Source organism: Bos mutus, chromosome 1 (genome assembly GCF_027580195.1).
Source record: "Bos mutus isolate GX-2022 chromosome 1, NWIPB_WYAK_1.1, whole genome shotgun sequence".
Classification (NCBI taxonomy): domain Eukaryota; kingdom Metazoa; phylum Chordata; class Mammalia; order Artiodactyla; family Bovidae; genus Bos; species Bos mutus.
This window is the reverse complement of record NC_091617.1, coordinates 147,437,376-147,508,951: the sequence shown is the minus strand read 5'-3', so window position 1 is coordinate 147,508,951 and position 71,576 is coordinate 147,437,376. Positions and strand designations below refer to the sequence as shown.

Sequence of the window (71,576 nt, the reverse complement as noted above, 5' to 3'; positions counted from 1 at the left end):
CCCATCCCTGCCCTTGGCACGGTCACTGCTGCTAGCCCGCTGTTGACCTACTCAGATCCGCCTTTGGGCCAGAGAAGGTGAGTGTGCACACTCTAGACCCGAACTGGGACCCAGGCCCAATTCCCCTTTGTCCACCCTGCCTTCTTGCCACTTGCAGCTTCCACGCCTGGCCACAGAGAGGCTTCCCGGCCATGGACGTGGTGCTGGCTGTCCTTCAGAGCCCAGACATTCCCCCCGCCCTCTTGGAGGAAACCACAAAAACAAAGCAGGAGCCAGCTTTGTTCCGAGGGGAATGTTTTCACCCTGTTTCTGCTTCATGAAACTCTTTGGCCTATAACACAGGCAGTGAAGCATCCTGAGGCTCCCTGAGGTACCCGTGCTGCCAGCCCGATGACCTGCCAGCTCCAACCTCACTTGAAGTTGCTTTTATTTCTCTGGCTGCTTTTTGAAGTTGGCTCTTTTCTGCGTGTATGTATTTACAAACAGAGTTTTATGTTCCTCAAAAATCTCCTTTCTTTTGAGTCCCTGAGTCAGTCTTTGTTCAGTGACTAACAGAGTCCTACTTTGTTTGATAGGTTGGTACATTCTTAGCCAATTTTCAAGCACAGATCGCGAGCATAAGCTCCTAATGGGCAGGGACATACTTTACATTTTTAAATAGCTAACATAATGCCCTACACAGAATAAATATCTATTGGCAACCTGGAAACAATCCTAATGTTCATCATTAGGAGAGTGGATAAACAACTAATCTATTCATACAATGGAATACCATTTAGCAATAAAAAGGAACACTTCACTGATGCATACCACAGCGTGGATGAATCTCCAGAACATTACACTGAGAAAAAGCAGCCAGTTGCAAAGGAGCATGTATCATTTGATTCCATCTGTTTGAAGCTCTAGAACCAGCAATGCTAGTCAATGTGGATTGAATGCTTGTACCTCTCTCCCCATTGTTATGTTGAATCCATAGCCCTCAGAGTGGCTGTATTTGAGATGGGGCCTCTATGGAAGTGATTAGTTTAAACAAGATCGTGAGAGAGGGACCCTGATCCTAGAAGATTCCTGTCCTTTTAAGGAGAGACACAGGAGGGCTCACTGTCCATCTGCCGGTACAAAGAGGAGGTCGTGTTAGGACACGGTGAGAAGGTAGCTGTCTGAATCAGCTGGAACCTTCCTCCCGGACTTCCAACCTCCATGGGAAAGTAACCATGAGAAAGTCAATTTCTGTTGTTTAAGCTACTCAGTCTATGGCAGCCCAAGCTAAGACAAGGTCAGAGCAGGGGTTGCTGCTGGGGGAGCTGGTATGACTGGAAAAGGACACACGGAAGCCTCTAGGGTGAAGCATACGCACTACATCCCAACTGGGCGTTGGTCACATGGATATTTACCTGGGTATATGCAAAAAAGGGTTGAGCTATACCCTTCTGACATATGTATTTTACTGTATGCAAATTGCAACTCGATAAAGAACTGAAAATTAAATCTGTTGGTAAGAATGATTATCTCTCCACTGTGACTCACACCCTGCAACGGATCCATTTAGGATGAAGGTTTGACAAGCACCTGCCATGTACAGATTCTCATGGGGGTAGCAAAGGGCGGTGGGTGGAGCAGCCCTGGTCCCTGGTTCCCAGGGAAACATTTCCACCTCCTGAGTCAACACCAGAAAGTCCTCAAGTCACGGCTACTGCGCCAAATCAGACCGAATGCTGACGGTTCGGTAAGAGACGTTTAGACACCTGTGAAGCCATGTTAACCAGTCATGCTTCCACGGAGGCAGCTGTTGCCTGGTTCCTTTGAGAACCAGCCCCGCCCCAAGAGCTGCTCAGACGCTGGCAAATTCCACCAGGGAAAGCAAAAGGGAAATAGGAAAGCCGATGCAGAAAGTCTTAATGAGATACTAAATTGTGCAATTCTGACCTTGAAGACTACTTCTTCGCAAGCAAAAGAGGCTGGAAAACAGTTACGCCCACACTCCAGCGGTTGGCTTTTCTGTGATGTGCGGCAATAATGGGGCTTTTAGCACCCTGGGATAGAACTGAGAAATGCCTCGCCAGGGGGCTCCCACGCCCTTCTCTCCTGACTTTGGCAATGCTGACGAGATGCAGTCAGCCCCCAGCGCAGAGCACCATAAACAGGGGGAAAATCGAGGTGGTCCTCCCCAGGGATCCCAGGCACTTTGCCGTTAAAAAACAAACATTCTTTTTGAAAATCACTGACATTCTAGGACAGGTAAACTTGTGACATGCCTGCCACCCATCTTCCATCTTGAGCCTTAGCAGATGTTCTAAGTTGATCATAGCACGTTTCATCACTTGGCCCAGTTCTAGAATCAGCCATATACTAGAGCCAGCTGGCACCACCTCATGAGACCCGATGGTTAAACCTCAGGAATCTTGGGACTTCCCTGGCTGTCCAGTAGTTAAGACTCCAAGCCTCCAATGCAGGGGGCATGGTTTCAATCCCTGATTAGGGAACTAAAATCCCCATGCCACATGGCATGACCAGAACGTTAAAAATAATTCAGGAACTGGAAGCAACCTAGATGCCCATTGACAGATGAATGGATAAAGAAGTTGTGGTACATATACACAATGGAATATTACTCAGCCATAAAAAAGAATGCATTTGAATCAGTTCTGAGGTGGATGGACCTAGAACCTATTATACAGAGTGAAGTGAGTCAGAAAGAGAAAGATAAATATTGTATTCTAACACACATATACAGAATCTAGAAAAATGGTTTGGAAGAATTTACTTACAGGGCAGCAATGGAGAAACAGGCATACAGAATAGAATTATGGACATGGGGAGAGGGGAGGAAAGGGTGAGATGTATGGAAAGAGTAACATGGAAACTTATATTACCATATGTAAAATAGATAGCCAATGGGAATTTGCTGTCTGGCTCAGGAAACTCAAACAGGGGCTGTGTATCAACCTAGTGGGGTGGATGGGGAGGAAGATGGGAGGGAGGTTCAAAAGGGAGGGAATATATGTCTACCTGTGGCTGATTCAGGTTGAGGTTTGACAAAAAACAACAAAATTCGTAAAGCAATTATCCTTCAATAAAAAATAAATTAAAAAATAATAATTCAGGAATCTTGATTGCTGTTTGTTAAGCATATTCATTATTAAAACTAAATTATATAAGTTAATACTTGAATTACATTAAAAGAAAAAGTAATGGATCCTCAAAATTCATCCTTTTATTAATTGTCTTATCACCTTTTATGATTATCTACGTGCCTGAGGTTATTCACAAATACGGTATCTGGAAATGCTACATAATGGTGTGCTACTGGGTATCTCTTCCCAACTCCGTGTTGACAGATACAGTATTAGCTTCAAATATGTCACCATGACAGTATTTACATCCCAGAAACCAGTAAATCCAAGAAGTCAAGGCATCCTCCCCACTCCCCTGGTGAGAGACGGTTTTTAAACATCGACCAGCACACCATCACCGGATGTCAACATCAGAAAATGAGAGACCCCAGAGGAGGCAGACTGTGCCAGGCAAATTCCTTTCTGCCTATAATAGGGGGAGAAGTGCTGGTCAGCATGCCTTTCCTCTGGCATGCAAAGACGCAACTCTAAGCACTCACAGAGGAAACAGGAAGAAAGAGACGGAGAGACCGCCTGGATCCAGCCATGCCCGAAGCCAGGAAGACCTGCTGCATGGATTTTACTCTTGTGAGACTTGCCTAGGGGCATCATTTTCTCCATCTGACGAAGACATCAGGAGGACTCACAGTCAGCCCAGGAGGGGACAGGTGACTCTTTGCCCTGGAGTCTTCCATTCGAGTTCCAGAAGGAGTCCTCTGAGGACCATGGGCTGAGGTCAGGCAAACGCAGGAGCAAACAAGGGGTGGAGCAGCTGGAGAGGCTGGTCAGGAGCGGGGCATCTGGGAAGCCCTGAGACCCAAGAGGGGTGCAGGCAGGGGTGTGAGGCTCCAGAAAGAACGGATCTGGGGTTTCTTGCTGGGAAGTCTGGCCTGGCTGCAAAGGGTAGTAGAGGCTGAAACGTGGGCAGAGAGTAGGCCCAGGCCTCAGAGAACTTGCTCACAGGGATGGCGACATAGAGACTTTTTTCATAATTTCAGGCAGTGATCACACAAGAGGGATAAGTTGCCATAGCCAGGGCCAAGTGAGGGCACTGTGGATCAGGGTGGGGGCCTCAAAGTTGGCCTGAGTCAGTGGCTCCAGCAGGTGCTCACCTCCCACAGCGGCTGCCCTTTCTTATCCCCCTTTATTTATTTTAACTTAAAATTCCACTCTAAAATACTGGAGCCTAGTCTTCACCATGCAGCAGAATCACCCAGGTACCCCTCCTAAAAGGCAGACTTGGGGGCTGTGCCCCTAGGAAATTCCATTGAGAGGTTCCGAAACTAGGCCAGGAATCTCAGGTTGTGAGTCCCTTGGGGAAGATTTCCCATTTTATTGTCAGTTTTCGCCTCTGGCAAAAGCAGCAAGAGCCAATCGGGGCGGGCAGGACTGGTCACAGAATTTGCAGAGTCCACCATAAAGGGAAATTGCAGGGCCCCTTGTTCAAAAGTTATTAAGGATTTCAAGACTGCAGAACATTTAACCAGGCACAGACCCATCCAAGCAGGTGACTGCCCCCAGGAAGCCCTGCTAGCCGGGCCCCATCTGCCTGTGGGGCTCCCGTGTCATCTCAGTATTTGTGTTAGCGACCAGGATTCTTGGTCTCCTAACTCAGTAGAAATTAATATGAGGCTGGACTGGAATTCAGGCAAGGCTTTGCTGGGGCCGCAGTGGGGGGAGCGAGAACAGTAAACAATATCCTTGTTCGATCGCTCCCCACGCAGGGATGAACTGGTTCCCTATACAGGGTGAAGGCCGAGGTGTGTGCAGGGGGTGGGCAGGACGGGTGGCTAAGTGGTCAGCTCACCCCTTGGTGGTGCCAAGTGCAGGGGCACGCACATGCCCTGCTCTTGCCCCTGACTTCCTGTTTCTGCTCCCAGCCCTTCAGAAGTGGCAGTTGTGTGTTGGTGTCTTCTTCACGCTGCTGCTGCTGCTCAGTCTGCATTTTAGCCATGGCCGCCTCTTCGACCTTACAGACTGTAGCCCACCAGGCTCCGCTGTCCGTGGGATTTCCCAGGCATCCCCCAATGGTGTATACACACTGTTATTATTAGTCCCTTATCCTTTCTGTTTTGCTGCTAGAGGAGACATTCATCTAAGTACAAGCACTACAGCAAAGGGCCCAGGGCCCAGGGCCCAGTCGGTCTCATCTGTACTCCAGGGGTTGCCCACCTGCCTTTCAAGGACAGTGGCTCCAGGCAAAAGGCAGTGAGTCTTAAAACCCAGTGTCTTGACTTTGGAGGAAAGCCGTGGTCCTCCAGGGTTGGACAGAGCAGCTCTTCAGACTTGGGGAAGTTCCACTTCCTCCCAGGCCCCCGAGGCTCCAGAGCTATGGCTGGGTCACTGCTGGAATCTGGAACAAACACAGAAATGTCTCAGGGAGATGGGAACAAGGCGGGGAGAGGACCCTGCATCTGAGAGCCCAACTAGAAAGGAAGCCGCAGATAAACATCCACAGGGGGTCAAAGCCCGCTGAGCCTCGGGCCCGACTCTTGTTGGCCGGGTCACTCTTTCCACTCTCTGATCCTGTACTGAGAAGACACCAAAGCATTGGGGTGACCAACGCATCCCAGTTTGCTTGGGACGTCCCTCGATTCAGCAACAAGAGCCCTGAGCACTGTTCACTGGGTTAGCCTGGGTGAACCAGGAAGGATGGCTAGTCAGCCTCCAGAATTGCGAGTTGCAGGGCCCTGTGTGCAAGGGTTCAGGGACTCCTGTGGGCAGGGGTCCTCCGAGACTCACTGGCTGAGTTCCCGCGATCTGATGCAGCAGCTCAACAGCCTCGCTGGCGGCAGCTGCACTTTTCCTCCGTGTTCACGGGACCTCCTGTCACTCACAGTCAGATTCAGCACAGCTTACTAGTGTGGTTGTGGCCAGTGATTTATTGCTCTTGGTTTTTCCTCCCCAAAACCTCATGCTCTGAGCAGTGGTCCCCGTCTCTGGGGATATATGAGAATTCCCCTATGGGGATTCCCCTAGGTCATTCTGACCCACCGCCAGGGTTAAAGCCCTGAAGCTCTAGGACCTAGAACACCAGGCACGTGATTTCCCCTTTGTCCAAAACAGTTTATATATATGTATATATATATATATTTTTTTTTTTTTCAGGAAAATCTTGGCTCTGCTCAGGGTCTCCTTCAGCTCACCTTTCTGCAGCTGTGAAAGGGCCTCCACTCAGGCATAGTTCTGGTTTAAGCAATTCTTTTTTTAACCAAAAAAGTCAGTCCTAGATTACATTTTCTTGATAGTCAAACATTTGGCACTGTCCCTATGATCGATGCAGACATCTTATCTCCAGGTATTTACTTGCCTCTTAAAGATGAAAATCCTGAACTCCAGGTTTAATGACAATGACCAGGAGGATCTATTGATTGTCCAGCTGGAACACTTTTATTCTAAGGATACAGTGAATTTGATGACCAACCCTGTTCCTTCTTTACATTGGCTACTGGGAAGCTCAGAGAGTTTCACTTTTGCAATTGCCTACATGCTTTGTAAATTAACTTTACTTTTGGTTTTATCTTGCTCCCTAAGCTTATTTTTTTCTCTGTCCTTATCTATTTATTCTGTCCTGTTGAATTGAATGCACACACAAGCCACCACAAATCCTTTCAAAAGCAGAGACTAATATATAAATAAAGTACAAATGGTAATTGCTATGATTAGGAAACTTAATGAAACTATGAGTCATGCCATGTGGGGCCACCCAAGACGGACAGGTCATGGTGGAGAGTTCTGACAAAACGTGGTCCACTGGAGAAGGGAATGGCAAACCACTTCAGTATTCTTGCCTTGAGAACCCCATGAACAGTATGAAAAGGCAAAAAGGTAGGACACTGAAAGATGAACTCCCCAGGTCAGTAGGTGCCCAATATGCTACTGGTGATCAGTGGAGAAATAACTCCAGAAAGAATGAAGACATGGAGCCAAAGCAAAAACAAGGCCCAGTTGTGGATGTGACTGGTGGTGGAAGTAAAGTCTGACGCTATAAAGAGCAATATTGCGTAGGAACCCAGAATGTTAGGTCCATGAATCAAGTTAAATTAGAAGTGGTCAAGCAGGAGATGGCAACAGTGAACATCGACATTTTAGGAATCAGTGAACTAAAATGGACTGGAATGGGTGAATTTAACTCAGATAACCATTATATCTACTACTGTGGGCAAGAACGTAGAAGGCAATGGCACCCCACTCCAGTACTCTTGCCTGGAAAATCCATGGACAAAGGAGCCTGGTAGGCTGCAGTCCATGGGGTCGCTAAGAGTAGGACACGACTGAGCGACTTCACTTTTACTTTTCACTTTCATGCATTGGAAAAGGAAATGGCAACCCACTCCAGTGTTCTTGCCTGGCGAACCCCAGGGATGGGGAAGCCTGGTGGGTTGCCATCTCTGGGGTCGCACAGAGTCGGACACGACTGAAGCGACTTAGCAGCAGCAGCAGCAGTGGGCAAGAATCTCTTAGAAGAAATGCAGTACCCTCATAGTCAACAAAAGAGTCTGAAATGCAGTACTTGGATTCAATCTCAAAAATGACAGAATGATCTCTGTTCGTTTCCAAGGCAAACCATTCAATACCACAGAAATCCAAGTCTATGCCTCAACCAGTAATGTTGAAGAAGCTAAAGTTGAAGGGTTCTATGAAAGCCTACAAGATCTTCTAGAACTAACACCAAAAACAGATGTCCTTTTCATTATAGGGGACTGGAATGCAAAAGTAGGAAGTCAAGAGATCCTGGAGTAACAGACAGATTTGGCCTTAGAGTACAAAACGAAGCAGGGCAAATGGTAACAGAGTTTTGCCAAGAGAGCGCACGGGTCATGGCAAACACCCTCTTCCAACAACACGAGAGATGACTCTACACATGGACATCACCTGATGGACAATACTGAAGTCAGATTGATTATACTCTTTGCAGCCAAAGATGGAGAAGCTCTATACAGTCAGTAAAAACAAGACTGGGGGCTGACTGTGGCTCAGATCATGGACTCTTTATTGCCAAATTCAGACTGAAATTGAAGAAAGTAGGGAAAACCACTAGACCATTCAGGTATGACCTAAATCAAATCCCTTATGATTATGCAGTGGAAGTGTGAAATAGATTTAAGGGACTAGATCTGATAGATAGAGTGCCTGATGAACTATGGATGGAGGTTTGTGACACTGTACAGGAGGCAGTGATTAAGACCTTCCCCAAGAAAAAGAAATGCAAAAAAGCAAAATGGCTGTCTGAGGTGGCCTTCTAAATAGCTGAGAAAAGAAAAGAAGCTAAAGGCAAAGGAGAAAAGGAAAGATGATATACCCATTTGAATGCAGAGTTCCAAAGAATAGCAAGGAGAGATAAGAAAGCCTTCCTCAGTGATCAATGCAAAGAAATAGAGGAAAACAATAGAATAGTAAAGACTAAAGTTCTCTTCAAGAAAATTGGAGATACCAAGGGAACATTTCATGCAAAGATGGGCACAATAAAGGACAGAAAAGGTATGGACCTAACAGAAGCTGAAGCTACTAAGAAGAGGTGGCAAGAACACACAGAATAACTATACAAAAAAAGATCTTCATGACCCAGATAACCATGATATCCAGATAACCAGATAACTCACTTAGAGCCAGACATCCTGGAATGTGAAGTCAAGTGGGTCTTAGGAAGCATCACTATGAACAAAGCTAGTGGAGGTGATGGAATTCCAGTTGAGCTATTTCCAGTCCTAAAAGATGATGCTGTGAAAGTGTTGCACTCAACATGCCAGCAAATTTGGAAAACTCAGCAATGGCCACAGGATTGGAAAAGGTCAGTTTTCATTCCAATTCTGAAGAAAGGCAATGCCAAAGAATGTTCAAACTACTGCACAATTGCACTCATCTCACATGCTAGCAAAATAATGCTAAAAATTCTTCAAGCCAGGCTTCAACAGTACGTGAACTGTCAACTTCCAGATGTTCCAGCTGGATTTAGAAAAGGCAGAGGACCCAGTAATCAAATTGCCAACATCCACTGGATCATAGAAAAAGCAAGAGAATTCCAGAAAAATATCTACTTCTGCTTCATTGATTACACCAAAGCCTTTGACTGTGTGAATCACAACCAACTGTGGAAAATTCTTCAAGAGATAGGAATACCAGACCACCTGATCTGCCTCCTCAGAAATCTGTATGCAGGTCAGGAAACAACAGTTAGAAATGGACATGAAACAACAGACTGGTTCCAAATTGGGGAAGGAGTACGTCAAGGCTGTATATTGTCACCCTGCTTATTTAACTTAAATGCAGAGTACATTATGCGAAATGCTGGGCTGGATGAAGCACAAGCTGGAATCAAGATTGCCGGGAGAAATATCAATAACCTCAGATATACAGATGACACAACCCTTAAAGAAGAAAGTGAAGAGGAATTAAAGACCTTCTTGATGCAAATGAAAAGAGAGAGTGAAAAAGTTGGCTTAAAACTCAACATTCAAACAACTAAGATCATGGCATCTGGTCCCATTACTTCATGGCAAATAGATGGGGAAACAATGGAAACAGTAAGAGACTTTATTTTCTTGGGCTCCAAAATCACTGCAGATGGTGATTGCAGCCATGAAATTAAAAGACGCTTGCTCCTTGGAAGAAAAGTTGTGACCACCATAGACAGTGTATTAAAAAGCAGAGACATTACTTTGCTGACAAAGGTCCATCTAGTCAAAGCTATGGTTTCTCCAGTAGTCATGTATGGATGCGAGAGTTGGACTATAAAGAAAGCTGAGGGCCAAAAATTGATGCTTTTGAACTGTGGTGTTGGAGAAGACTCTTGAGAGTCCCTTGGACTGCAAGGAGATCCAACCAGTCTAACCTAAAGGAGATCAGTCCTGAATATTCATTGGAAGGACTGATGCTAAAGCTGAATCTCCAATACTTTGGCCACCTGATGCGAAGAGCTGACTCATTAGAAGAGACCCTGATGCTGGGAAAGATTGAAGGCAGGAGGAGAAGGGGACAAAAGGAGATGAGATGGTTGGATGGCATCACCTACTTGATGGACATGAGTTTGAGTAAGCGCCAGGAGTTGGTGATGAATAGGGAAGCCTGGTGTGATGCCGTGTGTGAGGTCGCAAAGAGTTGGACATGACTGAGTGTCTGAACTGACTGATTATAAGGAAGGGAAAGAGCCCAAAAAATACAGGAGACTCTACATAGCAGATCCTGCAGACTCTCATGATGCAAGGTTTCCAGTTTTGGGTGAATACTTCTGCCCCACCCCATCTCATACAAAATAAAAAATTAATACTCAAATGCCCGACCCAGGGAACTCACTTCAGCTTTCTCTATGAAACTGTTTCCTAGCCTCTCCACACAGTCCGAGCTGAGTAACTAACAAATGTCTTCAATAGCACATTTATCCTTCCCGGTCAAGAGCACAATTATCTTGATTGGTTGACAAGCTCGAGTCTGTGCTCTCCAGGGGTGATGTCACTGCTGGGTGGGAGTGCTACCAGAGTCAGTTGTTATAATTAATTTACTTACTTAGTTGCTGAGGGGGCCTTTTGCAATAATATGCAAATGTCATTTAAAACTTACAGCAATATTTTGAGCCAAGATTACAGCCTTTTTTAACAGGAATGCAGGGAAGCCTTAAACACCTGAAGTTAAGCTCTTTGTGGCTGATGACTTGGTTCTCAGCATGGTTATATTTGTATCAGAAAGTTGGTTATTCCAGGAACGCTTTTGCTCAGAAAGCAGGGAGGCTGGGTCGGATATCAAAGATTTCTTCACTTTCTTCCAGCTGTGTGACTATTGGGAGATTCTGTTTAAATGGCTCAGGCACAATCTCCATTTTATAACGCATGTCCAATTTCCATCATAGACTCTTAGTGCTGAAAATCTCTGCTGCTGCTGCTAAGTCGTTTCAGTCGTGTCGGACTCTGTGTGACTCCATAGATGGCAGCCCACCAGGATTCCCCGTCCCTGGGATCCTCCAGGCAAGAACACTGGAGTGGGTTGCCATTTCCTTCTCCAATGCATGAAAGTGAAAAGTGAAAGTGAAGTCGCTCAGTCGTGTCTGACTCCTAGTGACCCCATGGACTGCAGCCTACCAGGCTCCTCCGTCCATGGGATTTTCCAGGCAAGAGTACTGGAGTGGGTTGCCATTGGCTTCTCTGGGGAATGTTTAATCCAGCCCTTCCTTCCATGAATACATAGAAATTTGTCCAGGTTCACACAGAGAATAAGCCGCAGACTTTGGATTACAATTCAATCTCCATCACACCTGTGGCCAACCCAGAACCAGGCACACTGAATTCAGTCTTAAGGGGCAAGGGAGAGATAAATTAGGGGTTTGGGATCAAAATATACACTCTGGTATATATAAAATAGATCATCAAAAAGGACCTAGAGTATGGCACAGGGAACTATACTCAATGTTTTATGATAACCTATAACGGAAGTGAATGTAAAAAAGGAATGTATTTACATATATATGTATAATTGAAGAGCTTTGATGTACATCTGAAACTAACACAATTTTAAATCAATCATACTTCAATAAGCATTAAACAAAAAAAAAATACTAAAAAGTGTAGTTCTAACTTAAGACAAACTTTCACAGACTTCCTCCAAGCCCTTTCCAACCTCCTCAATGCATTCATTCAAGGGGCATTCACAATGACGTCCATCCTCCAAGCATTGCAGAGTTGACCGAGGCATCTATGCCCCAAACCGTCTGAATGAACAGCCTTCCGAACACATAAAGGAACACAAGTCCTAACGGAAAGTCCCGCAGGCAGTGAGAATTCTCTGTTTGGGAATCCAGCCCCGCCGCCTCTCTATGGGCAGCCAAGACCTGCATTTCTGTCTGCCCCATTCTTGCGTATTAGCAGAACACTTCTGTCAAGAGCGGTCTGCAGCGTGGTACACACACTCTCTCTCGAGCATCATCTCATTTGCTAAAGCGTCCTTTAGAGACAGTCTCACCCCTGTAAATTGGGACACAGTGCAAGGCACATCCATGGGGTGAAATCCAGCTGCACCTGAGGAACGGCTGTCCCTGTGGTCTCCCCCACCCGCGTGTCCTACCCTGGGCCACCATCCCCCGCCAGGTCTTGGATAGTGTTTGGGGAGAGTTGGGTGCTGAACTGATGGCATCTGGATCATATCAGATTTTCAAATGTCAGACTAAACGTATTTTCTGGTCTTTTCCCGAGGGCTAAGATTGGACTGCTCATAAATTTGTCTCCTCTCTCTCTGCATGGATTTTACACTGTAGATTTCACAGATCAGCTGTTTCCAATGCCTTCCTATCTCAAATGGCAGATAAAAATGGAAAAGCTGAGGCTCAGCCAGGATGCCAAGAAGACACGAGCTGCGGGCGTGTGACCCATTGTTTGGGTGTTCAAGATGACAGTAATGCTGCCTGGAGTTTACTTCACATAGCCACCCTGCTGTCTCCGGCTCTGACCCAGCCTACAGAAGGGAGAGAGAAGCTTTAAAAAAATGATAATCAACAATGAGGTCACAGCCCAGAACATCCCAGCCTTCCTGGACCCAGCCAAACAAAAACAATCTTAGTGGCAACAGAAGCCGTGTGGGTCCTTTGAGTCAAGGGATCATGGCTGGTAGAGCCAAGCAGGATGAAACTCACAAATAGGGGAGTTCACTAAAGAATCATGGCTTAGAACTGAAGAATCTCAACACCAGTCCCAGACAGTCTTCTATCCTAGGTTCTAAACTCTAGCAACTCAAGCGGTGTCTAGCACACAGCAAGCAGTCAATAACCCACAACTACCTACTCTGCTGGGCTGTGATTCCAGAGCCCAGCACAGCACTTGGAACATCGTAAGTATTCAATAATTGTTGACAGACTGATTACATTCATAGAAAATAACTGAGTGTTCAGACTCACTGAAGGAAAGAAAGAAGGGAGGAAGGCAGGAAGGGAGAAAGGAAAGGAGGGAAGGATATTATTAAATCTCTGCCTAAAGCTAACAAGTCAAAAAATTGGACTCCGTTTCTCACAAGTCAATCCCTTCAGCTGTTGGACACTTTGCCTTCAATATTATAAAGTCCTCCCATCGATGGAGCCAAAATCTGCCATGTTGTAACTCCCTCTTGGCAGGTCTAGTTTTCTCATCTATGTCTTCCTGGCTCTTTCCAGAGGGTCCTTCCCAGAAGGAAGCAGACCTTCTGCATTCTCTATCTGTTAGTGTTGGAAGCTAGCAGGAAACCACAGGGTTTTTAGCCGCAGAATCACAGGAAGGGAGAGTCTGAAGAAATCAACAAGTCTGTTTCGTCTAAGAATTCATTTGCTCTGGTTTCCCCAGGCATCTGTGGAATGATGTCTTTAAAAAGACCTAGGTCTGCCATCCTTGTTACCAATGCCAAGAGCAAGCCTTCCTATACCAAGATGGCGGCCACAGAGCAATGAGGCCCATGGACGCTTTGGTGACCTCACCACGTGTCAATTAGGCTGACCCACATTTCCCAGACTGATCTTTCTTGCATGTTTTCAGCAAGGTTGGTTACACTGTTTGCCTCAGTTCAGATATCAGAAAGGATTCCCTAGACTCCACAGAATATACTCGTGTTCAATTCAGTTCAGTTCAGTTCAGTCGCTCAGTCGTGTCTGACTCTCTGCGACCCCATGGACTGCAGCACACCAGGCCTCCCTGTCCATCACCAACCTCCGGAGCTTGCTCACACTCATGCCCATTAGTCGGTGATGCCATCCAACCATCTCATCCTCTGTCCTCCCCTTCTCCTCCTGCCTCATGTTAAGGCTTTTATTTAAAGCCAGAAGATCCAGTGCAAGGAAAGAAAGAGAGCGCAGGGCAAAAGCATAGCTCTGAGACACAGGATCTGTACACCGGGGCCCAGCCTTTGTCCACATGGACTGCACTGAATCTCTGGATTGAACTGCCGAGACCTGTGTGAGGAAACTTGGCTTCAGGAGAACTCACTGAAAGGGGCCGGGGGCCATGCCAGCCAGGCTTCTCAAAACTGGTAAGGCCGTTGCAATCCACCAGCAAAGAAGAGATCCCTGAGGCTTGCCAGGAGAGTTTCAGACCTCAGACAGGGCATCACACACCTCATTGCCTTCACCTTGGTCATAAGTCAAAAACCAGACGTTCAGTGTCCCCAGAAGTGAAGGCAGGGCTGTTCCGATCTCTCCGCAGCAGGGCACAGGGGAGATTTTTGGACAGAAGGGAAGAAGCAGACATGTAGGACGTGCAAGTTGTTACTGATCTGCTGACTCATCTGCCCAAAGTGGTAGGATTTTCCCTGACTCCTCCCTCAGCACCTCTGCTCTGATTTCTGCGCCAGGAGTCGGCGTTTAGATTCATGACAAAGGGCCCGGCTTCTGCAGGATACCCATACCGCCCACATAGAGACAGCAGACGTCAGTGCCTCTGCATGGGGGTCCAGCTCATGCTTATGGGTTCCAGCTTGTTCTTGATTTCCCCCCGCTCAGTATCATCTTTCCTTCATAGCTGCCTGTCCTGACTTCAAGCTTCAGCATCAGATGTGAAGACAGCAGCCTTGCGGAGACCACTTGCAGCCCCTGCAACTATGTGAGGTCATATCTGAGACAAATCCTGCATCTCCTGTTTTTGCCTCTCAGTGGATCTGTTTGTCCGGCTGACTCCTGACCACTGGCTGATGGGTGCTCTGCTGTTCCCTGGGAGCACAGTCCTCGTCCTCCCCTCTCCCTCTGTGTTGCAGGAAAATGCCACGTGGAGGCCAATTCCCTGGACTCTGCTTCCACACACAGGACCACTCGACTTGCGAGCACCTCTGACGATCTCTGGTTGGCGTGCAGGTGGGAGGCTGGGGGGGCAGCCCTGTTCTCAGGGATGGAGGAGGCTGACTGTCTATGCAGACGAGCAGGTCCCAGGCGAAGAGCCCAGGAAGCTCAGCTAATTTCTCACAAGAGGAAAAATGCCAGTGACAAGAAATGGCTGGAGAACTCCACTAGCCACAGGGAGTGGAGATCCTTAGGTCTCTCAGAAGCCTCAAGGCAGGAGAGCAAGATGAGCCCACAGCACAGACAGGAGGGCGCCTCGCCACATGGGTGTCAGGACAGACGCCTAGCCCACTGCACCCCAGGAGGCTCGGCGTGCGAGGGAGATGATGACATGCTTTCTCCAGGCCCACACCCAGCGGTTGGGATCTCGGGCACCTTCCACCCGAGAGGCTGCAGACCTTGGGGCTGCAGCTGGCCTGCTGCCATGTTTCGTTCGGCCTTAACAGTACAGTTAGAAGTTTTTTAATTCGTTGCCAGTTTTTACTAATTTGTGATTTCACATTTAAAAAAAAATCTGCATTTCCCACTTTTCTTGAAAAAAATCAGGAGATTTGGCAAGTCTAGTTCCTATCTTTCAGCATGGCAAAAATTGGCCATAGCTGAGAAACAGCTGTTCTTGTTAGACAGGGAGAGATACTCCTGGCTTCTGTGGCCTCTCTCAACCTACTGCCCTGGCTTATGTGACCTGCCCGCTCCTGGGGGCCCCTGAGTTCACAGGCCCCCGCCCTTCCATCTGCAGCCCACCCCCACCGTAGGGGGCACCCCAGTTGCCAGCGTCCGCACCTCTATGCCTGAGGATGGTCTTTGGGGGTCAGTGCCTCTGTTTGCTCCCCAGCAGGCTGTGAGTGCCCCTCCGCAGCTGTCCTCCGCTGACAGGGTTGGTGCATACACACCCCAGCTCCCCCTTCCTTGGCTGCCATCACTCTGAGGCAGGCTGCCCTCTGACCCCCAGATATCCCCCAAGATGTTATGCCCTTCAAAGCCTGCCCACCTTCCCTCTCTTCCCCTCTCCCCTCCCTGAATAAACCATCTGTTCAGTTTTTTTTTTGTGCAGTAAGGAGACCTCATATGAGTGTTGTTCTACCAAGCTGCTGTGAATCCTGGCTTAGAGAATACAGAACCACTCACTGCTCTCTGGCCTTCTGGTCAACCAATAAATACATAACTTTGCCTTAACATACTTATGTTCAAAGACATCTTATTTAATATATATTGTGGATTCATGAACATTAAACCCACTGGAGCTCGCGCGGGAATGAAGCTGACCTGACTCCTGCGTCTCCCCCATAAGGCTCATCGCGGCCTTCTGAGCTTAGGACGCTGGCAGCGCTTCAGGACTAGGCTTGGGGCCATTTTAAACAGCAAAATCGCCAACACAAAACACGAAAAGGCGTAAACACAGCACTAAATAGAAAAAGTCAACATTTGCGCCATTCTGTGCGTGTCTGCAAATGATTCTGAGGTTACAGATCAACTGCAGCAAGTAGGCAAAATCACAAAAACAAAATCCATCAGAACACCCCCGCGCCCGCTTCTAGGGGACCCCGAATGAAGACATCTCAGAGGTATTTTCCTCCTCAAGTAGACCAGGGGCAACTGAAAACCCTGGAGGAAACGCAGCACAGTAGTTTCAGGACTTGCCATCAGGTAACAGGGAGGTGACCCATGAGAGAGGGAAACCAACGAGGTGAGTCCTGGGATTTCCCCAGCGTGTTGCCTGGAGACCGTTTCCAGGCTGCAGCGCAGGAGGGTGGAGCTTCTCCGGGTGGAACTGGGGAGTGATCTGAGGAGGTGGAGCTGGGAGACCCGGGGCAGGGGTGTTACAGGCCTGGGGGCAGAGCGCTGGGAGCAGAGAGCTGTGAGCAGAGGGCTCTGAGGACCAGCAAGGATCAGAACCTGCCTGTGGCGAAGCTCACCAAGGCCAGGGAAAGGAGCGCCTGGAGGAGCCGAGGGCGGAATCCCCAGCGCTCACACAGGGTGGGCAGCAGCCCCACTCCAAAGAAGAGATCCTAGACATGCACGGGACACCGGGAGGGGGACTCAGGTCTTGTCTCAGCAGTGGAGACGCTGACCCTCACTTAAACACTGCTCCAAGGCCAGACCTTCTGGGGAAAGCTCAACAATATAGAAATACAGAAGTATCTGGTATCCAACAAGATAAAATTCACAGCATCTGGCATCAAATTAAAAATGACAAGGCATGCAAAGAGTCAGTAAAATATGACCCATGAGGAGGAGGAAAATGAACAGAAACAGATCAAGAACAACAGATCAAGAAGCGTCCCCAGAGATATGGAGAAAGCAGGGGCGACAAAGCCACACGTGGGTGGGTCTCCCTGAACGGGCAACTCTGGGGTCGACACCCAAGTGGAGACATGAGCCCTATGGCTGGACCTCTGCGAAAAGAGCCCTCAAGCAGAACGGAGGGTAAAGGCAAAGGCCCTGCTGTAGGGTGAGGCTGGCCAGCCTGAGGCTGGTGTTACTGGGGCAGGGGGTGCATGTTGGGGGGGCGCTCTGCCCGAGGGTGGAGACCCCGCAACCCCACACCCTTAGGTCTCTGTGAGCCCCCGGGAAGGGGAATTTTCTCTCCCATCATCCCCAATTCCCAGAGGTCCCTACATTCTAAACCACATCTCCCAGGGGCTTCCCTGGTTGCCCAGTGGTTACGATTTTGCCTTCCACTCCAGAGGGTATGTAGGGGTTCAGTCCCTGGGCGGAGAGCTCAGATCCCACATGCCTTGGTGCCAAAAAAACAGAAAAACAGAAGCACTGCTGTAGCAAGTTCAATAAAGACTTTAAAATGGTCCACATCAAAATAAATAAATAAAACCCACATCTCCCAGAATGCCTGCCTCTTGAACCTGGAAGTCACGCAACTCCCACCCCCAGGACATCCTGGTGTGGGATTTGGAAAATATGGTCCAATCTGTCAATTCCTATGAGCTGCCCGCTGGGGGCTGGGCTGTTGAGAACAGTTGTTTAGGACCCACTCATTCACCTCTGACTCTGAATGGCTTTAGGGAAAACAAATATGAGCACAGACACACACACACACACACACACACACACACACACCCCAGAAGCAGCACCAGAGTCCAAAGGAAAAACATTTTTTCCATGAGATGTTTTATGCTCACAATCTAAGATCAAAATCAAATCAGGAAAAAAAAAATGAGCAATCCATTTCAGGAACCCACCCCACCTTAGTTCCTCCTACAGTTATCAAAAGGGTCACTTCTCATGATGATGGCTACTTACCCTCCATCAATCTGGTCCACCAGATGCCTGAACTCTGAGCTTACCAACTCCCCTGCTCTCTCTTGTCTCCATCAGTTCAGTTGAGTTGTTCGGTCGTGTCTGACTCTTTGCGACCCCATGGACTGCAGCACACCAGGCTTTCCTGTCCATCACCAACTCCCAGAGCTTGCTCAGACTCACGTCCACCAAGTCGTGGTACCCTCCAACCACCTCACCCTCTGTTGCCCCTTCTCCTCCTGCCTTCAATCTTTCCCAGCATCAGGGTCTTTTTCAGTGAGTCAGTTCTTCACATCAGGCAGCCAAAGTATCAGATTTCAGCTTCAGCATCAGTCCTTCAAATGAATATTCAGGACTGATTTCCTTTAGGATGGACTGGTTGCGTCTCCTTGCAGTCCAAGGGACTCTCAAGAGTCTTCTCCAACACCATAGCTCAAAAGCATCAATTCTTGGGCGCTCAGCTTTCTTTATAGTCCAACTCTCACATCCATACATGACTAGTGGAAAAACCATAGCTTTGACAGACGACCTTTGTTGGAAAAGTAATGTCTGTTTTTTAATATGCTGTCTAGATTGGTCCCTGGGTTGGGAAGATCCCTGGAGAAGGGAAAGGCTACCCACTCCAGTATTCAGGCCTGGAGAATTTCATGGTCTGTAAAATCTATGGGGTCACAAAAAGTTGGACACGACTGAGTGACTTTCACTTTCATCCAAGGAGCAAGCATCTTTTAATTACATGGCTGCAGTCACCTGCAGTGATCTGCAGTGATTTTGGAGCCCAAGAAAATAAAGTCTGTCACTGTTTCCATTGTTTCCCCATCTATAAAGTGATGGGAGTAGATACCATGATCTCAATTTTTCGAGCCTTGTCTAACTCAATGAAACTATGAGCCATGGTGTGTAGGGCCACCCAAGACAGATGGGTCATGGTGGAGAGTTCTGACAAAATGTGGTCCACTGGAGAAGGGAATGGCAAACCACCTCAGTATTCTCACCTCGAGAACCCCATGAACAGTATGAAAAGGCAAAAAGATAGGATACTGAAAGAGGAACCCCCCAGGTCGGTAGATGCCGAATATGCCCAGTTGTGGATGTGACTGGTGATAGAAGCAAAGTCTGATGCTGTAAAGAGCAATATTGTATAGGAACCTGGAAAGTTAGGTCCATGAATCAAGGTAAAATGGAAGTGGTAAGAGTGAACGTTGACATTTTAGGAATCAGTGAACTAAAATGGACTGGAATGGGCAAATTTAACTCAGATGACCATTATATCTACTACTGTGGGCAAGAATCCCTTAGAAGAAATGAAGTAGCCCTCATAGTCAACAAAACAGTCCGAAATGCAGTACTTGGGTACAATCTCAAAAATGACAGAATGATCTGTTTGTTTCCAAGGCAAACTATTCAATACCACAGAAATCCAAGTCTATGCCTCAACCAGTAATGTTGAAGAAACTAAAGTTGAAGGGTTCTATGAAGACCTACAAGACGTTCTAGAATTAACACCAAAAAAAGATGTCTTTTTCATCACAGAGGACTGGAATGCCAAAGTAGGAAGTCAAGAGCTACCTAGAGTAACAGGCAGGTTTGGCCTTGGAGTACAAAGCGAAGCAGGTCAAAGGCTAACAGAGTTTGCCAAGAGAACGCACTGGTCATAGCAAACACCCTTATCCAGCAACACAAGAGAAGACTCTACACATGGACATCCCCAGATGGTGAATACCAAACTCAGATTGATTATATTCTTGTCTTCATCACTGCCTCCAAAATCTTCAAAAGCCATATCTGCACTGCTGGCATCTGATTTTACATCTTCAAGCCAGACCTGTCCCCTGACCTCCAGGTGGTGGCTCAGAGGTTAAAGCGTCTGCCTGCAATGCGGGAGACCCTAGTTCAATTCCAAGGTTGGGAACATCCCCTGGAGAAGGAAATGGCAACCCACTCTAGTATTCTTGCCTGGAGAGTCCCATGGACGGAGGAGCCTGGTGGGCTACAGTCCACAGGGTCGCAAAGAGTCGGACACGACTGAGCGATTTCACTTTCACTATCCATACGTCTAGCTGCCCACACCTCCCTTCCCTTTAGCTGTCGAGATGCCATCTTCAAGGATGCATGTCCCCCGCTGAGCCTCTGCTGTTCCTCTGCTCCCAGCCTTCCCATCTCCTTCGAGGGCAACTTGATTCCTCCAACTGCCTGGACCCAAAACTTGTAACCATCCTTGACTCATATGTCTCTCACCCACAAATTCACCGACAAATCTTACGGGCTTTTCCTTAAAATACGTGCCCAAGCTGAGCACTCACCTCTGGCTCCAGGGATGCCCTTGTGTCTCGCTGCAGCAACACCTCAGTCGGTCTTCCTGCTTCTGCCTGTGCTCCCACTGTCTAACTTCAGCAGCCAGAGCGGCCCAGTTAGCATCCCAGTCCATGGTGCCTGTCTTCTGCTTACAGCCTTCCAAGGGCTCCCATCTTAGAGGAAAAGCCCAAGTGCCCTCAGTGCCCCCCAAGTCCTAAAAGATGCCGCCCTTACCTCTCTCACCCCACCCCCACCCGCCCACTCTGTTCCAGCCTCGCAGGCCCTCTGCGAGTCCTCAAAAGGCCAGGCACGCTCTCACCTTTGCACCTGCTGCTCCTCTCCCTGCACCAAGCTGCCCAGTCCTCCTCCTTCAGCAGAGCTTCTGGGACCCCTTCCTCACTCCGGGTCGATTGCCCACCCCCAGCCCCTGCTCTCCAGCCCCCTGCCTCTGTCTTCTCCTTAGCACTACAGCCATCTCTCCCACTGTAGGTCTTAATCGCGCTTGTCTGTCCCACCAGGCTGTAAGTTCCACAAGGCACACATTTTGCTGTTTTATTCGCTGCAGTCTCCGCGCCCAGCCCCCGGGATAATTTGCCAGAAGGTGGAGGCTCTTCATTACGTGTGGTTTGAATGAAGGGAGTTGACAACGGAGGGAATGTGCCCCTCCCGTTTCAACATCCCTCTCCGTGTCCCCACCTGTTGGGTAGCTGAGGCCGGGCGGGCATTCAGGGGCTCGGGAGGAGCTTGTTATGGGAGCATCTTCACCAGCTCACCTCCCTTTCAGAAGGAGGAGGAGGAGGGTCCTCAGGAAGGGAGGGAGGGCCCAGCCTGGCTCTCCGGGATCACCTATAGAAGACTGAGGGTGCAAACAGCCCCCCAGCTCCCCGCATTTCCGTCCCTGGAACAGCTTTCTTGAAATCAAGAGGGAATCCTCTTTCCCGCCCCTTTGGGTGGGAAGAGAAGCCTTCCTGGGGTCAGATGCAGATCGGACCTCCCCGGGGTGTTCCGCTGGGATTGGTCCCAGCAGCGTCAGTGTTTGTTTTCCCCGGGTCGTGTTCCCGAGAACAGTGAGGGCTTTAGGACCAGGAGCCGGGCGCCCGCCCGCCCGCCGCCGGGCCCGCAGCGTCCTGGCCGAGCGCTGAGCGCTGTGTGAAAGCAAATTAGCCTGCTCCGGCTTCACATCTGTGGATCCGACCTGACCTGAAGGGTCCAAAGGAGGACGGGGGTCAGCTCCGCCGGACTGAGACCTCCCGGCTTCCCCCACCCCCCACCAGACAGCCCACAGCAACCTGACCCTTCATGCAAGCGGCGGGGGGCTGGGAGCGAAACACGTGGGACTCCCTGAGCAGAAATGAATTATTCTTTCTCCCAAAGAGGAAAAGGGCATCAGGGTTCGATCTGAAGTTCCCCCCTCCCCGGCCCCCCGTGGATGGGCTTTCGGAAGGCAATTAAAGACATCCGCTCAGAGAGGACCTGGGCTGGGACCTGGGTTGGTGGTTTTCTGATTGTCAGTGGCAGCCGGTCTTACACACGCTGCTGGCAAGTGTCAGCTGCGAGGAAAAAAAAGGACCAGGTTAAGTGAGCTGGCAAAAAAGAAAAAAAAAGCTTCCAAGTGGACCCAGGAAGCCAGGTTGCGCTGCCAGCGTGGAGGACACCGGAGCGGGAGGAGACAGTGAAGTGGAGCATGACCTGTTGCGTTTGGCGGCTCCCCGCAGCATGCTTGTGAGGAAGCGGCGCAGACACGGGCCCTGCCGGCGCCAGGCGCTGCTCGCCCTCCTGGCGCTGGGGTGCGTGCTGCTGATGCTGGGGGCCCTGCACCCGCCCCCGCACGCCCTGCCCCGGGCGCCCCCAGCCCCGCAGGCGGCCGGGCGCAGCCCCCAGGCCGGCTACCGCCTGGACTTTGGGGACCCCCAGGAGTGGCTGCTGGAGTCCGAGGAGGAGGATCAGGAGTACGGCCGCCTGCCGCCCCTCGTCTCCCTGAGGGAGGACCAGCTCCTGGTGGCCGTGGCCTCGCCCAGGGCCGGAAGGAACCGGAGCCGGGGTGGGCGAGGCGGCGGCTACCGGCTCATCCCGCGGCCGCAAAAGCAGCAGAACCCGGCGGCCCCGGAGAGGGACTGGGCGGCCGAGGAGGAGGATGAGGAGGACGGAGAGGCGTCCGAAGAAGGGGAGCGGACCGCGCTCAGCCGGGAGGAGGCGCCCAGTGCCCGCAGCCCCCCGCACAGCGGGGGCTCGCGGCATCCGCTGTAAGTGAACCCCGGCCGCCCCTTCCCGGTTCCCGGAGGGGCGCAGGCGCTCCGCCCGCCGCCCCCGCTGTGGCAGGCGGCGCTTCTCCAGGTGTGGTTCCCGGACCGGCGGCATCACCTGGGGACTTGTTAGAGCCGCAGAGGCAGAAACCCCGGGTGCGGTCCGGCCGTCTGTCTTTAACTAGCCCTCCAGGGTAGACCCACCGTCCTACAGACGGAGAAGGAGAAACTCTTCCCTGTCCCTTCTCTTCCCCACCGACCCGGGTTCCAGTCCTTCTGTCTCTGGATCTGCCGGTCAGAGGTATCCCTAACCCCGAGGGGCCTGGGAGCCGATGTTCCCCGAGACGCTTCCAGGACTAAGTGATTCCGGCACATTTTGATATTCTGAGTGATGGGCTTGCTTTTCTTTTAGATGAAAGTAACGACTGCAGTTAATATTTATGTGGATCTTGCCATTGCTTGGCTTTAATCAAAGAGCTTTTCACGTATACACTGATAAAGGCCTTACAGCTTAGCGAGAGGGGTGCTAGCTCTGCTACCATGCCTATTTTATAGGTATGAACATGGAGACGGCAATGGCACCCCACTCCAGTACTCTTGCCTGGAAAATCCCATGGACGGAGGAACCTGGTGGGCTACAGTCCATGGGGTCGCCAAGAGTGGGACACGACTGAGCGACTTCACCTTTTCACTTTCATGAGGCACAGAGAGGCCAAGTGACTCGTCCACAGTCACACAGCTGGGAGGCACCGAAGCCGGGATTTGCTCCAACCAGCCCGAGCCCCTCCCTACACTATGCCTTCCCCCTTAGTCCACTAGACGAGGTGGACTGTGCAGGACCCAGGAGTTAGAATACTGCGCTGATGCAGTCTGACCTGGCAGGGTGGCTCCATCACTTCTAGGACCACCCCAGGAGGCAGGCTGGGAGGTGTGATGACCCACAAACTGTGCTCAGGGAGACGGTGGGCTCGTCCTGGACCCCCTGCTCTCCCCACCATCCCCATCATCCAGGGGCAGTGCAGCTGGGTAGCTGGGTGCTTGGATCCCTTCCTTGTAGGCACGGCTCTTCCCGGAGCCCGGAGAGTTTCCCGGGAAGCAAACCCACCCTCCGCGCCTCTGGGTGGGAGGGTCGGAGCGGGGCAGCAGGGGGCGGGGCCACGTAGTCCTCGGAGCCGACGGGCTCCTCGCCCTCAGGGGTGGGCAGATGCGCAGACTCTGGACCTCAGCGCCTCCTTCAGGTCGCAAGCCCCCGCCCTGCTGCTTGTCTCCAGGTCTCAACCGAAACAGCTCCTTTCGGGAAACTCCCAGACCCCGCCAGGCCCGCCCTGTCGCCGTTTTGTGCTGCCGGCCGCTTTAATTCATAGCACTCGCTGCAGCTGAGGCTAAATGGTCCTTGATGTATCGGTTCATTCAGTGCCTGCTTCCCTTGCCATGCGGTGAGCCTGGAGGCCCAGCACACGGTAAAGGAACGACTGCTGAATGAGCCGATATATCGTCTTCTAATTCTTTGATGCATCTTTTCATTGGCCTAGAGCAAGAATGTTTTACCAACCAGACACACGGCCTCAATCAAGAGTCTGTGATTGTGTGTGTGTGTGTGACTGGGTATCTGCCTGGTGCAAGGTGAACGCACTGAGTTGTGTGTTGAATGGATGCTGTGCATGTGTGCTGTGTGCAGTGTTAGTGGTGCCCGTGCTGTGCTGTGCTGTCACGTACGCGTGTGTGTCTTCAGGGTGTTAGTGTTCGTGTGTGTACACGTCATGAGTGCATGACGTGTGCACATATCACACGTTGTACACGTGACATTGTGTCTGTTGTGACGTGATGCTCAGGCTGCATGTTTTTGTGGTACGTACGCATATTGTGCTGTGACTGTGCTGCACATGTATGATCCGTATGATGTGCTGTGTGAGTGGTGTGAAGCGCATGGGTGTGGTACACGCGGATGGCGCATGTGTGCATTATGTGTGCTGTGCGTGGGGCATGGTGTGCACCTGCACTGTGAGGGTGTGCGTGCGTGTGCTGTGATGGACGGCTCGTTTGGCGTGTCTGTGTGGTCTGTGAACATGTGTATTTGTTGTGAGTGTGCTGCTCATGAGTACTGTGTGCGTGTGCTGAGTGTGTATTATAAATGTGTTGTGCAAGTGGTGTGTGTGTACTTTTGCAGGTGTGTTGCTGGTGTGCTTGTGGCCTAAATGCACGGGTGGGTGTTGTGCGTGTGCGAGCCCCCCGTATTATGCATGAGATGTGCATACGTGCATGTGTGCACGGGTGTGTGTGCACCACTCCTGCTCAGAGTGACCAGCTGTCTGAGTTTGCTGGACGGTCCGGTCAGGAAGCCCCTTGGTCCCAGGCTCCTTCTGTCGGGCTGTCTCCCCTCCCCCAGCAGGGCTCTTTCCGGAGGTGTGCGGCGCCCTCTCCCGGCTGCAGTCTGTCCCTGCAGCCGCGAGCCCGGCCCTGGGTCCCCAGCTCCTCCACCCGCCAGGGACAACCGAGGCGCTAGCGCCTCCCCTTCCTGGCGGGGCTCCCGGATGACAACGGCTTGTCTGCAAAGTAAGGCCCCAACCCCACCTCCCTCCAGGGTGACGGGACTTTAAAACCGGCCCCAAATGCAGTCCTTTAAAGAACAGCCATCTCAGAAGCACCTCTCCTGTGTGTCTGAGGACACTATGTTCACAGAGGTTGCACAGAGCGCGCTTTTCAAATCTCAGCGTGTGCGCAGATCCCCTGGGCATCCTGTGGGCGTACGAAGTATGACATATTTGGCCGGGGGGTGGGGGCGCCCGAGATGCAACATTTCTATCAGGCTCCCGGCGGGCCCCAGCACTGCTGGTCTACAGACCACACTCTGGAGCAGCGAGGGGCTTTATCACTGGTTCCCAAATGTATGTGCATGTCAGATTCCTGCAGATTGCTTGTTTAAAAAAAAAAGTAGATTTTTCAGATACCGTTACTAAAAACTCTCAGTGGTTCTGAGTTGGAGTCCAGCAACCTGAATTTTCACAAGTTGGTACTAGACAGCTGGGGGTGAGCATGAAGCTGAATCTGCCTCTGTGTTCTGACACTGAGCTAAATATTGGAGACGGAGTTTGAGGTGAAGTAAACAAGAATAGCTTTATTGCTTTGCCAGGCAAAGGGGACCCCAGCAGGCTAATGCCCTCAAAACTGTGTGTCCCCCAACCTGGAGGGGGCATCGAGAAGGTTTATAGTAGTGGCTCAAAGAGGGCGTGAGCAGCTCATGGACATTCTTCTAATTGGTTGGTAGTTGGGCTTCCCTGGTGGCTCCGCTGGTAAAGAGTCCGCCTGTAATGCGGGAGACCTGGGTTCAATCCCTGGGTTGGGAAGATCCCCTGGAGAAGGGAAAGGCTACCCACTCCAGTACTCTGGCCTGGAGAATTCCATGGACTGTATAGTCCATGGGGTCACAAAGAGTCGGGCACAACTGAGCGACTTTCCCTTTCACTAGGTAAGTAGGAGTCAGCGTCATTAACCCCCTGGTTCCAATGGTCTGGGGTCCACATGCTTGTGGGCAGTGTACAGTTAACTTCTCCCAGCTGGAGGGGGGTTCAGTTTCTGCAAAACAGCGCAGAGGTATTGCTGTGTGCATCCCTTGATGGGGACCCAGGACCCTGGCCCAAGGCTCCGCTATTGTTCCTCTTGGCTGTTTCTCCCGGCTCTCACGTCCCTCCCATCTCCCCTAATTAACAACTGCTTGAATCCCGTTGGCACTCAGGGAAGGTCACGGAGGCTGAATGAAGGCTGCTTCCTGTAATCAGAGGAATGGGGGAGACGGAAAGGCTTCGTGCCCAGGAGGCCCGCAGAGCCCTGCTGTATGTCAAGTGGAGAGGCAGTGGGGTTCTGGATGTTTCCACAGGGCAAGTAGTATTGAGATTGGAAAATAGAGAAGAAAGGCCGAAAGGAGTGCAGTCCCTTTCATGGCCCGGGGTTCAGCTGTAGCCAGCTATGCGCCACTTGCTTACGCCAACTTTGTGTTTATGGTTTGGTCTGGGTTTCCTTGGCTGTATACCCACATCGTGACTAAACCATACACCCATGGAACAGTGGCCCCGGGGTTGAATTCTGGACATCACCCCTTACTGTATGACCTTGCGTCATCACTCAACCTCCCTGAGCCTCAGTTTCCCCAACTGTAAAGTGGTGATGACAGTAACGCCCTCGCAAAGGGTTGTGATGCAAATGAGATGACCCGTGCGCTGATTCCCCCTAGTGTTCAAGTCCAAATGGAAGACATCCTTGGTGTATTCTCAAGGGTAGGTCCGAGGAGTGAGCTGGAAAGAAGCTTGGAGGCGGCACCTGGGGACTGCACACCGTTGTCCTTTCTCTGACCCATGAATTATCTTCAGCCCCCTCGGGCTGCCAAATCATCACAAGCTTGGCAGCTCTCGGAATTACCTGGAAACAGATTTTCCAGCAATAGGGCTGAGTGGGCCTGAGACTCTGCATTTCCGATGTTGCAGGTCTGAAGCCCCACACTTTGAGTGGCCCTGGAGTAAATAACACTGGCTTTCACTTGTGGCTCAGCTGGTAAAGAATCCTGCAATGTGGGAGACCTGGGTTCGATCCCTGGGTTGGGAAGATCCCCTGGAGAAGGAAAGGGCAACCCACTCCAGTATTCTTGGGCTTCCCTTGTGGCTCAGCTGGTAAAGAATCCTCCTGCAATGCGGGAGACCTGGGTTCGATCTCTGGTTGGGAAGATCCCCTGGAGAAGGGAAAGGCTACTCACTCCAGTACTCTGGCCTGGAGAATTCCATGAACTGTATAGTCCATGGGGTCACAAAGAGTTGGACACGACTGAGCGACTTTCACTTTCACTAGTAATTAAAAAATATAAGATGCAGGTTGACCACTTCTGATCTAACCTTCGAAGCCCAAGGCAGGACCCCCACCCCCAACCCTGAGTACTGGGTGTTCCATCTCAGAGGATGGCACTCGGCACAGTCTACACTGCAGCCCCCCTGTGGGGGCTGGATCCAGAGTGGAGATGCAGAGAGGTGCCCTCCCTGGCCATGGCTTTGCTGGACTTGGGGGGCTTGGTGATCACGGGGTACCTTTGTGACCTGACCAGCCAGGCACCACACACACTGGCTTGTTTTCCCTCTCATTACAGGTGGGGAATTAGCTGGGCTCCCGCCCCCCATCTCTGCCCAGTTACTGACTACCCCCCCTCCAGCTCCTACCAAATCAGCAGAGGTCCCCTCACCTGCCCTAGGGCTGGGCCCATCCACTCAGATTTACTGATGCCCTGGCAGCTGCCCTCTTTTGCAGCCCAGGTGGCAGAGCCATCCTGCGATGTCTGGCTTCCTGTCAGGAACTGACCTGACCCTGTGGAGAGCCACACCCCCTCTTCCTTGACAACACGTCACAACTCCAGGGGATGCCCAGGCCTCAGCCCAGACAGACTACTTAAGAATCCCTGCAAGCGGAACCCGGGCAGAGTCTCAGGCCCACTCAGCCCTACTGCTGGAAAATCTGTTTCTAACAAGATTCCAAGGTGATTTATGTTCGTGTCAAAGCTTGAGTAACACTGATGAGGGTTACAGTTCACAGCGCTGCCTGCACGTGAGAATCAACTGGAGGCTTTTATGAATGACCGTGGCCAGGCTCCTCCCCGCAGACTAGCTAAGTGGACACAGCCCACAGGGACTCACTGTCAGAGATTCTCGTGTGCAGCCCTCGTTAGTCCAGGGCAAGGGAATCAGGATCAGAGCAAAGCCAAGGATGCCTGGAGCCCCTCAGAGGAGGCTGGGAGAGTTTGGAGATCCCTCCACAGAGAGAAGAGGGTTGCAGGCACCTTGTGTGACCTGTCTCCTCCGTGGGCAGTGACGGGCTGGCAGCCTCAGCCTCATATGTAGGCTCAAGCCCGTCCACACATCTCTCTCATCTGTAAGCTCCTTTGTCTGTCCCTCTAAGGCCGGGGTCCTCAACCCCCAGGCCACCAACTGGCACCGACCCGTGCCCTGTTAGAAACCATGCTGCACAGCAGGAGGTGAGTGGTGGGTAGGCAAGCAAAGCCTCTTCTGTATTTACAGTGGCTCCCCGCTGTTCGCATCGCCATCTGAGCCTCGCCTCCTGTTGGATCAGTGGTGGAATTAGATTCCCATAAAGTGAAAGTGGTGAAAGTGTGAGCCGCTCAGGCGTGTCCCACTCTGTGCGACCCCATGGCCTGTAGCCCACCAGGCTCCTCTGTCCATGGGGATTCTCCAGGCAAGAAAACTGGGGTGGGTTTCCATGCCTTTCTCCAGGGGATCTTCCCAACCCGGGGATCGAACTTGAGTCTCCCACATTGCAGGCAGATTCTTTTTTTTTTATTATTTTCTAACTTTACAATATTGTATTGGTTTTGCCATATATCAACATGAATCCACCACAGGTATACACGTGTTCCCCATCCTGAACCCTCCTCCCTCCTCCCTCCCCGTACCATCCCTCTGGGTCGTCCCAGTGCACCAGCCCCAAGCATCCAGTATCGTGCATCGAACCTGGACTGGTGACTCATTTCATATATGATATTATACATGTTTCAATGCCATTCTCCCAAATCATCCCACCCTCTCCCTCTCCCACAGAGTCCAAAAGACTGTTCTATACATCAGGGTCTCTTTTGCTGTCTCGTACACAGGGTTATTGTTACCATCTTTCTAAATTCCATATATATGAGTTAGTATACCATATTGGTGTTTTTCTTTCTGGCTTACTTCACTCTGTATAATAGGCTCCAGTTTCGTCCACCTCATTAGAACTGATTCAAATGTGTTCTTTTTAATGGCTGAATAATACTCCATTGTGTATATGTACCACAGCTTTCTTATCCACTCATCTGCTGATGCAGGCGGATTCTTTACCATCTGAGCCACCAGGAAAGCCCTAGATTCTCATAAGTGAAAGTCGCTCAGTTGTGTCCAACTCTTTGCGACCCCATGGACTATACAGCCCATGGAATTCTCCAGTTCAGAATACTGGAGTGGGTAGCTTTTCCCTTCTCCAGGGGATCTTCCCAACCCAGAGATCGAACCCAGGTCTCCCGCATTGCAGGCAGATTCTTTACCAGCTGAGCCACCAGGGAAGCCCAAGAATGCTGGAATGGGTAGCCTATCCCTTCTCCAGCTAATCTTCCTGACCCAGGTATCGAACCCGGGTCTCCTACATTGCAGGTGGAGTCTTTACCAACTGAGCCATGAGGGAAGCCCTAGATTCTCATAGGAGCACAATAAATGTAATGTTCTTGAATCATCCCCAAACCATCCCCCTCTCTGGCCCATGGAAAAATTGTCTTCCATGAAATCAGCCCCTCTTGCCAAAAAGGTTGGAGACCACTGCTCTAAAGCATCGTCCCCAGGCCGTATCCCAGCAGCCCTGGCCCCAGGCCTGGCCTGGAAATTGTGGTCTCCACAATGAGCTCCACCAATTAGAGGCACCATGGGCTGAACCTAGGGGTTTTCATAGAATGCAGGGCATTTGTATCGTTATCCTGTTCCTATAGACGGCCAGCCTGTACACCTCTTGAGAGCAAGAACAGCATCCACCTTCATTCATTGAATATTTCTTTGTGCCCGCATGCATTCTGAGTCACTTCCATCATGTCCCGCTCTGAGTGTTTGGTTAGCGACTATTGAAGGTGGGAAGGTGAGCAAGCCCCAGCCCCACCCCTAAGGAGCTTGGAGTACCCCGAGGGCTGCAGACAGGCAACCAGCTGTGACATGCGTGGGGTCAGGGCTGAGACAGGGAAGCCATTTCAGTCCGGGACCGCGACTGATTTGGTAGGAGTTGTGGAGCGACTTAGCACGCACGGGAGCCAGGAACTCCAAACCAGCTTTAGAAAATCCAGCAGAAACCTTTCTACTCCGGCCAGGCAAGGGGAGGGCGGACAAGGGTTTGCATCACAGCTCAGCCATCTGGAGAAGGCTGTGACACCTTCCCTTCAGAATCAGCCTCCAAATGCATGTTCTGAGGTCATGGGGGACCCCAGAGCTGCAGGAAGCTGGAGCGTGCATCTGTGTGTCAACACAGACCCAGGCTCTTCTGATCTCCGAGTGTGAAGTTTGTGTGCACTGAGCAGCTCTCCTGAGCCAGAATGATCCCTTTTAATCCAGGCAGCTGCCCTGGATTAGAGGGGGGTCTCAGCCTCCCCGTGTTGACTAATTAGCGGGTATAATAGTGGAGCCAAGATTCACAGCCACATTGATTTGGTTCCAAAGCCCTGGGTCCTTCCTTCCTCCCTGCTGCCGCTGAGAAGGTGGACAAGTGAGCGCGGGTGGGCTTTTGGACACACACTGAGAGCGTAAAACATGCAGCAGGCGATTGGTTGAAGGACAAAGAAAGCGGCGCCATCGCTTAGTAATAAAAGCAAGCGTTTCTTCTGGGAGCGCCTCATCGGACCTGGTCACATCCGAGCATTGCTTCTCGGTGTCCAAGAGCTGTTCCTCTGCCCTGCCTCACCCATCCCCCCGGCAAAGCCATGGTACAGACAGAGCAGGAAAAACCCCACTTGACAGAAGGAACCCCAGTCACCCCAGGAGGGGAAGGGACTTGCCCAGGCCCCCTGCATGGACCACTCACCTTTGCTCTGTTGTTTGCCTTCCTACCTACTGTATTCCCTTGAGGGACTTGAAGATACATCATGAAATAGAAAATTGCTCCTAACATCCTGTTTAGTCAAGACAAAGGGAAGTGTACTTGAGAAAATCTTCCTTTCCGTTCCTGGTACACGCCAAGCCCCTGCCCACCTCCAGTCCTTAGCAGAGGCTGTGACATCCGCCAGGAACTCTGTTCCCCACCATGAACACCCTTCCCCACCAGGCACCTTCTCTGACTGTGCCCCACCCACCCCCAGGTCCCGGCCTCAGCTGTTGAATACTTCTTTGGTTTTCTGTTTAATGGGATATAAAGTCCACGACATCAGAGGCTCTCTGAGCTGGGGTTCCCCCCGAGGCAGACCCCAAGGCAAGGATTTGTTTTGTCCATGGTGCCAGGGAGCCCTGCTATGGGGCGGGGACGGTGAGGCGGAGAACAAGGGACAGCCGACGAAAAGCGGGTTTGCAGGCGGCTTCCTCTGTGGGCAGCTGAGGCTCAGCCCTGCGGGGGCAGCTGGCGACAGCACCCTGCTGCCCTTCGCCTAGGATCTGGGCTGCTGGATTTTAATGCACCGACTCCTTTCAGGTGCCTCCTGCAGGCAGCTCCCAGGGCTGGAGGAGGTGACTCTGCAGCTCTTCAGGCCGCTGGTGCTTAAGGGGAACGTCTCTGACCGTCGGAGAAAACCGCCAGATGGTTGAAAGTCAGGCTGTGCTGTACTCTAGGATATCCCCCAGGGGATACGGGCAGGGGCGTCACACAACTCTGCTTCAAGGCTTTCATCTACGATGAGTCCCCTACATGTGAACAAGTTTCGTTCCAAGGGCACATTCCCAAGTCCAATTTGTTTGCAAGTCCAACAAAGTTAGCCTAGGTACCCAACGAACACAATGGGCTACATAGAAGTGTTCAGTTCAGTTCGGTTGCTCAGTCGTGTCCGACTCTTTGCGACCCCATGGACTGCAGCATGCCAGGCCTCCCTGACCATCACCAACTCCCGGAGTTCACTCAAACTTATGTCCATCGATTTGGTGATGACATCTAATGAGGAGGAAATGGTTGAATGGCATCATCGACTCAATAGTACTGTACTGTAACAGGTTTATAATACTTCTCACACAAATGATACATTAAAAAATCACAAAAAGTAAATAAATCGTTTCTAATCTTACAGTTACCTTGAATGTACAGTAGTCCAGTACCACAGCTGGCACACAGGGGCTGGTGTTGAGTGAATGGGCAAGAAGAGTTGCTGAATGGAGGAGACAGAGAAGGCGGGAGATGGTAGAGCTGAAGGGTCATCAGCCTTGGTAGACGGAGGGGGAACTGCAACGTCGCTCACCCCTGACGCTGATGGCACAGGGTCTGGTTCTTTGTTGGAATCAGATGCACATTCACATCTTTGAAAGTTTGCAACTTGAAGATTCATATGGAGGGGACTTACTGTATTTAACCCACCTTCCAGTAGTAATAAGTTGTCAGTCAATAAATGTTATATGACTGGATAGAAAATGGAAAGTTGAGACCAAAGAGAAAATCAGAGTGAAAATAGGCAATCAACGACTAGGGAAGTGAAAGTCGCTCAGTCGTGTCCGACTCTTTGCAACCCAAGGGACCGTACAGTCCCATGGAATTCTTCAGGCCAGAATACGGGAGTGGGTAGATGTTCCCTTCTCCAGGGGATCTTCCCAACCCAGGGATTGAATCCAGGTGTCCCGCATTGCAGGCAGATTCTTAACCAGCTGAGTCACCATTTTCTTACTCTGAGCTTCCTGGCGGCCAAAGTGAAAAAGGAAACACCATAAATATTGAGACCCTTGTTGCTCAGGAGGAGGACACACATCATGTCCTCAAAGGAGGAAAGGATTTTCCCGGCACTTCTATCTTGAGAAAATTTCCTCCAGAGTTGTGTGGAGGGGATAGAAGAAAGTGCTGGAGGAGACAATGCCTCCACAGGTGTTACAGAGACCATAATGCAAAGCAGTTGTCATGAAAAGCTTTCTTTCACTGTTCTCTGAGAAAAGCTGAGAGCATGGTGCCAAGCAAGACACCACAGAAGCAAGTTTCTAAGGCAGCCAAGACAGTGGGATCAAAGGAAGTTGCTTTCTGAGGACTTTACTAAATCAGTGTAGACAGCCCAGAACATTTGATGAAACAAATGGATTATATGTTCTTCAAATAATCCCCTCCCTTCACAGTCACTGGAACACAAGCTTTATGACTGAATCCACAACATTCTGTCAGCACTTCAGTCCAAGATGCCAGTATACATATCCTGGTCAAGAGCACAAGGTGCAGAGTCCCACTGACCGTCAGCTGTTTGCTGTGCATGCAGGCATGCTAGGGCACTTCAGTCGTGCCTGACTCTTTGCAACCCCAGGGACTGTAGCCCACCAGGCTCCTCTGTCCATGGGATTCTCCAGGCAAGAGTACTGGAATGGGTTGCCATGCCCTCCTCCGAGGGATCTTCCTGACGCAGGGATCAAACCAGAGTCTTCTGCAGCTCCTACACTGCAGGCAATTTCTATACTGCTGAGCCACCGAGGAAGCCCCGTTTGCTGTGCAACTTTAAGCAGGTCACTTACGCCCTTTGGGTTCTAGTTTTCTCATCTTTAGAATGGACTGCATATGCCTTATCTAGTGCTACATACATACAACCTCAAAATTTAGCGACTTAAAAGATAAGTAAATTGGACTTCATAAAATTTTTAAGTGTTCTTCAAGAAAGTGAAAAGACAACCCAGAAATGGTAGAAAGTATTTGCAAATCATGTATCTGATTAGGGACTTGCATCAGAATGCATAAATACCCCTTATAGTAAAAATAAAAAGATATCCTACTTAAAAATAGGCAAAAGATTTGAATAGACATTTCTCCAAATAATACTTAGGAAATTACCAAAAAGCACAGGAGCTGATGCTCAAATCATTAGTCAGTGGAGAAATGCAAATCAGAACCACAGTGAGGCACCATTTCACCCCCACTGAAATGACTAAATTAAAAAAAAAAAAAAGACAATAGCAAGTGCCGACAAGGCTGTGACAAAGTTGCTGGAATACAAAACGGTGCAGCTGCTTTGGAATACGGTCTGGCAGTTCCTCAAAACATCAAACATTCATTTCCCACATAGCTCAACAATGCCAGATCTAGGTATATACCCAGGAGAACTGGAAACACATGTTCACATGCAAATTACACATGAATGTTCATAGCAGCACCACTCATAATAACCAAAAACAGAAATACTCAAATGTCCATCAACTGATGAATGGATAGAGTGAGGTCTGCTTAAACAACGGAACAACGTTCGCCAGTAAAGAGCAGTGAAGTACTGATACGTACTTCAACACAACGAACCTTGAAAACACTGTGCAACGTGAAGGAAGCCAGACACGAAAGGCTGCAGATCATATGATTCCATTTACATGAGGTTTTTAATCTTCCCGTAGTCCTTAACGGTCACTGTACATCTTATCCTCATTTTATGGATGAAGAAGCTGAGGCAGTCAGGCTCTTGGAAGGCTTGAAGGAAACAATAATGAACAGCCTGTATTGAAAGTTTACTTATGAGTAGGGCACTGGCCTAAACACTTTATATGAATTCACTCATTTGCTCCTTCCAACAAACCCATTTTGCAGATTGAAACATTGAGAGTAAACTGCATGCTTGAAAAGGACTTGTTGGAATCAAGGAGATTCTGAAAAATAAGCATTGGTACTGCAGAAGTGATTGGGCCTGTGGATCTGGAAACTGTTGAAAGGAAGGATGGCTATCAGTGAGCTTATGTCTCTCGTCCAAGTCACATGAGGACAGCTCTGGGATTTGAACTCAGTGTCAAAGTCTGATATGCACTCTTCCTAAGCATTACCGACTTGATGGACATGCTTTTGAGTAAGCTCCAGGAGTTGGTGATGGACAGGGAAGCCTGGCGTGCTGCAGTCCATGGGGTTGCAAAGACACGACTGAGCGTCTGAACTGAACTGAACTTCCTAAGATTCCCTCAACTGTCAGGGTGTTGGAGCTCTCAGGGAATCCCCTTCCACACCCCTCTGCCCCTGTGCTGCCACATGGACCCGTCTGGCCACCCCCATGAGACGCGGTGCTTCCCAGACACTGATGAGGCCATCGCTGAAGTGATGACCTTGGACCCCAGCAGCCCAGGCATGTATCCGGAGCCTCTTCCTTCCACGGGGGTCTGCACAGCCTGCCCAGCCAATAGACCCCTGTTTTCGCTCACTCCACCCCCAAAAGCAAAAGAATCAATCCTGGCTCCTCTGAAGAGCATCTCGCGGGCCCTGAGACATAGGCCTGACTGAAGTTCTGTCTCTGCTATTTTGTGCTGCTCTCAGAGCCTTGGTGGGAGAGCTGGCCTGCCCCCAGGAGCCCACACCGGTCCTCCTGGGAGCACCACATTGCCACCGTGGTTATTTTCAGCTTGCAGCCCCGGCAGCTCTGTGGTTGCCTGAAGAGGTATTCCAGAGCCGTCTGCTTATGTTCTGAGGATGTATGAGCCTCTTTCCCTGGAGCACATGAAGGGTCCTCTCTGAGCTGCTGCCAGACACCTGCCTCCACGCCTCAGGGAGCCCCCACCCCCTTAGCCTTGAAGAGTTTTCAAAAGCTCGCTTGCTTTTCAAAGTCCTCGAAGCCCGTTGAGTTCATCCCAGCCACGCACCATCCCTGTCATCTCTTCACCCCTTTCTCTCACCAGGAAGACAGAACACAGTTCTCTCTACTCTTAAAACCTAGAAAACTCTGGAACAGGACGTGGAGGGAGAGGAGGACAGTCCTATGAGACTCTCTTCGAAAACCCCGCTCCCCTGTTTTGTCCTCATCCCTTCCCCCTGTTCTATGCAAAGGGCTCTCCGAAAAGTCAGTAGCACAGAATTTCAAGGCTTGCAAGAGCCTTTGGGATCCATCCTGCAGTAATAATATACCTTCTGATGAAGGCAGTGAATGCAGAGCGCTTGCTCAGGGCCAGCTCCATTTCTTTCTTTCTTTTTTTTTTTATTGGAGTCTAGTTGCTTTACAGTGTTGCGTTGGTTTCTGCTGTACAGCAAAGTGAATCAGCTATGAGTTGAGTAAGTGAGTGAGTGAAAGTTGCTCAGTTGTGTCTGACTCCTTGCGACCCCGTGGACTATACAGTCCATGGAATTCTCCAGGCCAGAATACTGGAGTGGGTAGCCTCTCCCTTCTCCAGGGGATCTTCCCAACCCAGGGATTGAACCCAGGTCTCCTGCATTGAAGGTGGATTCTTTACCAGCTGAGCTACCAGGGAAGCCCAAGAATATTGGAGTGGGTAGCCTGTCCCTTCTCCAGGGGATCTTCCCAACCCAGGAATCAAACCCAGGTCTCCTGCATTGCAGGCGGATTCTTTACCAACTGAGCTATCAGGGAAGCCCTCTCTCCAGAGGATCTTCCCAGCCCAGGGATCAAACCCAGATCTCTCACATTGCAGGTGGATTCTTTACCAGCTGAACCACAAGGGTACCCCCAAGCTGTGGCTCAGCTGGTAAAGAATCTGCCTGCAATGCGGGAGACCTGGGTTCTACCCCTGGGTTGGGAAGACCCCCTGGAGAAGGGAAAGGCCACCCACTGCAGTGTTCTGGCCTGGAGAATTCCATGGACTGGATAGTGCATGGGGTTGCAAAGAGTCGGACAGGACTGAGCATCTTTTACTTGTTGTTCGCTTTCACTACAAGGACACATGTGTGCACACAGGCACGCATACACACACACGCATTGTCTCCTGTCCTCATATTCTGTGGATTGGAGATAGAGCAAGGGGTCACTCCCCTGGGAGATGGACGTTAGTCCCTCTGAATCTACACCCGTGGGAACCCCATATGCAGGCCTCTTTGTCCCCGCCTCCTCTCCTATCTGACTCAGAAAACAGCCATCATGCAAGCAACTGCCCAAATAATGTTTTGGGGTTTTTCTGTACCCACTGAGTTCACTGTGGTAAGATTTTTTTCCAGTAGCCATCGGAGACCCCTGTTTCTAGGACCCTTGGGTTTGCCAATCCTGGTATTGTTCCACTTCCAATGTGTTATTTGAATAGCCCTGAAATCAAGCTGCAAAAGTTCCTGTATAGTTCACTCTTTTGTTCATCTTGGGGATGCTTCTAAGAACACTGTCATCTCTTTAAGAGGGCCTTCTTTCTAAAGTCCACAGGAATTTCTCTGTTTAAAATTCTATTTGTTTGGTTATCGCTGTGCTGGGTCTTCACGGCAGTGCAGGCTTGTCTCTAATTGCCGTGAGCGGGTTTCTCATTGTGATGGCTTCCCTCGTTGCAGTTCCCGGGCTCTAGAGCACAGTTCAACAGTTGTGGCCCTTGGGCTTTAGCTGGGCTTCCCTTGTGGCTCAGTTGGTAAAGAATCCGCCTGCAATGCAGGAGACCCCAGTTAGTTGCTCCACAGCATGTGGGATCTTCCTGGATCAGGAATTGAACCTGTTTCTCCTGGACTGAAAGGTGGATTCTTTACCACTGAGCCACCAGAGAAGCCCTAAAGTCCATTGGAATGTCTTTTACAATCAGTGCTATATTTAAAAACAGGTGAAATCTAAATGAGGTCTGTATGTGACTTAATAGTACTGAACCATGTCCAATTCCTGGTTTTGATAGTTGTGGGTGGTGGTGTACAAGACTCTCCCTGGGTGGAGCTGGGTGAAGATAAAATGAGAATTCTCTGTACTACTTTTGCAACTTCCTGTGAGTCTTAAATGATTTCAAATTAAAACGTTATCAATTGTATTACAAAAAGTCTACCTGGTATGTAGCTTTTCTGACGGTAACAATTCTATAAATCTCCCGTTTTACTTTGGGTTCCAGGAAGCTTAGAGTCAAATTTTAAATTCTCTCTAGAAATACCAAGGCTCTTTGGACCTACACATGTATGTCCTTTTCCAAATGCTGACTTTCCACTTGTCAACTAAAGAAAAAGGCACCACCTAAGAGTTGAGAGTTGTGTTTTATTTGGGAGCCTTACTGAGGACTGTAACCGGGGAGACATCACTCAGACAGCTCTGAGGAACTGCTCCCCAGAAGTAAGAGAGGAGCCAGATTTATAGGAGCTTTTGCTGGAAAAAAAGAAAAGCAAATAAACCATGGAGTCAACATTGAATGGAGTCGAACATCAGAAGATTACTGCCAATCACAAAAAACAGACATCTCGGGTTAATGATCTTAGAACGTTGCTCTGTGTGGGAAGATGCGAGAATCTGGGCTCATTGAAATCATGTCTTAAATACTCATCTTCAGTAGCCTGTTTTCCTCTATCCTGAATCCCCGTGGGGTACACGGAGAGGTGGGGGCGGGGAAAGAGCTGTACTGTCTGATGGCTGCAACATTCTTTTTTTACAGGACCAGCAGGCAGCATTCTTTTTAGGATTTTTTTTTTTAATCATTATTTTGTCGTGCATACTTCCTCGGAGTGACTTTGAATCAGTTCAGTTTAGTTCAGTCACTCAGTCGTGTCCAACTCTTTGCAATCCCCTGGGCTGAACCACGCCAGGCCTCCCTGTCCATCACCAACTCCCGGAGTTTACTCAAACTCAAGTCCATTGAGTCGGTGATGCCATCCAACCATCTCATCCTCTGTCATCCCCTTCTCCTCCCACCTTCAATCTTTCCCAGCATCAGGGTCTTTTCCAATGAGTCAGTTCTTCGCATCAGGTGGCCAAAGTATTGGAGTTTCAGCTTCATCATCAGTCCTTCCAATGAATATTCAAGACTGATTTCCTTTAGAATGGACTGGTTGGATCTCCTTGCATTCCAAGGGACTCTCAAGAGTCTTCTCCAACACTACAGTTCAAAAGCATCAATTCTTCAGTGCTCAGCTTTCTTTATAGTCCAACTCTCACATCCATACATGAACACAGGAAAAACCACAGCCTTGACTATATAGACCTTTGTTGGCAAAGTAATGTCTCTGCTTTTTAATATGCTATTTGGTTGGTCATAATTTTTTTTTCCCAAGGAACAAATGTCTTTTAATTTCATGGCTGCAGTCACCATCTGCAGTGATTTTGGAGCCCCCAAAATAAAGTCTGTCACTGTTTCCATTGTTGCCTCATCTATTTTCCATGAAGTGATGGGACCAGATGCCATGATCTTACTTTTCTGAATGTTGAGTTTTAAACCAACTTTTTCACTCTTCTCTTTCACTTTCATCAAGAGGCTCTTTAGTCCTTCTTCACTTTCTGCCATAAGGGTAGTGTCATCTGCATGTCTGAGGTTATTGATATTTCTCTTGGCAATCTTGCTTCCAGCTTGTGCTTCATCCAGCCCAGCATTTCTCATGATGTACTCTGCATATAAGTTAAATAAGCAGGGTGACAATATACAGCCTTGATGTATTCTTTTCCCAATTTGGAGTGACTTTGAATACTTTATGAAAAGAAATAGTGTATAAATATAGAAACAATATTACAGTTGTCACAGCTAGCTTACGAGACATTCATGTGCCTTGTTGTTTCATCATCTAAGGTTTCTGTTTTACCTTTATCTGAAAGCACTCACCTAGTACCAATCCCTCACCATGTAGCATTTTCCCCAGACAGTCACAGGCAAGTTTCCGTGGCATTGAGAGCTCCAGCTTCAGCTGGGACACATCCAGCAGAGGGGTGTCCAGCTGGTGAGCAGGGCTGGTGTCCAGCTGGTGCTGATCCCCAGGCCAGCACAGACGCCTTTAGATGTTAGAAGTTTGAGGTCCTTGAAACAACCCCAGTTCAATTGCAAATGCCTCTCTGAGGACAGACTGGTGGTTTCAGCAGCTACAACCTGGAAAGGCGTGCTCCAGCAGTGAGTTTTAAGAAAGTGCCTTTGTGGACAGGTATGAACTGCATGCTGCTTTAGGGGTCAGGTTGTTATTAGAGTTCATTCCACTGTGGATTCACTCAGAGTCCTCACAGACCCCATGCTCAGCAAACATAAAGCAGAGCATTCTCTTCACCTGGAGAGGAAGGTGGGAACCTGAGAGTCTCCTGGCAGAGATCACACCATCACACACAGACACACACACACACACCCCATTGGTCCAGGCACAAACCAGCAAAGGGGAAAGGGCATGACTGCTGTGAAGGTATAATATCCAGCTCTGCCAATCACTGATCACGTGGCTTTGATGAGCCTTGTTCTCTCTGAGCCTCAGTTTCTTCATCTGTAAAGTGGGATGAGCTGGTCCAACCACAGACTCACCAGGCAGTGATGTGCGTAAAGGCTTGACACAGCATCTGGCATGTTGTTACTGCTCCCAAAGGTTCAAACCTTGCCCCTTCTTCAATAATAATTATAATACTAATAAGAATAATAATTAACATGTAGAGAGCTCTAATCAAGATGGCAGAGTAGAAGAATGTAGAACTCACTTCCTTCCAAATACCTCAAAAACACATCTACAAGTGGGGCAGTTCTCACAGAGCACCTCCCAGGCCGTAAGAGAAGACCTCAAACTCCTGAAAGGACAAGAAAGGTTCCCATGCAACTGGGCAGGATGAAAGGGAAAGGGGTAAGTGGGACAGGTCCTGGGTCTCTGGGAGGGATCCGGAAAGAGGAAACATTCCTGAACCCTGGGAAGTCCCTTCACCAGCAGGGAGCTCATAAACGGAGCTTCAGAGGCTCAGAGGCGAGCCCAGCCACCAGCCCTCGGCAGACAGAGCAGAGAGGCCTGCACAGACGGGCCAGCCAGCAGGCTGGGCACCCAGCCTGAGACACAGGTCTGCTGCTACGGACGGGGCTGGGTGCTGAGACTCGGAGTTCAGAGTCCTGGCCTGGGGAGGGGACTGGAGTTGGCTGCTGGGAGGGAGCCTGAAAGGCCTGGAGTGTGGCCCAGCTCAACAAGGGGTGTTCTTGGAAGAAGCCCAGCCCTCCACAGTAGCAACGCACCATTGCTAAGTAGCGCGCCGAGGGCAGGGCCACTATAGCAGCTGCTGTCTCCACGCACTGACCCCTACCTCCACGGCCTCCTAGAGAGTGCCCCAGCCACCACTCAGGGGCTCAGTAGCAGATGCCACAGGCTGCCCATGTGCAGAGGGTGGATGAAACCACAGCTGATTCCCAGGGGCCACACTACTTGGGAAGCAGGGCAGAATTTTTTCTCCCTGCGGTTGTGCGAACCATGGATTTACACCCCCGCCCCTGGCTTTGTAAAGTGAGCACCTGTGTGTCATCTGAACAGACACAGATCTACACCAAGACAGATGACAATTAAAATGGCAAAAGTTAAATGAGGATGACAAGGAAACCCCTATAAAGCCATCAGCTGATTTCTCTACAGAAAAGTTGCAGGTCACAGGGGAGGGGCAAGATATATACAAAGTCCCGAAAGGGAAAAAACTGCAACCTAGGATACTCTATCCAGCAAGATTATCATTGAGAATAGAGGGAGAAGTAAAAATGTCTCAGACAAGCAAAAACAAAAAGAATAGAGCCATACTAAACCTACCCTAAGGAAATATTGCAAGGTCTTCTCTAAATAGAAAATAAGTAAGAATCTATAGGAAAGAGAAAATTACAATTGGAAGGTAAATCATATAAATAAACCAGTACACAGATTTAAAAAAAAAAAAAGACTTTTTTCTGTGAAAGTGATGACAACCACAATGGACAACAAAAGGATGAACCTGAAGATGTAAAATCATAAAATCAAAATCATAAAATGTGGGATGAGTAAGAAAATACTCATAGTATTTAGGAAAATATGCTAGTTCTTTTTTCTAGAATGTGTTTGAACCTATATGACTACCAGTCTAACACAAGAAGATATAGGGAGGGATTAATGTGCTTGAAAAACAGAGTGACCACAAATCTAAAACATACAATAGATGCACAAAAACCAGAAGCAAAGAACATAAACATAATACGAAAGAGAATCAGCCAACCGCAAAATGGAAAAGGACAAGGAAGAAATATAAAATCAATGGGAAATCAAGGTTTAAAATGACAATAAATACAGGTCTATCAATAATTACCTTAAATGCCAGTGGGCTAAATGTGCCACATCTAAAAGATATAGAATGGCAGAGTCGGTTAAAAAAAAACAAAACAAGAACCCACGATAATGCTGCCTGCAAGAGACCCACTTCAGGGCAAAGGATACACACAGAGTGAAGGAAAAATTAACATGTATGATGTGTCAGACGCTATGCTAGATTGTAGGAATACAAAAGTAAAGAAAACAGCGTCCTTGCTCTTAAACAATTGATCTTTCATGTTGATAGGACACTTACTGTGTATCTTGTCCTGTTAAGGCCTCACACCAGCTCTAAGAGGTGAGTGATCTTGTTATTCATTCCCATTTCACAGATTAGGCCAGTCGTCTGCTGAGAAATGGTGGTAACCTCTCAACTGCTAGGGAAGAGGCAAGGATACACACTGTAAAGCAGTTCTCGGAGTCCGAGGCCTGGGAGACGGTGGACAGCACGTCTGTGAGGGCGTCATGGGTTCTCTTTAGTGGAAATTCTGAGACAAGCCGGGGAGAGAGCCCTCGAGTTGGGAGGAGAGCCACTGGCTAGAGCCCCCCCGGCTGGGGCTCGCCTTCCCCTCACGCCCTGCCTCTCCTCCCTGCAGGTGCCTGCAGCAGCCGCCGCCCGCGGACAGCCTGCCCACCGCCAGCGTCGTCCTCTGCTTCCACGACGAGGCCTGGGCCACCCTCCTGAGGACCGTGCACAGCATCCTGGACACGGCGCCCAGGGCCTTCCTGAAGGAGATCGTCCTTGTGGACGACCTCAGCCAGCAAGGTGGCTGCGGGCTTCCTGCAGGCTCTCTTGGGAGGGCCTGGACCCTGAGGGCCCCCGTGCACACACTGGGGTTTGGAGCCTATGTAGGCGGGAGTCCCCGAAGCGGTCCCGCAGACGGGGATTCAGGTGTAGGAGACTCATCCGGGAAGAGCCCCAGAGGCTCCGCCCCCTGTGACACCCCAGAGTGTGATGCTGGCTGCAGGCGAGGAACCAGCAGCTGGAGGGTGACTGTGCTGCTCTCTCGTTATTGGCTCTTTTGATCGCACTGCAGGGCATGTGGAATCTTAGTCCCGTGCCCCTATATTGTAAGTGTGGGGTCCTAACCACTGGACCGCCAGGGAGGTCCCTTGTGCTCACCTTTTTTGTAAGGGACTTGAGCACTGAAGCATCTGTAGATTTTGGTGTCTGCAGTGGGTGGGCGGACTTCTGGAACCAACACCAGCACCCCGACTCTGAAGGATGACCGTACGTTGGTCTTTCCATCTCTGCTAGTGCTCATCTGGGTGCTCTCACACCTGTCCATTTGCACAGTTTTTCTGATTTTAAATGTGCTGTGCTTAGTTGCTCAGTCATGTCCAACTCTTTGCAACCCCATGGACTGTAGCCCACCAGGCTCCTCCATCCATGGGATTCTCCAGGCAAGAATACTAGAGTGGATTGCCATGCCCTCCTCCAGGGGATCTTCCCAACCCAGGGATGGAACCCAGGTCTTCCGCATTGCAGGTGGATTCTTTATCGGCTGAGCCCCCAGGGAAGCCCAAGAATCCTGGAGTGGGTAGCCTTCTCCAGAGGATCCTCCCGACCTAGGAATCAAACCTGATCTTGAAGACAAAGCCTAAAAAGCCTCTCTCAACCTGTATCCTCTGTAGGATTGTCATTCCTGAAAGAATGTGTAGACTTTTGATCTCAGTCTCTAGCCTCCCATTTTCTCTTCACTGCTCACTCCCCCACCACTGCAGTAAGACCTCTCTGGCCAGTGCCGCCCTCCTGGGGGCCGCCTACAATGGGCCCTCTGTCTTTGACGTCCTTGACCCCTGTGTCTTAGTCAGGTACCCTAGAAGCAGAGCCTGAGATGGGGACTCATGTGTATGTTATTGGGGGGCAGAGCGGTGCTCTCAGGGGAGCACTCTAGGGGAGTGGGGAAGCCTGGAGGAGGCAGGAGGAGTTGAGCTAAGACGCGGTGTCAGGGCTCTCAGGGGAGCACTCTAGGGGAGCAGGGAAGCTGGAGGAGGCAGGAGGAGTTGAGCTAAGACACGGTGTCGGGTGAAGGTCAGCCACAGCCCATTCCCAGGTGCACCTCAGCAGCTGTCTTGCCTTGAGGCAAAGAGTGGGCTTGGTATTCAGGCAGCGGTCGGTCATTGCCAACCCACCCACCACTCACCTGGGGCAAGGGGTGGCATTCTGACCAACTCCCTGCTACTTGCAGGAGAGGTGGTTCTGGTCCCCTGGGTTCTGGTCCCCTGGGGCACGTCTCCAGGGAAGGATGGGGACTTCAGTTGGCAGCCAACCCCCAGCAGCTGGGCACCTGCAAACCAAACTAGCAAGAGGGGTCCCAGCAGAGCAGGGCACCAGCAGCATCTGCTTCAGTCTCACTGCTGCCTTTGGAGAATGTGAGCACATTCTCATCTCTCCTAGCTTCAGGACGCCATGTCTCCTGGTTTTTACTGGAGGGAACCCTGATCCACCCAAAGGAACTAGGCATCTCTCATCTTAGCGACAACCACCCCATAATGTAGGCGATGCTCACCACTGCTCCCAAGAGCAGCCTGTTGGCAATGATCCTAGTGATGGTCATTGCACTCTCGGGGGCTGTGGCATCCCGTGACCTCACTGACCACCCCCCTATTGATTCCAGGACAACTCAAGATGGCTCTCAGCGAGCACGTGGCCCAGTTGGAGGGCGTGAAGTTGCTCAGGAGCAACAGAAGGCTGGGCGCCAGCGGGGCCCGGATGCTGGGGGCTGCCAGGGCCACCGGGGACGTGCTGGTCTTCATGGACGCCCACTGCGAGTGCCAGCCAGGTTGGCTGGAGCCCCTCCTGGCCAGAATAGCTGGTGACAGGTAACTCACCCCCCGGGGGCTGTAGAGCAGGGGGCGGGAAATGGGGAGATGGTCTACGGCCTTAGCCACTCACAGAACACACCCCACCTCCCTGGCCACCACTGCCTGAGCTGACTGCAGCTCCAGTGCCCAAGCCAGGGAGGAAGAGTCATGACCAGAGAGAAAGGGAGATTTCCAAGGGCAAAGGGGCAGACCCCCCTCTTAGGGGTGTTCCTGGCTCAGGAGGCTGACCACACTATTTCCCACTAGAAGACTGGTCCAGGCTCCTGCCTTAGGGACACCTGGTTCTTTTTTAAAAATATGTGTGTATCACTTTATAGTTTACAAAGAGCTCCTGGATCACTGGTCAAAGTGCAGGGTCTGGGATGTCTTCATTCTATTTTTTTTTAAATAGACTCTATTATTAGAACAATTTTTGGTACACAGCAAAATTGAGAGGCAAGAATGCTGGAGTGGGTTGCCCTTTCCTGCTCCAGTGGATCTTCCCAACCCAGGAATCAAACCTGGGTCTCCTGCACTGCAGGCAGAGTCTTTACCAACTGAGCTATGAGGGAAGCCCCCAGTTGAGAGGAAGTTACAGAGATTTCTCATACATCCTCTCCCTCCACATGTGCACAGCCTTCCCCATTGTCAACATCTTCCACCAGAGTGGTAAAATGGTTAACAATTGATGAACCCACATCAACAAATCAAAAGCATCCAAGAGGGATGCCTAGTTCCCAAGGTCACCTAGTTATCAAGGTCATCTAGTTCCCAAGGTCAAGGTCACCCAGTTCTCAAGGTCAAGGTCACCTAGTTCTCAAGGTCAAGGCCACCTAGTTCTCAGGGTCGTCTAGTTCCCAAGGTCATCTAGTTCTCCAGGTCACCTAGCTCTCAAGGTCACCTAGTTCTCAAGGTCATCCAGTTCTCAAGGTCGTCTAGTTCCCAAGGTCACCTAGTTCTCAAGGTCACCTAGCTCTCAAGGTCACCTAGTTCTTAGCTGAGGTTGAGGCTGCTCTGTATTTGAGGGCTTAGTGATGGAAGGCAGTCTGAAGAATCCCACATTTGTGTGTGTGTATGTGTGTGCATGTGTGTGTGCGTGTGTTGAGGAGCAGCAGGGGATTTAGATGCCTCCAGCCCTGCAGAGCGAGCCACCTTCCTCTGGTCTGTGGCCTGGGAAAGCTCTCAGCCCCTGTCCTGCTCTGTCCCCCTCAGCAGACAGAGTCCTGGGAGGGCCAGCATCAATCTTGGGGTCGCACCTGAGCAGCAAAACTCTGGGAAGAGAGACTGTAGAGCTTCTTGCTTCTTAGTATAAGACACTTCCCACAAATGCCGAGAATTTGCATGGGCTTCCAGAATGACTTTCTACATCACAGAGCAAGAGGAACGTTCAGGCCCAGGGGAAAAACAAAGAGTGGTGAGATAAACTAGGGTCCTTCCTCCTTGGGGTAAAAGTTTGGTGGATGAGTTTGCAGCTGCAGTTAGCTTTTGGCTCTCTGGACAGTGGTGCCTTGGTTGACCTCACGTATTTCAGTTAGCTGGTGTTTGTTGACGGCTCCATTGAAACCCAAATGCTTGACCACCTAGGGCTTAGAAAGGCTTAGGAGAGGATTGACCTCAAGTCTGCCTGTGAGTTAAAACTCAGTTCACAAGTGACAGGATGATGGAGTGAGTCCTTTCCTAGCTCCTTCCAAGTCAGACAGGGAAGCTTTGCTATTTTGCCCTTAGTGAATTCCAAGAACTCTAGATACATCTGTAGGTTCGAAACACAAAGCTAAATATAAGACTTTTTTTTTTTTAATCACTCCTTTTCAAGTCTCTCAACTCCAATTTCTTCCTAATTCAGCCCTGACCAAGCAGCTGCTCTGGCCCATGAGAATAAAAAACAAAACAAGGAAACATCTTTCATTTCATTCATTGACATTTTAATCTTCATCTTTACCCAAAATGTATTCAAAGAGGCTTATGATGAATCACTTATGTAACTGGCTAAAATAGAAGAAGACTTCAGAAAGGAAAAGATGGTGTTGGAAACTGGGGGTAATACAGTTATTAGAAACGAGATTTACATATGACTCTGAGCCTCCAGCAAGACGGAGCAAAAAGAGAAACTTGACGAACTTTAGGGTGATCATTCTCTGATGAAAAGGGATGTACACCTTTTATCAAGAAGGACACAGCTGAAAGCTCTGGGACAAACAGTGTAGCCACTTAACTGCAGTTTCTTTCTTGTCCTGTTACAATTGCCAAGGTGGCACAAACTTGATGGGACTCCTCAGAAGTCAGCCGCATGGCTTCCCTGGCTCTTGATTCTGAAATTCCACAAAATGCTCTGCCAGTTGCCAAATCCATCCGCTCTGCACGGCTCTTTCAACAGTAAGCAGACCTGGGAGCGTGCCCCCTGAAATCCTTGCCCGTACTTCTCAGTTTCTTAGGTCAATACATAGTGCTCCAAAGTGGCGGAGGCCAGGGGTCTCAAGTTACCATTACCTTCCAAGATCCTTGCTGTAAATATAAACCCCATGACCCTTCAAGCCAAGGCCAGTCAGTGGAGGCCACAGATTAAAGCAGATCCTTGAATGCCAGGACCACTCTGGCCCTCTCCATATGGGCTGGGCTCATGCCAGCCCTGGCTGTCTCCAAGGGGGATGGAAATTGATGGGAGTGTAAACAGCATGGCTGGCATCTCTTTCCCAGAAATATTCCTTTTCTTAGACTGGTAGCTGCCAGCCAGTCTAAGACTTCTCTTACCAGTCTAACTGGGTAATCCCTGAGTTCATGCCTAACTCATTCCAAGATACAGCTTTTAGAAGAAACTGTCATGAAAGGCCAGTTTCATGCCTCTCACTGCCATGAATGGCCATGAAAGGAAAAAAAATGTGACTGAGATATGACTAGGTGGAGGGCAGCTGCTGGTACACCTGAGTGATGCGGCTAAAGGCAGGGTTTCCAGCCTGTACCGAAATCTGTACCAATTTCCCACAGCGCCCTCTCTGAGGTCATGTAGTCCCAAGCCATGCAAAAAATCTGGGATGAAATACAACGCCAACAGCTACAATAAATGAACAAGTAAATCTAGTTGCAGGACTTCGCTGAGAGACACCATGTACTCATAAACACACACGTGCACACGTGCACGCATACACACACACACATGCTTTAACATCAAGGAGACTTCTGGGGCTTGACAATCCTGGTTTCTCAAGACAACCCAGTTTCATGATCCAGGTAGGAACCAGAGCTAGACCCTAGAGCAGGGGCCCGTGAGCCCTCTACAGTTGTACACAATATTTTGTATATGTGCATATGATTATTTTTCAGAGGAGGGATCCATTGTTTTCCCATGATTCTCAAAGGAATCAAAGACCTCCAAAGAAGTCAAGAGCCATAGGCCTAGAGCATTACAGCTGAGAAAGAAAGGCCTTTCTGGGAAGTAGTTCTGCCTCCCGTTTTACAAATGAGGAAGCTGAGGCCCAGAGAGGCACAACAGCTACCTCAAGATCACACAGCGCATTAGCGGCAGAGCTGAGCCCAGGCCACCACTCCTCTGTCTCTCAGTTTTGTCCAGAGAGGGTGTGTGTGTGTGTGTGTGTGTGTGTGTTTGTATTTTTTATTGGACAGAGAGATTTTTAAAGAAGGGCGCAGGAATATTCTTTAATGAAATGGGCCCCCAACTCCCTATGGAAAAATGTATTTTCTAGAACAGTTCTGTTCAGTAGAAATAGAATAGGAACCACAGGTATAACTTAAATATTTCTAGTAGTCCCATTGCAAAATAAAGAGACACATGATATTAATTTCAACAAAATATTTTAGTAAACCCAATACATCCAGAATATTATCATTCCCACACGCGATCAATACGATAATTACTGAGATGGGCACACCATTTTTCATACTAAGTCTTCTCAATGCAGTGCATGTTTCACACTTACACCACATCTTGGTTCAGACACCTGATATTTTTAGGAGCCCAGTAGCTGCGTGACTGGTGGTTGCTGTATTGGGGGCTGGTGTCTAAATGATGTTTCTGCCCCCCCAGCAAATGGGGGTGTGTATCCCTTCTCTGACCTCACGGTTCCTTCCAGGAGCAGGGTGGTGTCTCCAGTCCTAGACATGATTGACTGGAAGACTTTGCAGTATTACCCCTCCGCGGACCAGCAGCGAGGAGTATTGGACTGGAAGCTGGATTTCCACTGGGAGCCTTTGCCGGAGCATGAGAGGAGGGCCCTCGCCTCCCCTGTCAGTCCCATCAGGTGAGGCTCCTTCCCCAGCCGGCTTCACCACTGCCTCCCCCACGCGGGCTCAGCAGCGGGCGGCCTCGGCATAGGGTGGCCCGGGCCAACCCGGGCTCTCCTCCTCTCCTAGCAGGTTCAGTTCAGTTCAGTGGCTCAGTCGTGCCTGACTCTCTGCAACCCCATGGACTGCAGCACACCAGGCCTCCCTGTCCATCACCAACTCCCAGAGCTTACTCAGACTCATGTCCATTGAGTTGGTGATACCATCCAACCATCTCATCCTCTGTCATCCCCTTCTCCTCCTGCCTTCAATCTTTCCCAGCATCAGGGTCTTTTCCAGTGAGTCAGTTCTTTGCATTAGGTGGCCCAGTATTGGAGTGTCAATATTGGAGCTGCCTGCTGCTGCTGCCGCCAAGTCACTTCAGTCGTGTCCGATTCTGTGCGACCCCATAGACGGCAGCCCACTAGGCTCCTCTGTCCCTGGGATTCTCCAGGCAACAACACTGGAGTGGGTTGCCATTTCCTTCTCCAGTGCATGAAAGTGAAAAGTGAAAGTGAAGTCGCTCAGTTGTGTCCGACTCTTAGCGACCCCATGGACTGCAGCCCACCAGGCTCCTCTGTCCATGGGATTCTCCAGGCGAGAGTACTGGAGTGGGGTGCCACTGCCTTCTCTGTTGGAGCTTCCTAGCAAGTTACATAATAAATAAGCGGGGGATCACAATGATACTTACCTTCTGGGGGCTGGGAGGTCTGAATGAGCTAATACATGAGAAGCACACAGAGACTCTCAGGCCCTCAGGGATGAGTATTATTATCCTCACATTGCTTCACGAGTGGAGTCCGGCGAAGTTTCCAGACCCTGAAAGTAGAAAGCAGAAGCATGATATTTGGGGTCTCAATCCAGCTCCGTCTCACCAGGAAACTCTGGAGTTTCCCAGGCCTCAGATGCTTTCTTGGTAAAAGGGAAGAATTCAGCTGGGTAAATGCTAAGACACCGGAAGCTCTGTGGTTTGCTTCTCCCGTGTTTGACTTTCAGACAAATATCCTATGTTTAACATAGGATACGTTATGTTTAACATCTAGGCGATGTTCTAGAGAGCTTCTGCTGTGTAACAAACCGTCCAGACTTAAGGGTGTGGAAGAGCTTTTATCAGGAGCCTGGACTCTGGGTTGTGAATTCTGAAGGCAGCTCTGGTGTTGGCTGTTTGCTCCGTGGTGTCCGGGGCCTCAGCAGAACCAGACTAGACCGGCTGGAAATGACTCAACAGCTCGGGGCAGGATTCCCCAGGGTCTGATGGTGGCCATCTCTGGGACCCAGTGGGAGCTTCTTCCCTGTTCTCTCCATGAGATCCCTGCAGGCGGGTCCCTGGGGCTTCCTACACCCTGGCCCGGGGTTCAGACAGCAAGGGTCCCAGAAGAGCCAGGCAAAGCAAGCTGTAATCTCCTACCCAATTAAAAAAAATAACGTATTGAGGCGAAATTCATATAATGTAAAATGAACCGTTTCTAAGTGAACAATGCAGTATATTCTCAGTGCTGAGCAAACATTGCGTCTTCACAGTTCCAAAACACCTCCCTTTACTAAAGGCAAGTCCCTTACTTGTGTCTCCCATTGTCCCCTTTCTTCAGCCACTAGCAATCCCCAATCCACTGTCCGTCTCCATGGATTTACCAATTCTGGATATTTAATACCAAGGGACTCACACGTAGGTGACCTTTTGTGTCTGGCTTCTCCCATTTACCGTGATGTTTCAGAGTATGTACCCCCTTTTATAAGCAAGTCTCAGAGGTCACCCGGGGTCACTTCCTCCACAACCACAGGCCACCTAGGTTCCTAGGAGGGAGATGTGGCCCTAAGTCGCAGTGGGGTCGATGTCACATTGTAGACAGAGCCCAAGGAACAAGGATTCTGGCGCCGCTGACCTGCCCAGCACCAAGCAGTCACCTAAGCTGTTTCCATGTGCCTAGTCTATGGACACAAAGTGAGGTGTTAGTCACAACCAGGGCTTCCTCGCGTCTGCCCGAGAGCGTATGACTCTAAAAGTGAGGTGTTAGTCACAACCAGGGCTTCCCCGTGTCTGCCCGAGAGCGTATGACTCTAACAGCTGACCTCAGCCACCAAGATACATAAGAAATATTTTTTTTATTTTCTACTAACTGAACTTAGGTAATTTTCCTCTTGATCCCTGTTTCCTAATGGCAGAAAACTTTTGGACAAATTAGGTTCAGTGATAGCTTAGTCCTCTCGTCACTGAATCTGTCATCCAGGCGTGTCCACCCTCCCATCCCTCTGGGGTGGACTTTGGGCTCTTGGCTTCCATGGGGGATGTTGGTGGGAAGGAAGGGCTCCACTTCAGGCTCTGGCAGTCCTGTGTCAGATTCACCATACATGTGCGCTTTCACTGGCTGTGGCCACAGAGGGGGGCTGGCACGGGGGTCCCACTGGCCTGCACCCTCCACATGGCTTCTGCCGAAGTCCCACATCTTCTTCCGGCCCACACTGGCATGCTGATGGTCCAGGAGCCTCTAAGGCACTGCATCTACCACCTGCCTCCCTGGGTACCACCTAGACCCTATCTCCTAGGGCCAAGGGCCATCAGGGGGGTCCTGAACTCCCAGCACAGCCAGCTGAGAAGTGGGCTTTGTACCCTCTACTGTCTGATCTCCAAACAACAAGCAAGGGATCCTCCTCCTCCAGGAATTGCCCTGAAGGTGTCACGGTGGATACGAGATCCTTCTCGGGGATCTACCTGAATCTCTGTGTCTCGGTCTCCCCACAGGCTCTATCTTCTCTCCCCGGGCCGGAGGATCTTATCTAGTTTGGGCATAGAAAATCCTGGCTCTGTGAGGATGAGCCCTCACCTTAGGCCTAGACTGCAGGTTTGCTGTTAGACTTGAAAACTCAGAGCCTGCTGTCTTTGTTCTTGGTTTTGGGGCCATGTTGTAGTCAGCTCAGCGGTTATAACAAAAAACCACAGGTTGGGCGGCTTAACCAATATGAGATTTATTTTCTCCTGTTGCTGGACCTCATTTAGCCTTAATTACTTCTTCGGAGGCCCTATCTCCAAATACAATACACTGCGGGTTAGGGCTTTGACAGGTTAATTTGGGAGGGACACAGACATTCAGTCTGGAACCCGCCCATAACAACCTCAGGTCTCGTATCCCAAGTGGGGAAGGGTCATGGTGCTGAGATGCAGGTGTAAGGGATGGGGTGCAGAACCAGCCATGTTTTACCTCCTTCCGTCATAGGTGTGCATCCTGAAAGCACAGGGAGCTAACTCTATCTGACTTCATTACTGGCCTGTCAGTGCCTCTAAGCCCCTGTTTCATGCCAGACACTCTCCTGAGGGCTGTGAACCCAAAAAATCGAAAGAGAAGTTTCTGGACCTGTCTGAGTTATGGTGCGGGAGGATGGTAGATCTCAGCATTATGAGGAGTGCTGGATAGGTGGGTCCACAGAAAGTTAAGAGAGGGGCCTGCCTGAGGGAGAAATTTATTCTGCTCCAGCCAAAGCCAAGGGATTCCATTCAAGAGAACAGACTTCTCAGATGACCTTTGCCCAACCTGAGGCAAAGGCTCCTTGACTCCAGGCACCAGTCCTCTCTGGAATCTTCTTTTAGGCCTCAGGGTCTCTCTGATGCCCAAGGTCACTGTAGTCACTTTGACCCACCCAGTTTGACCTACCATTGGCCAAAGTCGGCGCCTCTCCTGTTCCAGCCAAGGAGAATCCAGTCACCTTTGCCCAGGGCGGCTGCTCCTTCCCTGAGACCCAGCTGCTACCCGGCCCCTGTGGAGGCCTCAGGCTCCCTGTGCAGGGCCCAGATCTCTTTTCACACACATTAGTACATTTTTAACTGTGTCTTCCCCACCCTGGATACTCTGACTTCATGGCTTCTCTCATCAGTCTGGTGAGAGAGCATGAAAGAGGAATTAGGATGATGTTGGGTACTGATTATATACAGATGCCAAGAAAATTCCAGAAAGGATATCATCATCTGTACATTTGCAAATGATAGTATTAAGTGATATTTATTGAACATGTGCTTAGTTAATGCTATAAACATATTATACATATCAGCTGGCTCAGGGGTAAGAACCTGCCTGCCAATGCAGGAGACGCAAGAGACACAGGTTGGATCCCTGGGTCATGAAGATCCCCTGGAGGAGGGCATGGCAACCCACTCATTTTCTTGCCTGGAGAATCCCATGGACAGAGGAGACTGGTGGGCTTCAGTCCACAGGGTCACGCAGAGCCCGACACGACTGGAGTGACTTAGCACGCACATAATTCGGTGCAGCAGTTACTGTTACTAATTACTATTATTAGTCCCATTTCCCACATGTGAAAATGGAGGTACACAGAGATTAAATTAGAGATGAAGCCTCCAGAGGTTGCCCAGTTGCATGAAGTTGTTAAGCGGTAGAGCCAAGGTTAAACTTGGAGGCCAGCCTCCTGCCACAGTGCTCTTCGTGGCTCCACTCTGCTGTGTTTTACAGACAAGTTTTAAATACAATCTGTCATTGCCAGGCACATAAAGGCTATACAGATACCCATGTCAGTTCAGGACAGGGCTTGCTGCCAAAGGCATCATGAGAAAGCACTTGAGTTTCAGAGATCTTTGGGTTTTGGCAAGCAAATGTACTTCACGTGACATTTCTTTTAGTCCCCCAAAACTCTTATTATGAAGCACTGTTATTGTCCCCAGTTAGAGGTGATGAAATTGAGCCCAGAGTGGTCATCTATCTCATCCAAGATCTTACAAATTGTAAGTGGTAAAACTGGAAATAACTACACTACTGGTTTTTAGTGTGGTATAACTTCATGTTTTTAATAGCCCAAATGTCAGTAGTTTTGTTCATGTAAAACTATTGTCTTGGTAATTAAAAAAATCTGAACTCTGAGTCATCCACTCCTGAGGCATACCCAGAGTTTGGCCATAGTGAAATGTGTGCTCTTTTGAATGAAGAGATTCTGATTCCGAAGGCTCTGGCTCTGTCCTCCTCAGGTAAGCTCTTCTAAAGGATGTTGCTGTCATCCTAATTCCCTCACTCAGGGATTCCAGCTTTCTGTGTTTTTAAGGCACGTGTATTTCCCCCAGAGCGGCTGGGGACCTATCTATTCCAGAGTCCCTGCGGAATTCGTCTTAGGGGGTGCGTGATCGTGAAGCAGATAAGAGTGTGAGGTCAAGAGTGAGCGCAGGAAGAGGCCCGCTGGCCGCTTTGGTCCAGGCCTGGTGCTGCTGCCCTCAGGGCATCTTATTTTAACCAAGGTCTTCTTCCCAAAGACGTCACCAGAGAGGGGGCCCTCCCTGAAGAAGCAGAGTCCCAGGATGCGGTATAAAAGGTCCAGGCGGCCGGAGCTCTCCTTTCATGAAACCCCGGGACTTGTGACATGCTCACTTGGCTCCAGTCTCGCAACTAAAAGCCTTGAGGTCTGACTGAGCCCCGAGCCCATTCTCTGGGCCCCTGGAGCATCCCCACCTGCTGTCCCCACCCCCAGGCACTCCGGGTTCTGAACTGCTGTCTGTTCCCACCTTCTCTTCCCAGAAGCCCCGTGGTGCCTGGCGGGGTGGTGGCCGTGGACCGACATTACTTCCAAAACACCGGAGCGTACGACCTCTCCTGTCACTGCAGGGAGGCGGAAACCTCGAGCTGTCTCTTAAGGTACGTCCTGGGCCGCGGGAGGCCCCAGAGGTTCTCTGGAGCCATGGGTAGGGTCACAGCTTGGAGGTCAAGGATGCTGCTTCAGACAAACACAGAGTCATCATCAGGGAGGTGTCCCACCCTGCTTTCTCCCGCTCTGTCCTCTCTCTTGACTTCATCACAGTCTCCCTCCTGAACCCACTTGTTGAGCCCGCTCATAGGAAAAAGCATGTCTTCAGTCATCTCCGCCTGACGCAGAACTTCCTAGACGTCCTCCGAGGCCAGCAGCCTTAGCACCTGGAGAGTTTTCACCATGCCCACTGGCCGAAGCAAATGCCACACAGTTCTGTGTGCTTAGTTTGATCCGAACAACGTAATGGGGCTTCCCTTGTAGCTCAGTTGGTAAAGAATCCGCCTACAATGCAGGAGACCCAGGTTTGATTCCTGGGTTTGGAAGATCCCCTGGAGAAGGAAATGGCCACCCACTTCAGTATTCTTGCCTGGAGAATCCCATGGACTACAGCCTGTCAGGCTTCTTTGTCCATGGGGTCGCAAGAGTCAGACACGACTTAGTGACTAAACAACTTAATAAGTTAATAAGTATTTGTCCAAACAGCGTAGCCCCACTGTGCACCACACAATTTCTCAAGCCTTGGATCAGATTGGACCCACCACCCTCATTTCCTCATTGATTTTTAGCCTGGTTTTTCACCACAGCAACCCCTGAAAACCCAACCCAGCGAAGACATAGAGCATTGAAAGTACAGCAATCTGAGGCTGAAATCAGTTTGCAGAACATCCAACAGGTGTCATTGTGTTTCTCCTGAACGTTGGAAACAGCCCACTCAGCCGTCTGGGTTTGCTCTGGCACCCTGGGGTGCCTTGGCACACAGTTTGGAAAGCCCGTGGTTTGCCTGCTTGGTGCCTTTTGGTTCTGCCTATCCTAGGCAGGTTTTCGCTTTCCTCTTTATTCCCAAGTAGGGAATAAGAGACTTCCTGTCGGATGAACTCCAGGCACTTGGGAGTAGGAGTGAGTGGAGAGCAGGGAAACTCCCAGAAGTAGGAAAGACTGAGGAAAGCTTGCTTTGATCTCCACAGGAATGGCTTCTGGTAACTTTGCAGCAGGAGACTTCACAAACTTTTAGAGATTCCCTGGCCACTAGGGGTACTCTTTCTCCCCAGGAAGCAGCCTTGGGAGAGTCCAGGTGTTAACAGCACAGACGCATCCTCTAAGTGCTGAATCTGGGCATGTGTTTCAGGAGCAGGGCAGGGACATTCAGGCAGTTGCAGGGGTTCAGTTCAGTGGCTCAGTCGTGTCTGACTCATCGACCCCATGGAGTGCAGCATGCCAGGCCTCCCTGTCCATCACCAACTCCCGGAATTCACCCAAACTCATGTCCATTGAGTTGGTGATGCCATCCAACCATCTCATCCTCTGTCATCCCCTTTTCCTCCTGCCTTCAACCTTTCCCAGCATCAGGGTCTTTTCTAATAAGTCAGCTCTTTGCATCAGGTGGCCAAAGTATTGGAGTTTCAGCTTCAGCATCAGTCCCTCCAATGAACACTCAGGGTTGATTTCCTTTAGGATGGACTGGTTGGATCTCTTTGCAGTCCAAGGGACTCTGAAGAGTCTTCTCCAACACCACAGTTCAAAAGCATCAATTCTTCGGCGCTCAGCTTTCTTTATGGTCCAACTCTCACATCCATTCATGACCAGTGGAAAAACCATAGGCTTGACTAGACAGACTTTGTTGTCAAAGTAATGTCTCTGCTTTTTAATATGCTGTCTAGATTGGTCATAACTTCCCTTCCAAGCAGTAAGCGTATTATAATTTCATGGCTGCAGTCACCATCTGCAGTGATTTTCAGATCAGATCAGTCGCTCAGTCGTGTCCGACTCTTTGCGACCCCATGAATCACAGCACATCAGGCCTTCCTGTCACCACCAACTCCCAGAGTTCACTCAAACTTATGTCCATCGAGTCAGTGATGCCATCCAGCCATCTCATCCTCTGTCGTCCCCTTCTCCTCCTGCCCCCAATCCCTCCCAACATCAGAGTCTTTTCCAATGAGTCAACTCTTCGCATGAGGTGGCCAAAGTACTGGAGTTTCAGCTTTACCATCAGTCTTTCCAAAGAAATCCCAGGGCTGATCTCCTTCAGAATGGACTGATTGGATCTCCTTGCAGTCCAAGGGACTCTCAAGAGTCTTCTCCAACACCACAATTCAAAAGCATCAATTCTTCGGCGCTCAGCCTTCTTCACAGTCCAACTCTCACATCCATACATGACCACAGGAAAAACCATAGCCTTGACTAGACAGACCTTTGTTGGCAAAGTAATGTCTCTGCTCTTGAATATGCTATCTAGGTTGGTCATAACTTTCCTTCCAAGGAGTAAGCATCTTAATTTCATGGCTGCAGTCACCATATGCGGTGATTTGGGAACCCAGAAAAGTAAAGTCTGACACTGTTTCCACTGTTTCCCCATCTATTTCCCATGAAGTGATGGGACCGGATGCCATGATCTTTGTTTTCTGAACATTGAGCTTTAAGCCAACTTTTTCACTCTCCACTTTCACTTTCATCAAGAGGCTTTTTAATTCCTCTTCACTTTCTGCCGTAAGGGTAGTGTCATCTGCATATCTGAGGTTATTGATATTTCTCCCAGCAATCTTGATTCCAGCTTGTGCTTCTTCCAGTCCAGCGTTTCTCATGATGTACTCTGCATATAAGTTAAATAAGCAGGGTGACAATATACAGCCTTGACGTACTCCTTTTCCTATTTGGAACCAGTCTGTTGTTCCATGTCCAGTTCTAACTGCTGCTTCCTGACCTGCATACACATTTCTCAAGAGGCAGATCAGGTGGTCTGGTATTCCCATCTCTTTCAGAATTTTGCACAGTTTATTGTGATGCACACAGTCAAAGGCTTTGGCATAGTCAATAAAGCATAAATAGATGTTTTTCTGGAACTCTCTTGCTTTTTCCATGATCCAGCGGATATTGGCAATTTGATCTCTGGTTCCTCTGCCTTTTCTAAAACCAGCTTGAACATCTGGAAATTCACAGTTCATGTACTGTTGAAGCCTGGCTTGGAGAATTTTGAGCATTACTTTACTAGCATGTGAGATGAGTGCAATTGTGTGGTAGTTTGAGCATTCTTTGGCATTGCCTTTCTTGGGGTTTGAATGAAAACTGATCTTTTCCAGTCCTGTGGCCACTGCTGAGTGTTCCAAATTTGCTGGCATATTGAGTGCAGCACTTTCACAGCATCATCTTTCAGGATTTGGAATAGCTCAACTGGAATTCCATTACCTCCACTAGCTTTGTTCGTAGTGATGCTTTCTAAGGCCCACTTGACTTCAGTGATTTTGGAGCCCCCCAAAAATGAAGTCTGCCACTGTTTCCACTGTCTCCCGTTGTTGCCGGGGTGTGACCCCTCAACCCACAGGTCCTGGCCTGGGACCACCGCCCTGGTTCTCCCCACCTGTCCCCCTTGCCCAGAACTCTCAGATCAGGAAACTGTTCCACCCTGAGAACTAGCGTCACTGTGCACTCGTGATGCCCCAGGCATTTTGCCAGCTCCTCCCAGGGTCCCTCGCGTCCCACGTCCCTGGAGAGGAGCACAGAGATGTGTGTTTTCTCCTTTCCTGGCAGACCTGGCTCTGTGGGGGCTCCGTGGAAATCCTGCCCTGCTCCCGGGTGGGGTACCTCTACCAAAATGAAGATGCCCACTCCCAGCTTGAGCAGGAGGCCACCCTGCAGAACAAGGTCCGCATCGCTGAGACCTGGCTGGACTCCTTCAAAGAAACCTTCTACAAGCAGAGTCCAGAGGCCTTGTCCCTGAGCAAGGTAAGAGGGGGGAGCCCAGCAGAGGCTTCTGTGCCCACCCAGGGCCCCCTCCGCAGCTGGAGGCTGGGCCAGAAGCACCTCCCCTCTGCCTTGAAGGGCAAATAGAAGCTTCCAGCTGGTACTTCCATGGGGGCCCTCTCAAGGGGTTCCCTCTCCCGGTGGGGTTGTCCTCTGTCTCTCCCAGCGTCTGGGCGGGGCGGGGGGTGGGGGGAGCAGTGGGAGGGGGAAGTGCTCACAGCTCGAATCCCCGGATGTCTGTGGCCTCGAATCCCCGGATGTCTGTGGCCTCGAGTCCCCGGATGTCTGTGGCGCGGGGTCTGTCATCATGGGACAGTCTGTCATCACATCTAAGGCTGCGACCGTTCATCCTGGGCCCAGAGGAAAAACTGGGTGGGGAGTAATTGTTGAGATGGGCCCCGAGGGCCCTTTCATCCAGGGAAAGTGCTCAGGGCTATGCAATTACCCCAAGACGTGAAACAAATAGAAGCCTAAAGGTAAAGGACCTCCCCTCAAAGGCCCAGAAAAACAAACCCTTCAAACATTTGATTAAATGTCCACAAACAGGGCATTTTCAACTGGCCCACGACCACTCAGCACAGTTCTGCTGGCAGGACACGTGAACACTGCTTGGCGCGGGACGCGGCCCACGGTCACGCGCGCTGTCCGCCCCCCTCAGCTCCCTCCCAGACCCCGTCCCTCCCCTACGTGAGCTCTGATGTAAAGCCGCTTTCTTCATGCTGCCGCCTGTGTCTCCCCCCTCCCCAGGCTGAGAAGCCGGACTGCACAGAGCGCCAGCAGCTGCAGAGGAGGTTGGGCTGCCGGACCTTCCACTGGTTTCTGGCCAACGTCTACCCCGAGCTGTACCCACTGGAACGCAGGCCCAGGTTCTCCGGAAAGGCAAGGCATGAGAAAGACAAAGGGCAGAGGAGGAAACGGGCTGAGTGGCTTCCCCAGCCAGGGCCTGGCTCTCCCCCAACCCCGGGCGCCCAGGCCCGGCCCAGCGGGGCCTCCCTGAGGGATGGCTGGGCTGTGCTGCAACCCACCACAGGGCCCCTCACCCTGGGGTGCGTCCACCTCCTTCAGGAGGCCCGGCCCTTAGGATCGCTGGCTTGAGCTTGACCTCCCTCGCTTCTGTGGCCCCCACGTGGGCCTTGAGCGTCACTGCAGAGAGGGAAGGAGGGGAACGCTGCTGACAGAGGGCATCTTTGCGCGGAGGGTGGGATTCACCCCCGTGTGTCTGCTTACAGCTCCACAACACTGGACTGGGCTTCTGCGCGGACTGCGCGGGGCAGGAGGCGGCCCCGGGCTGTGCCGTGATGCTGGCCCCCTGCAGGGACGGTGAGCCGCAGCAGGTGGGTGGCCAGCGCTCTCAGACCCCCAGGGGGTCTTTGCCGGGGTGCCCCTCTCTTCCTCTGGGGGCCTCTCCTTTCCCGGGTCCCGCGTCCTTCACTATGCCTGGTCCCCCACTTTTGTGACCCGCCCCCCAACCTGTCCCCAGCCCCTAGCCCAGATGTGGAGCCGTCAGAGAAGGCGAGCCTCTGAGCTCAAGGGAAAGGGTCGGGCTGTTTAGCCAGTGCGTTCGGCTGACAGAAAAGGAAACAGAGACTTGGAGGGCGGCTAGCCCAGGGGTGACCAAGGCAGGTGTCTCCAGAATCGCGGTGGGTAAGGGGCAGTGGGCACAGGGAGGTGGGCAGAGGCTGTTCTCACTGAGGAGCGCCTGCCCCTGCCACATGCATGTCTCTTGTCTTGTGTGGAAGTGGATCCAGTATTACGAGATCATCCAAAAACATAAAAGACACTGGAAATCCAGAATTCATGAAAAAGACTCCCATTAAAAAAAAAAAAAAAAGTTTACTTACTGGCCAAGCCTCACAGTGTGCAGGATCTTACTTCCCCAACTAAGGATCAAACCCATGCCCCCTACAGGGGAAGCGTGGAATCCCCACCTCTGCCCTGCTAGGGAATTTCCTCTTTTTCTTTTTATTGGAGTGTGCTGCTGCTACTGCTGCTAAGACGCTTCAGTCGTGTCTGACTCTGTGCGACCCCATAGACAGCAGCCCACCAGGCTCCCCCATCCCTGGGATTCTCCAGGCAAGAACACTGGAGTGGGTTGCCATTTCCTTCTCCAATGCATGAAAGTGAAAAGTCAAAGTGAAGCCGCTCAGTCATGTCCGACTCTTGGCGACCCCATGGACTGCAGCCCACCAGGCTCCTCCGTCCATGGGATTTTCCAGGCAAGAGTACTGGAGTGGGGTGCCATTGCCTTCTCTATTATTGGAGTGTAGTTGATCTACAATGTTGTCTTAGCTTCTGGTGTATAGCAAAGTGATTCAGTTCTACATATATACATATTTATATTCTTTTTCGGATTCTTTCCTGTTGTAGCTTATTACAGGACATTGAATATAGATCCCTGTGCTATACAGTAGGGCCTTGCTGTTTATCTATTTTATGTATAGTAGTTCGTGTCTGCTAATCCCAAACTCCTAATTTATCTGTTCCCCCACCTTTTTCCCTTTGGTAAGCATAAATTTGTCTTCTCTGAATGTGGGTCTGTTCCTGGTTTGTAAACATGCTAACTGAAGTAAGTCAGAGAAAGACAAATACCTTAAGATATCTCTTATGTATGGAATCTAAAAGATGATGCAAATGAACTTATTTACAAAATGGAAAAGTTCATCATTTAAATTAAAAATCTATAATTGGAGATCAAAGAAAACTTATGTGCAGACAAATTCCCACCAGGGCACTTTTTCAAAACCAGTTCAAGACCAGTTCAAGACCATTAGCCAACTAGAACCAGAGACAGGGACAGCGGGTTACCAAGCAGGGTCTGTGGGCACAGAAGCCCCGAGGGAGCGAGGAGACCCCAGAAAGCGCCCCCCGTTTACAGCGGTGCCTCAGACCTGTGACTGTGACTGTTCCTGAGATTCCGAGCTGCTGGCACTGAGTCCTGCCCGAGTAGATACGCTGCGTCTTTCAGGCATTTAATACGGACCTCTGGGGGCCAAGACTTCCAGGCCAGAGGGGGCTCTTAGGGCAACACAACAGCCGTGTGTGTGTGTGTGTGTGTGTGGTGGGAGAAAGGGCTGGATTTGGGCAGACAGCCTCGTGGCCTCAGCGCCCCCGCCCCACTTGCCGGAGGAGGGGTCACCCAGCTGGCTGCAGGTCTCCGAGGAGCAGCTTCATTCAGCACTCAGCATGTGGTCTGTGAAACTCCTTCCTCAGGGAAAAGGACTTGCACTCCACAGTCAGAAGGGAGGCAGAGGGTGGAAATGCCCCTGGGGAAGGGAGGGGAACAGCTCTCCAGGGGCGGGTGCACTGGAGACCGTCTGTCCACGGATTCTTGGGGGCTCCCTCCGCAGCGAGGCTGGACCCCGGGGTAGCCGGAAGGGCTGGCCACCCCAGGACAACAGAAGCTTATGACCCGCTGCTGCTGCTGCTGTGGCTGCTAAGTCGCTTCAGTCGTGTCCGACTCTGTGACCCCGGACAGAGCCCACCAGACTCCTCTGTCCATGGTATTCTCTAGGCAAGAATACTGGGGTGGGCTGCCATTTCCTTCTCCAGCTTATGACCCGAGGCGCGGCCAAAGAGGGACGGTGAACACGACCGGGGCAGGCACTCTCCCACAGGGGGAGGGTCTCCTTGACCTGAGGTCCTGCAGGTGGGCGCACGCGGCTGGCGGGACAGACTAGGAGATCCTCGCCGAGTGAGGGGGAGGTTAGAGGCAGAGGGTGCTTCCAGCATCATGTGGGCTCCTGGCTTATCAGGAAGGGCTTCTGTGGGAGGGTATTTCTTCTCTTCAAATTCCCATCACACAAATACCTGCCCAGGTAATGGGACGCCCCTGTGACTTTGGCCGAGGGTTGGGGGGGTTCACTTCTTTTCACAGCTTGGATGATATCCTAAAAAGTCTAGCCCACCCCCAAGTCTTTCTGCTTTGAGCCTGTGATGGGGCTGTTGCATTAAGCTCTTCTACCCCAAAGGCCTATATTAAAAGCGAACAATAAAGTGTGAGTTCCTGGAGATACTGAGTCAGATAAGCCCCCGAGAGCCTGGGGCCAAAGCAAGAAAATGCTTTCAAGGGTTCAGCCCTGCAGGCAGGACCAGCGAGGCTCTGGGACCCCAGGCGAAGGCCTTGGGCCCGCAGGGCTTGTCGGGAAGCAGGCAATCAGGATCCCTTTGTCCCCTTCTGGTTTTACTGTCTACCAGTGTTCTAGAATCACCAATGGGCACTCCTGGCCCAGAGGACAGAGAGAGAGCGGTAGGTGAGGAGGCTTTATGACCGTGGACGCACCTCACCTTCTGGCTGTGTGACTTCAGGCAGGCTTCTTAACCTCTCTGGGTCTTGGTTTCCTCATCTGCAAGTAGGGATAATGGTCTCCCTCATGCAAGAGGAATGTTAGGTTTGGGAGTTAAGATTCTTGGGCTTCCCTTGTAGCTCAGTTGGTAAAGAATCTGCCTGCAGTGCAGGAGTCCTGGGTTCGATTCCTGGGAAGAGTCCCCTGGAGAAGGACATGGCAACCCACTCCAGTATTCTTGCCTGGAGAATCCCATGGACAGAGGATCCTGGTAGGTTCCCAGTCCCCAGGGTCGCAAGAATCAGACCCAACTTAGTGACTAAACCACCACCAAGATTCTTGGTGGGAAGGTGGGGATTAGCAACGGCTTCTGTATCAAGAAAAACTGTGAACTTGCTAAGCTGAAACCACCATATGTTGTATTAAGAATAAGAAGAAACACACTCTTTTATGTATAAGGAACTAAGTTTATAGCAAAGAGAAATCTCCAGGGACCCTCACAAAACACAGGGCATCCTGCATGGCTTCACCTGGAAGTGAAAGGAAAGTGAGGGTCGCTCAGTCCTGCCTGGCTCTTTGCGACCCCGTGGACTATGCAGTCCATGGACTTCTCCAGGCCAGAAGACTGGAGCGGGTAGCCTTTCCCTTCTCCAGGGGATCTCCCCAGCCCAGGCATTGAACCCAGGTCTCCCGCATTGGAGGCGGATTCTTTACCAGCTGAGCCACCAGGGAAGCCCAAGAATACTGGAGTAGGTAGCCTATCCCTTCTCCAGCGGATCTTCCCAACCTGGGAATTGAACTGGGATCTCCTGCATTGCAGGTGCATTCTTTACCAGCTAAGCTATGAGGGAAGCCTGATGGCTTCGCCTATGTTGCGGTAAATAGAATAAGGGAGAAGACTGTCAGAATGTATAAATGTGAGTGTCACGGTAACTGGAGTGCGGCGGTGTCAGAGGTCAGGGCTAGTCCAGCTTGGTATCTGTGAACCTGACTATGAGACAGAGCCTTGTTGACTCCAGCGGAATCTGAAGCTTGCCCCCAGACCTCGGCCCTGTTGCGGTGAGCTCTCCTTCCCTTATCCAGCTTTGGACAGGGTCTCCTTCTAGCGGTGCTAACGGCCATTCCCCTGTCCCAGCGCCTGGAGCACACAGGCCGGAGCACCATCCGCTATGGCGGCCCAGGGCACCTGTGCTTTGACGTCAGGCGAGAGCAGGTGATTCTCCAGAACTGCACCGAGGGGGGCCGTGCCATCCACCAGCAGCACTGGGACCACCAGGAGGTGAGTGACCCACCCAGGAGGAGCTCACGGGGCCGCTGGCGGGCACGTGTCTGCCTCTTCCGAGAGGTCAAGTATTACCGCACAAGCCTGTGTCCCTGGGGCTGAACTTAGTGGCTTGGCACTAAGGCCTCGGAGGGCGGTGAAGCCAACCTTGCAGCCGAGTTATCCGCCAGCATCCAGAAAGGTACTAATTTCCCAGGTCTCTGTGTCACTCAGTCTTCATGCACTGGAAAGTGGAGACCCCCTAGCTTTAAAGTTTATCCGCTTTAGGCCTCGAGTAGGACTGTGGGGCATGTTACAGACACTGTCAAACCCCGTCGGTGGTGTGCTTTTAGGAGCAGAGGAAAGGCCCACCTCCTGTTCCACAACCAAATAGATGATGGTGTAGATCGTACTTTCTTCCTTTGCTAATTTCGTGCTGAGCGTTTCATCATTTTCATAAGACTTGAATTCCCGTTACCCCAGAGAGAGGCTCTAGCTCCTTTCTAGAGGTCAGCATCCAATAAAGAGGAACTAGGAGGAGTCTAAGTATTTAGGCAGAGTGAGCACTTTAAGGGTTGGAAGGAGACAGTATTAACAACTGTCTACATTGTTTTTCCTTCACCTCAAATCCCTTCTGACGTGAGCTAGGGTGTAAGGACATGAAAAAACAAATTAATACACACATCTTTTTAAAATGTCTTATCTTCACCTTTTGCTTAGAAATAGTGGAGGTTAAATAACTAATCAGAACTCCATGCATCAGTGCTCTTAAAGCAGGCTGTGAAAGAGGAAAATCATATAGTCTAAGACTTAAGCTGAACTCACAAGAAATGTTGAGAACAAAGCTCTTGGGTTTCTGGTGACAGGTGAGCCCAGGGCTCAGGGGGCCACACGTGCTCAGAGAATTCGTGGAAACCAAGTTAAGGCCCTTTATGAATGATCATAAAGGATCATTCTAAGCAAGGCCTCTGGATAAGATAGATTTAGAAACCGCATTTAAGCATAATGTATAAAAGATTAGTGACTAAGATATACCCAGCATCTTTCAGGCATTAGAAAGTAAGACTTTAAAAAAGTATTCTCATCCAGCCATAAAAAGAAATGAGGTACTGTTCATAGCAACACTATTCACAATAGTCAAGAGGCGGAAGCAACCCAAGAGTCCAGTGATTGATGAATAAATGAACAAAATACGCTATGTGCATACAATGGAATATTATTCCATCTTAAGGAAGAAGGAAATCCTGTCATTTGCTTCAACATGGGTGAAACTTGAAGACATTATTCTAAGTGAAATAAGCCGGTCACAAAAAGGCAAGTACTGTATGAGTACACTTAATATGAGGTGCATAGAGAAGTCAGACTCATACAAACGGAAAATAGAACGGTAGTTACCTGGCCCGAGGGGAAGCGGGGAAAGGGAAGTTCTCATTCAATGGGTATTGAGTTTCCGTTTTGAAAGAAGAAAAAGTTCTGGAGATCTGTCTCATCACAATGTGAACATACTTAACACAAATACATTTTACACTTAAAAATGGTTAAGGTGGGAAGTTTTATCTTACATATTGTTGCCGTTTAGTTGTGAAGTTGTGTCTGACTCTTTTGCAACCCCACGGACCCTAGCTCACCAGGCTCCTCCGTCCATGGGATTTCCCAGGCAAGGACACTGGAGTGGGTTGCCATGTCCTTCTCCAGGAGATCTTCCTGACCCAGGGATCCAACCTGTGCCTGCTGCTCGGCAGGTGGATTCTTTACCTCTGAGCCACCTGGGAAACTTAGGGCTACATAAATTATATTACATAGTAGCCAAAATACTCCAATTCCCTATCAGGCCAGCGGACAACCCTTTCATCGTTCTCTTAATGACTAGCACGAATTCTAGGTATTTCTTTCTTTGCTGACTGATTGTGAGGGTCTGACTAGTTTTCTTTATATATACATTTTTCCTTTTCTTCTCTCCTTTCAGAATGGAATGATTGTTCACATTCTCTCTGGGAAATGCATGGAAGCTGTGGTGCAGGAAAACAATAAAGATCTGTACTTGCGTGAGTGTGACGGAAAAGCCAGCCAGCTGTGGCGATTTGACAGCGTCAGCACCGTGGATGAACGGTGAAGGCCACCCTCTGAAGGAACACAGAAACGTGGCCGTCGCAGCCCAGCCCAGGGGAACTGCAGCGGCACGTGCCGTCCATGAAGCGGGCCGTTTACGTGTGTGCGGTGGCGAGAGCAGAAACGCAAGCTCCATGCGTGAATACGGAAAGTCTTTTCTTCCCGCCCCTTATTTCACAGGCCACTGTCTCTTTTAGACAAAAAATATGGACCCACTGTCTCCTTGTCTTCATCACTGGTAGATGATCATGGCATGGTACAGAAGATTCTTGTTTTTTCCCCCCACTGAGCACTGTACAATTCCTTTTATCTCTGACTAAGAAGAAGGGGCTTCTCTGGTGGCTCAGTAGTAAAGGATCCACCTGCCAATGCAGAAGAAGTAGGTTCCATCCCTGGGTTGGGAAGATCCCCTGGAGAAGGAAGCAGCAACCCACTCCAGTATTCTTGCCTGGAAAATTCCATGGACAGGGGAGCCTGGCAGGCTGGAGTCCATGAGGTCGTAAAGAGCTGGACACGACTGAGCGACTAAGCAGCAGCAACAGAGGACAGAGGCCTGGCAACACCTTCAGGACGCAAGATTCCTACTGATCAGTTTATTCTAAACTGCCTTACCCTGGACTGTCCGGTGTTGACAACCATAAAAATTAAAGTGTGAAGAAGGTACAAAGTTCTGACATCCAAAAACTTGAGAATAAGTTTATGAAGACAAATTTCATGTTCATTGGTTGAACCATAGCTCAGATGAAGGAAGCAAGCTACTCAGAGAAAACAGGATTACAGAGACTTTTACCCACTTTTCAGCTCAGCCTAGCAACTGCAGAGAGTCAGTAGACCTGGAGTAAGATGTTTTCATGTTAATGAGAATTTTCTTGGGACTTTCTACCTCCATTCACCTTTGCCCTCACTGTTCTCTAGCTTGATTAACTATAATCAGATTCTCATGCAATACGCTTCTCTATAGTCATTGATGTTGGGTCAGCTTAGACTGAACACTCCCACTAAAAGGAAGTGTGTACAGTTGAGAAACTCCTGATGTCCTGTTACCAAGTTTGCGTTGACTGGATCAGAACAAGCAACTTTTGCAAAGAGGCAAATCTCCCTGGGAGGGAACTGCCAGCATCTGAGTCAAAATTCCTTTGAGAGGAACTAGAGTGGGGTGTTGATGTCCATGAGGTTGAAAGGGCTGGGTCTGAACCCCCAGGAAATGTCTGGTTACCCACAAAGAGGCCCACGTCTGAACATTCAGCCATAGGAAGAACACATCTTCCTCAGGGCAGAGTCCATGCTGGTGAAAGCCGGATGTCTCTCTTGCTGTGACTTGGCCCACCTAGATGGGACTTAAGGGTTGTTGAGTGGGGTTGGTTCTGTGATTAAGAGGTGGTGCCCATTTCTCTTCCAGATGGAGTTCCCTCTTCACACGGTCAGCATATGAATCTCCCCTCAAAGATGCTGGTCTCCTCTGGGCTGTCTCGGGATGCAGTGTGTTTCAGATAACAAACACTGAGCAGGAAGTGAGGGCTTCCAAAAAATATCCGTCATACTGCGCATCTCTTCTCCACCTGTTGAGGTTAATGGCACGCTGTATTTTTCCTTCCTCAGAATATACTCTAGACTTGGGCAAAGAGCCACTGGCCACATGTGGCTATCTAAACATAAATTCATTAAAATTAAAGAAAATTTAGGCTCAGTTCCTCAGTAGTACTGGCCACATTTCAAGGACTCAAGAGCCACTGTGTTGGAGAGCACAGATAAAAGCTCTCCATCCAATAGCTCTCCATTTCATTCCATCATGAAAACAGGCCTGTGGGATAGCACTGATCTAGACAGATTCATCATCCCATGGAAAGAAGAGATTCAGCCACCATCTTCTTCTTTCAGACTTGTTTATGTTCAACACAAATTCTCCTAATATCCTGAGGCCGAGACAGAGCTAAAAATTCTCACATGACAACCTTGGGAAGGGTGTTAATCATTAAAAAATAAAAGCTAAACTAGACTTCTATTTTAAAAATGAACATTGGTATTGGCATTGTTTGGTATTTAAAGTTGCTGGAATAAATTAATATAATTAAATGAAAGGCTGAATTGAATTGTATAAGTTGTGCTTGACAGTAATTTACAAAAGGACCCAGATGGCTTATTGCTTAATTGGTTGAACAAAGTAAGAATGTGGTGTTTCTTGCTTCCTTAAACATCCCCATGATTTATTACTTTATTACAGAAATGGCTGTCAACTCAGTCCCTGGCTGGTACTTAAAGACCCTTAATTTAAACAAAACAGATGCCTCCACTTAATTCTCAAAGAAATTCAACCTTCTCCTCATCATAGGGTAATAGTATTCAAATCCTCTCCTCTATGGACTCAGTTCTGATTTTATCTACAGCGATCAATTTAAAAGTAGAGAAATCTGGCAGTCAGAAGATTTGATTCCCAAGAGTTTCACTCGTCCATCTGAATTTTGTAAGACTTTATTGTTTGGGTTTTAAGACTGAATTCACCATCATTAGTAAGCAATGATCTAGATAGATTCATCATCCCATGGAAAGAAGAGATTCAACCACCATCTTCTTCTTTCAGACTTGTTTATATTCAACACAAATTCTCCTAATATCCTGAGGCTGTCCCGCTGTGGGGACAGAGAGTTTTCAGCCAACAATGTTAGAATCAAACACTCTTTGTGCTATGTCACAATGAAAGCAGATGTCATCCCTAGAGGGGCCCTGATCTATTTCCTCTTTGGTCTCAATGCATTAATCCCACTGGCCAATTTAGAATCGCAACTCCCACGAACATCAGAAAGTCCCCCAGGCCCGAGCTGATGGTGTGTCAGTCACTGTGCCAGAATTTGACATCATTGGAGGTCACGTTATCACGCCCACCTCAAGGGGAGCCTTCCGCTTTGCACTGAGAGGCCATGAAAAAGCCAGTTGGGCACCAAACGACCTGGGACCAGTCACTAAATCTGGACACTGCCGTGGGCGGCTTGATGGGCACAGCCCTACAGATTGTGGACGCTGTTTATGCTTGTTCTGTAAAGGCTCTGTTAGAAATGCCGCTTGTTGGGCCAAAGCCCAAAGCGCCTACAAGTCCTGCCCTGATTCTTCAAACACCTGGATTTGGGCATATTTTCAATAATTATGTTGAGCACAATAACCAAGGAGGTGATATTTCCAGGATTCTAGAACCCTATTTCCAGTCTCCAATGTTTCTGCAATCTCCTGGTGGCTCAGATGGTAAAGCATCTGCCTACAACGTGGAAGACCCAGGTTCCATCCCTGGGTCGGGAAGATCCCCTGGAGAAGGAAATGGCAACCCACTCCAATACTCTTGCCTGGAAAATCCTATGGATGGAGGAGCCTGGAGGGCTGCAGTCCGTAGGGTTGCAAAAAGTCGGACACAACTGAGCGACTTCACTTCACTTTATTTCAATGTTTCTGCAGTTTCAACCTCCTCTTCTGTGAAATGTGCTGTTTAAATAGGGAAGTGTGTCCTTAGCATGGCTTTAATATTGTGAGGATCTTTGCTGATGTGGTAGTTCTTTGCACAGGTCTGGGATGTTGATATTTTCTCATCACCAAAGTCTCTATGTTATACCAATATGCTTTGCTCTCATGAATCAAAGCAGGTCACCTGATTCTTTTGGGTTAAGAACGGAGTCGACATGGTTCCTTGACTCCCAGTGATAGTTTACAAGCTCAGCCCGAAGAGATCAGCGTCATGTTTGAAAATTGTTGTTGTTCAGTTGCTAAATTGTGTCCAACTCTTTGCAACCTCATGGACTGCAGCATGCCAGGCCCCTCTGTCCTCCACTATCTCCCAGAGCTTGCTCAAACTCATGTCCATCAGATCGGTGTGCAATCCAACCATTTCATCCTCTGTCATCCCCTTCTCCTCCTGCCCTCAATCTTTCCCAGCATCAGGCTCTTTTCAAATGAGTCAGCTCTTCACATCAGGTGGCCAAAGTATTGGAGTTTCACTTCAGCATCAGTCCTTCCAATGAATATCCAAGACTGATCTCCTTCAGGATGGACTGATTGGATCTCCTTGCAGTCCAAGGGACTCTCAGGAGTCTTCTCCAGCAACACAGTTCAAAAGCATCAATTCTTTGGTGCTCAGCCTTCTTTATGGTCCATCCCTCATATCTGTACATGATTACTAGGAAAACCATAGCTTTGACTATACAGATCTTGTTGGGAAAGTAATGTCTCTGCTTCTTAATACGCTGTCTAGGCTTGTCATAGTTCTTTTTCCAAGGAGCAAGTATCTTTTAATTTCATGGCTGCACTCACCATTTGCAGTGATTTTGGAGCCAAAAAAATAAAATCTGACACTGGTTCCACCTTTACCCCTTCCATTTGCCGTAAAGTGATGGGACTGGAAGCCACGATCCTAGCTTTTTTTATTGTTGACTTTCAAGCCAGCTTTTTCACTCCCCTCTTTCACCCTCATCAAGAGGCTCTAAAGTTCCTCTTCGTTTTCTGCCCTTCAGTTCAGTTCAGTTCAGTCGCTCAGTCGTGTCGGACTCTTCGCGACCCCATGAATCGCAGCATGCCAGGCCTCCCTGTCCATCACCAACTCCCAGAGTTCACTCAGACTCACGTCCATCAAGTCAGTGATGCCATCCAGCCATCTCATCCTCTGCCGTCCCCTTCTCCTCCTGCCCCCAATCCCTCCCAGCATCAGAGTCTTTTCCAATGAGTCAACTCTTCACATGAGGTGGCCAAAGTACTGGAGTTTCAGCTTCAGCATCATTCCCTCCAAAGAGATCCCAGGGCTGATCTCCTTCAGAATGGACTGGTTGGATGTCCTTGCAGTCCAAGGGACTCTCAAGAGTCTTTTCCAACACCACACTTCAAAGGCATCAATTCTTCGGCGCTCAGCCTTCTTCACAGTCCAACTCTCACATCCATACGTGACCACTGGAAAAACCATAGAGGAGTTAAAAATTTCTGAACCATACAGCTAACTCACAGTCAGGTGATATTCCAGAACCCTTGACAAATGCTAAATGAAGATGACAGGGCCAATTCAACTGCAGCTTGGACTTATGAAAGCCTTGTAACTTTACAGTAAAATGTGACCAGCGGGTGGGGCACCTTTACTTCACTGGGCGACCTTCT

General features: G+C 49.8%; 1 protein-coding gene across 1 annotated transcript; it reads left to right on the top strand.

Moving 5' to 3' along the window:
- The first annotated feature begins 21,483 nt into the window (after positions 1–21,483).
- GALNT15 (polypeptide N-acetylgalactosaminyltransferase 15) lies at positions 21,484–68,580 on the top strand. Its single transcript, XM_070377127.1, is given in 11 exon segments — positions 21,484–22,682; positions 42,839–43,008; positions 44,864–45,068; positions 49,136–49,303; positions 54,836–54,903; positions 54,906–54,952; positions 58,590–58,784; positions 59,550–59,681; positions 60,032–60,136; positions 64,221–64,364; positions 66,313–68,580. Coding segments are annotated over 11 exon segments (1,908 nt in total). The 5' UTR covers positions 21,484–22,155; the 3' UTR covers positions 66,460–68,580.
- Positions 68,581–71,576: the final 2,996 nt, after the last annotated feature.